Source organism: Sceloporus occidentalis, unplaced genomic scaffold (genome assembly GCF_023333645.1).
Source record: "Sceloporus occidentalis isolate IW3139 unplaced genomic scaffold, rSceOcc1.0.p SCAF_147, whole genome shotgun sequence".
Taxonomy (NCBI): Eukaryota; Metazoa; Chordata; class Lepidosauria; order Squamata; family Phrynosomatidae; genus Sceloporus; species Sceloporus occidentalis.
The window spans coordinates 1385946-1458034 of NW_028317127.1; the positions used below are offsets into that span (position 1 = coordinate 1385946).

General features: G+C 39.0%; 1 pseudogene; it reads right to left on the minus strand.

Annotated features, from left to right (window-relative positions):
• Positions 1–18667: 18667 nt before the first annotated feature.
• On the minus strand, positions 18668–51946 carry LOC149280799 (receptor-type tyrosine-protein phosphatase C-like; annotated as a pseudogene).
• Positions 51947–72089: the final 20143 nt, after the last annotated feature.

A 72089-nucleotide genomic window follows, 5' to 3' on the forward strand; every position in this document is an offset into this window, starting at 1 on the left:
AGGCCAGACACTAAAGTGGTAGGCCTACACCACATCAATGTTTGGCTTAGTATATAGTGGTTGGGGTTATGCTGCATTATTGTCAATGTCTGGCTCAATGTGTAGTGATAGGTGTTGTGTTTACCACGGTCAATGTATGCCTCTGTATATAGTGATAGGTGTTATGCTGTACCACCGTTAGTGCGTGCCTCAGTATATAGTGATAGATGTTCTGCTGTACCACTGTCAGTGTTTGCCTCAGTATATAATGATAGCAGTTATGCTGTACCACCCTCAATGTTTGCCTCAGTATATAGTGATAGCAGTTATGCTGTACCACTGTCAATGTTTGCCTCACTATATAATGTTAGCAGTTATGCTGTACCACCGTCAATGTTTGCCTTAGTATATAATGATAGCAGTTATACTGTACCACCGTCAATGTTTGCCTTAGTATATAATGATAGCAGTTATGCTGTACCACCGTCAATGTTTTCCTCAGTATATAATGATAGCAGTTATGCTGTAACACGGTCAATGTCTGCTTTAGTATACAGTGATAGGTGTTATGTTGTACCACCGTCAATGTCTGCCTTAGTAAATAATGATAAGTTATGCTGTACCCCTGTCAATGTTTACCTAACGATAGAAGCTATGCAGTTTTAAAAAATGTGTGTGTGGGGGTCCCACGTACAGGATCCCCCCCAGGTGCCAAATACTCTAGGTACGCCCCTGCGCACAACAGTTTTTCCCAATTTTTTTTTATCCTTTATGCGGCCTGGAGCCTCTGCTCGTGATTCGCTCATAATTTACTTATGCAGTGAGAATTTCACCTTTAAAAAAACATTACAGTAAGTAATACTGTTGTGTAACTAATACTACATTATCACATTATAATGTAGTGTTATTAACCATGAGCGAGCTGTACCAAAAATATAGAATAACAATTTAAATGTAACATTTGCAGAAGCATATTGTGCGCACAAAATTTTGGCTCTGGGAAAATTTTTGCACAAGATAAATTTTCTGCGCACACCACCTAAGAAAAATTAGAGGGAACATTGGTGCCTACACACTACTACTACTACACACACTACTGGTGTGAGTGCGTATTGTAAATATGCTTGGATACAAGGCAATATTCCCACTAACTGTTTTACACAGTAGAAATATAAGTCAGGAATTTATGAATAGGTTTCAGGAATTACAAAAGAAGGTATCTTTCATGTGGGCAAAGGAAATATTATTTATTTTGTTAGGAAAAATACCCAAGTCTGCTCAACTTATGGGGAACAGGAATCCTTTCATCTGACATCAGAGGACTAAGAACCTGCATGTGTTATTCTATGTGGCTAAAACATAAAAAAAGTATTTATTTTAAACAGACACTTTGATTAATTACCTTCAACATAGGACGATAACTTAACTTTTGATGAATAGAACCTAAGTATAACCTAAGTATTACCTGTGGCATCAAACATTTGTGTTGCAAAATGTAATAATGATGAACTGGAGGTGCACTCATAAGAGGTCTATCTTAACGCCCTCCATTTGTACCCTGCCTTCCTGGACTCATTAACTCTACATTTTAGTCCTTCAGCTCCTGTAGAAAGATACTACTTTAACCCATCTTGCACTGTCAACAATCAAGAAATAAATAGTAAGATATGCAATAGAGAACTTCTGAGGTGGAGATATTATCAAGCATATAACTATATGTTTTTCAATTATTGTTCCCCTTTTATATGATTAACACTGTGCCCTCACTGACTTCATGGACTGTTGCCAGACGATGCAATGAATTACTGTGTGCAAAGTTTAGGGATTTGCTACATTGCACCAAGGCCCAAAGCATACGTCACATATTAACCATATCTTCAAGCATCCCTATTAGAGAGTGGAACTGTTCAAGAGATTAACTCTCCTTTTTTCAACCACCTGTTCCACCCTTAATATCATTAATGCGATCACAAAGATGAGAGATTTGCCCACAGTGCATTACAGCAAAACATGCACTCAAAGTATAAAACAAAAAATATTCCTTATACCTAACAGGCACCAAAGTCATCAATGTTTTTTTTACAGTAAAATGTAAACCCACTTAGAACTGATCCCTCCCAACTATTTGTGATTTCTCCATAAACCTTTAGTAAAAAAGCTAAATTTCTATCTATCCCGAGGTAGCCCATGCTTCCTTGTCGACTTATGAATGAATGAAAAGCTGTCCGTGCTCCAAAAGTTAATATGAAGTTGGCAACAGCTTCAGGAAAGCCTTTATACAAGATTTTGGAGTGTCTCTGTTTTTTGGAGAGTCTCTTTTGGAATGTGTGCCCTTCATCCAGTAAAGTGTTTCTGTGGTCAGGCACTGATGTTGCCTGAGAAGGCCTGGCTCGTGATCTCTTTTCCAGTTAATCCCAAAGGTGTCCGATAGAGTTGAGTTTAGGGCTCTATCAGTCATGTTCTTCCACACCAGACTCATCCAACCATGTCTTTATAGACCTTGTTCTGTGCACTGGGCACAGTCATACTGGAAAAAAAGGGGCCTTCCTCAAACAGTTCCCACAAAGTTGGAAGCACAGCATTGTCCTAAATGACTTGGTTTGTCCAGTATAGCATGTATAGTGTTAGCGTCATCGGGTGTGTGTTAGTGTATGTTGTTGGATAATGTGTGCATGTATATACGTTTGTGGTATTAGCGTATGTGTGCATATGGTGTTGTGTGTTTTACGGTATAGCATAAGCATGAGTGTGTTTATCCACATGAAGTGTTAAGAGTGTGTGTGTTTTTTGTATGGGGTTGGAGTGTGTGTTACTTTAAGGTGTTAATGTTTGTGTGTCTGTTATGGTGTTAAAGTGTGTACATCTATATAACTGTGTAAGTGTAAATGTGAGTTATTAGCATGAGGGTATGTGTGTAGTATTTGGTTTTAGCATGTGTGTGTGGGTATCAGGGTATAATGTTATTAGGAGTTTTCGTGTCAGCGTATGGTGTTGGAGAGTCAAGGATGTGCCTAGGGTTGGTGTGGTACAGTGGTAGCATGAGTGGGTGCTAAAGCGAGTTTGCGTGAATATGTATGTATGTGTCAAGGACATTTGAGCAATGCCTGCGCCATCCCTCAACAATTATGGCTGGCAGCTTGGCACGCTGCAATTAATGTGGCAGCGACAGAGTGTGCACTCTGCACCCTTGCCATCCCGCGCCCCAACTGGTTAGCCTTCCCGCTTACAGCATTCCTAGCCCATGGGAGGATTTTAAGTTGGAATAATGGGTGGAACAATAGGTAGGACAGTGGGATAGACATGTGATAGGCTGATGGGAGTACCCCAGGCATTAAGCATGAGCTTGGCCCCAAGATTACTGGTGGCCCTGGAATTTATCATTTTTGCAGCTCTCCTCTGAACTCTCTCTTAGATGGGGTCTCTGGAACTGTACATATTATTCTAGGTCAGAGTCTAACAAGAGATTTGTAATGTGACAGAACCACCTCTCTTATTCTGCTACTAATGACTCCATTAGTGGCAGGTATAGACATGGTACATGCATTATACAAATGCATATATCAGTATATTTCAAATTTGTATGTTGAAATTAAGTATTATTTTAATGTATGCCGAATGCGCTCTTCTCTCACATGCATGTCTAATTAACTATAATTAGTCAGCTGGTGTTAATTAAATGCTTATTCTAGTTAATGAGAACTGCTCAACTTGAACAATATGTGAATAACATGGTATTATTTGTCGAGGTATGTGATCGCCATCTGCTGTTCAGAGCCTCTTATGATAATTCCTTAGTGTAACAATTATTCTAGAAAGGAAGCAAATAGAACACTCATGATGCGCCAACAGAAGCTTAATCAAAATCAACAACATTCTGAGTATATCTAAATGCTACATTCTTGGTTTTTTGCCTTTTAAAATAACCACATTTGCAATATGTGCATTGCCTTTTTTTAAAAATTATTTTATTTTTGGAGTGCCCCCTTTACATGGGTTTGATAGCCTCCCGAATGTGCGGGGAGGGTGTAGGTATGGCGTTTTCTGTTTTGCATTCTACAGCACTTAACCACTTCCCATCTCACATCAAAGAGGATGAAGGATACTGCTAGATTCTGTGCCTTTCCAAAGGGCAGTTGGAAAAAAAATCTGCCCCCCCTGCAAAACTTTTGGTGGGGCCACCAAACTCCAATTTAACACACACAGTAACATACTTACACACTAACATGCTAACATGCTTGTACATGCTAAGGCAAACACACACAAACATACTTATACACACTGTAACATACTAACACACACATGGTAACACATACACACTAACATATACACACACAATGACATACCGTATTTCCCCAAGTATAAGATGCTCCCATGTATAAGACGCATCTTAATTTTGGGGCCTGAAATTTGAAAAAATATATATTTCATAAAGTTATTGACCTGGCTTCCTGGGCATGATATGAGTGCGATTGATGTTAGCTGCTAGCAATTGTTAGCAATGACACTCCTATCATGCTCAGGCAGCCAGTACATGCACATCATTTTCAGCCTCCCTGTCCCCCCACACACGTATCCATGCTATCACACACAGACACATATATATTCATTCATTTACTCCCCCACCCTTACCTGAACTGCAGATCTTCTGGTGTGGCTCGTAGACTTCCGCGGGGGCCGCTGTTTCCCTCTGTGTTGCTTGAACAGGAACTGAGCGGAGTCATGTGATGTACATTCACGTGACTCCACTGGGTTCCTGTGTTGCCGCGACGGATCAAGAGACACTGCTGAACAACACAGAGGTAAGTTACACACACTGTAACATGCCAACACATAGACAGTGATACACCTCTACCTTGAGAAGGGTCGAGTAGCATTCACAGTAATGAGCCCAAACATTCACACTAACACACAAATCTAGATGCTAACACAACCATACACTCCCACTAAAACAACTAGACATGTTAACACACACGCAGACTAACATAACCAGAGACTCAAACTAACACAACCACTCAGACTAACACTAGCACACACAAATTTACACACACTTACATACCAAGAAACAAATACACAATTACCCCGACACACACACTAACATACCCGGACGAACACATACAAAGGCTAACATGCCGAGACACACGTACACACTAGCATGCCCAGACACACACTTGTTTAACCCGACACACACACTAACTTACCCAATTGCACACTAAAATACCCAGACACACACATACCCAGGTAGACACACACCCAGACAAACATGCTAACGTAACTAGACACATACATACCCAGACAAACACACAAACACAGACAGACCCAAATAGACACATCCAGACACACACAAACCCTGGCAAACACACTAATCTAGGCAGACAAAAATACCCTGACAGACACACACAAACCCAGACACACACACATAGTTAGACACACACAACTCACTTGTGGAGCCTCCGTCAAACGAGTTGACTTTACGTTAACCTCCCCATCTCAATGTGTAAGGAGTCATGGGATGGGCTTTGTACCTCCGATAGTTAACCCTTAACTCGAATGACCATTTGAGTTTTTCGTGAAAAGACCCTATTGGCTGTCAAATTAAGTTTAACATTTTCTCAGAATATCAACTTTAAAACTTTAAAATTATATCTACTGTATGGTGTTAGAGTGTATAACACACACAACACACACATACAGAAACATACTTACATACACTAACATATTTATTTACACTTACACACACAACCTACCTTTGTCTTCAAGGTCCTCACACACTATGTCTGAGTGCTGGGAAATGAAATCACATTCTGGCTCTCAGACTCAGCATGCTGAGAAAACGAGGCCCGCAGTATGGGCCTGGCTGTATGCCTGGGGGGAGCAAGTGCTAGGGGCGTGCGGGGGTATTCTGAGAATTCTGAGCCACAAACAACCAGCTGTCCTCAGGTAAGCGTTAAATAGAATTTCAGCTGTTCTGAGGACGATGTTATTTTGTGATGGTGATTGCAAATGGGGATTTTAAGTGGAAAGCCATGTGTTCATTACTCCAGCTAATGTGGTTTTCTTACACATGGTAAGCCAGGATCTTTGAATTGTCTTTTCTTATAATTCATCCGGCTACCTATTTTCATTCATGTTTTTCCTTATAACTGGACCTTATTGCTTTATCGTATCCTGTATCTTTGTCTTAAAACAGAGAAAACAGTCAGCAAAATTCCACTTTAAACAAATTTCTAAAATACTTCATGTTAAATGTATTTACACTTAATAAACATATGTAACAATGTATACAAATTTTAAAAAGCAATTTATCGGACACAGTGCTATATTCTGGCCTAGGCCTCAGGTGACAGGTCTGGGGTGGTAGCAGCTCTTTTGCCACAAAATCAGTGGTTAACCCTGGTATACTGCTTGTTTAATGGGGAAGTCGGGGAGACCATAGATCTTCCAATTGCTGATTGTTGTTAATTAGCTCTCAGGTGGGTAGAAATGATAGGCTAAAAAATGGGTCAGATAATGCTAGCCATGCCACTTTGAGACACAGCTCTCAGCTGACATTAAGTAAGTGTTTAAACTAAATATATCCAAAACATACATGTCATTATAATAAACGCTGTGATGGCAACAGTTTTTTAAGAATCACACAGTTACCAATTCATTTAACTCCGTATGGTGGATTTGTCAGTGATGCTTGGAAGCTGTGAGATTTATATGCATCATACTTTGGAATGATTTATAAAACTATATTTAATACATATACAGTATATACTGGGATTTCAAAACTAGCTGCTATACCAGAGTGTTGCATTTCCAAATGTACTTATCAGTTCTCTATATTTTTTTTAATAATATTTTTTAAATATTTTACACTTTGATTGACTATGGAACACATTTATTCATTTTATCCCCAGATGGTATAGGGTTAATTGAGGGGTAGCATCCTTAAAATGTATCCCTTTGATCATTTGATACATCTTTTTATTGGCTGGCTTCCACCCTTAAATATGGTTCAAAGCTCCCAGGCAGACGCCCTCTCCAACCAGCGGAAACTGTGATGAATGACAGAATGGAATAGTCCTGTAGGATGTGTGAGGTCGGAGAAAGATGAAAACCACGGCAGTATTAAGAAATTACTGCTGATATTTTTGTAATATATAGTTGTTGGCTGAGCACATCCGATAGATGAACAGTGTTATTCCCCAAAATAAAAGTTTGCCAAGTCAAGTCCTCCAGAGAAGCATAATTCAGAGAAAACAAATTGGAGATGACTTCTCTTCAGCGGCAAGACACATCCTGAAAGAGGCTCAAACAATGCAGCCCAGTCTCTATGTTTCTGAATTGAATTATGGCTCCAGACCGCGGTGATTAATCTTTGCACATTTCAGCACTGCCAATAATCCAGAGCAGCTCAATTAACTCCCTCACAAGATAAAGTATAGTTAGCAACACAAACCAACCGAATGACATAAAATAAGTATTCCACATTTTTTAATCTGCTATCCCCCTAATTTACCCTTTATCTGATTTACTCCCAACCAGAGCAGGCTTACAACTTTGAGAAGCAGGAAACACCCCCATTTAAAGGAAAAATGGGCGTGGAGCGGGGTTAAAGGGCCGTCCGAACGACTCTATTGGTCGCCTGCAGTGGCCTTCTTTGGCATCAACCAATTGGTTGATGCCAGAAGAGGCCCCTGCAGGCAACCAATCGGCTCACTCGCACGGCCTTTTTAACTCCTGACAGCGAACCTACAGATTTCCTCTTCCGTTAACTCCTGCGATCCTGCGTATATAACAGCAGTGGAAATTCGTAGGTTCCCCCTCAGGGGTTAAAGGGCCGTGCAAGCGACCAATAGGCTCACTGTTGGAGCAGGGAGACCAGTGGTCTCTGCTGGCCAAGTTGCTGCACCAGGATTTTAAAAGTATATACAAGCAACTCTATTGGTCGCCAGCAGGGTGCTCATCTGCCATCAACCAATTAAGTACAGGTGTATTTTTGTAATTTTTCTGTTGATCTATACCGGCAAGGTTGGGTTTGTGTATTATTCAGTTGCTCTATACTTACAATGCTGTGTTTGCTTGTGTTGTTTACTTGATCTATACATGGGAGAGGAAAAAAGAGTTGCAACACAGGACAGGATGAAGGGAATCTGGGGGTGAAGACCGTTTTTTTAGCCATGAGAGAGAGGCTGTGCCAAATTATCTTGAACCAAATCCAGGTTTACATTTGCACAAGCATTCAGTTTGCACAATAATGTTTCTGCACACACCGACTGCTAAAAATTAGAGGGAACAATGGTTCTGAGTATAGAGTCTGAAGCCCACTGTACTACATGGAAAGGTGATTGCGATTCCTGAGTATTCTACAATGATAACGTAATATTCATAGTTGGGAACTCTCTGTGAAGCCCTGAAGCCTGGGTCTCTGGGTTAGTTTCTTCTTTCCACTGGAGTGACATCTGGCCACTACAACATACTACCTATTTTACTTCTAATTCTTGCCCATACTCTGGGGCTAACTCTACCCCTGTGTCCACCTAGCCACACGTCGTTAGTACTCCCATATTTAAAAAGTTGCTCCCCAGAAGAAGGAATGCTCTGGGTACCCCACCCTTGAAAGTTCCCATGTATGTTCACATACTGCCTTAATTTAGTCCCTAAATGTACATTAGACATTAAATACTTTTGTATAGTCATTCCCCACACTTTAGTTGACATCTTAGTGAATAAAGATTTTATATAAAAGATTATAATATATGGGAAGTACTGTTGTTCCATGCATTTGTAACAGGTGTACCAGGGGTATCTATTGCTCGTTATCAGGCTGTTGTGGAATTACAATTTACATGAGGCCAACCAGCCTCGGCTGAAACAGCATCATAGGTTATACTACCATACCTGCAGGCATCATCTCGTACACATAGATATGCTCCAAAAATACTATAAATCAACTGAATATATGAAAACCAGGAAACTCTATTTTTTAGCTCCACTTTGCCGCAGTGGTGTTTTTTCTCAGTTAAGAACTCTGAAATAAACTTTGGTATGTTTTCCTGTGGTGAACTTTGGAATGATATGGTTCACAAACACTGCTGACAGCCTCAAAGAAGGATGACGTGCAAGTAGGCCACAAGCTTCCAGCTGCAGAGCAAAACTATGCACTCAAGCCTTTTCTTATGCAATTTAATGTCAGAATTAAGGTAGACACATACTTCCACTGCCTTCAATCAGGTACACACTAGGCTTGTGAATTCATACAATCCTTATTTTTAACAAAAGTTGCAGATTTGGTGCATTCCTACGAATCTCTGGTAACAAGGGGGGTCCCCAATGAAACAATTCTTAGTAGAATTAATTAAGGCGGTTGCCCATTCATGCTACCAGTAAAACAGCGGACAGCACAAAACACTTATTATATTAATTGATTGATGGATATTGGTGACAGTGTGAAATGTATTTTTTTTTTCATTTTTACCATAGAGTACAAAAAATTTGGAAATGTCAATAAGAAGGAGTGATTCCAGTTTTCATGACTTAGACAGAGATGGTGGCAGGTATGTGTGGATATACTAGTCTCAAGTTGGCTGAAGCAACAGTAGTAGTACCGAACAACCTTGCTTTAAAAGAGCTAAAATCTTGTACACCTACCAAAGTAAGGAACGATTTTAGTTACTACCAAGGACTCATGGAGGGGTCATGTGCCAGTGACTGGGTGGGATCCAGGTTCAGGTATGCTATTTGGGTATGCTATTCTATGATAAAGAACAATATAATATCCACTACCAGTGTAACTACAACCATTACCCGTTTTGTAAGTAGCACACACACACACACAAAAATGATGTGTATACAGGGCTAGCACCTCTTCTCAGGCAGAATGGACTGGCTGCAGCTGGAGGTGTAGGGCCGGTTGGGGAGATCATAGATCTACCTCTAACTAGCCCAAAATACAGGGAGTACGCTGCTCCCTCCTGATGCTTCTGGCATTTGATGACATTATATCTCATTGCTCACCACTTAAGCCACACATGCTGCAGTGAAACTGACCTCAAGCTACAGGACTACAGAAAGGTAAGAGATGGTGAGAAAGGGAAGAGATAGAATAAAATAGATAGTAAGAAAATGCATAAAGAGAAAAATATAGAGATAATGAGGAGGAAAAGCGAGAAAAGGGGGATAGAGAGAAGGGGAAGGTGACAAGAAAGTGAAGAGATAGTGAGAAAGGAGAGAGATAGTGAAAAGGGGTAGATAAGGGGAAAGAAGAGAAGTAGAGATGAAGAGGATAAAAAGAGAAAGGGGAGAGATGAGATACAAAGAGAGAAAGTGAGATAATGAGAAAAAGATGAAGAAAAGAGAGAGAAGTGGAAAAAGGGGAGAGATGGGGAGAAAAGGGAGAAAAACTTTGTTGTAGAACTGGAGAGATAATGACAACTGTGGGAGAAAAAGGGAGAAAAAGAGAGAAGTGAAGAAGAGATATAGAGAAAGGGGTGATATAAAGAGAAATGGAGGAGATAATGAGAAGGAGGAGAATCAAAATGAGGAGGGAGATAAAAGAGAAAGGGGATAAAGTGAAATATGGGTAGAGATAAAGTGAGATAAGGTAAAAGGTGGATCCAAGAAAATATAAAAGAGAAAGAGGGGAGGTGGGCAGAAAAGGTAGAGATATAGGGAAAAGATGAGGGGAGATAAACTGAAAATGTAGGGATAGGGAAAAATGGAGAGATGAGAAAAAGAGGAGGGCTAAAGAGAAAGGGGGGAGAAAGAGAACAGAGACAAAAAAATGGAGCGATAAAGAACTTAGAACCATCTGGCGCAGTTTGTAAGATATAATCAAGGCATATTTGGTACAGAGGTAGAGCTTGCAGGACATCGGGATTTGGGACTGAACTGTGCTCATGCAGTGGTAGAAGTTGGGAGGCATGACGATGCAATCAGGGATGTAACTGTGTTCCACTCCACTTCCGAGTGTCAATTATACCATTGGTTTAACTAGCAACTATCCCCTCTAACTTTTTTCTTCCACAATACGTAAGGTAGACATGACTGCTGACATCTAAAGGTCATGTAAGAAGCCGTCTTCCATTGTTTTATTAGTTAAGTCTCTGCAACATTGTAGCAGCTAAGGGGTGATATTGGGGAATTTAGATGCATTTTAGAATCCTAGTGAGATGGATTTGTCTTGCTCCTGTTATTATTTATTTATAGTTTTATATACCTCTTTAGTATTTCTTCCTTTTGTGTAGATTCTTTGTAGTCACAACAGCAGAGTTTCCTCTAGCCAGGGGTTGATTGAGGCAATAACGATGTTCCACCAGAACATGGCTTATGGAGGAGTGGCAAGTCTTGGCCTTATGGATAACTGCCTGCCAGACTAATGTTCATCAGCTGGTTGGTCTTTAATTGAAATATTATTCACGTTGAACGTTGGGGAATAAGGTAATAGAGCTGTGGCCTATGCCCTTTCTCACAATTACTGTGTCCTGTTTTGTGTGGAGGTCAAGGGTTGAGGTGAGTAGGCTAAGGAATGCTAAAATATTCGGAGCAAAAAAGACCATTAAATGGAGGAAATATAAATTTGTATCATACTTGGATAGCTCCATATAACTATTGAACAAGATTGAGAGAGATAAATCGTCAAGCCCAGTAGGGGAAGATAACTGTGTTACGATAATACACTGAATAAAATACTCATGTTTTCTCCTATTTTTTTTTTACAGTCCTTTGTTGCCATCTTGTGGCTTGTGAATGTCATAAATGACAATCTACATTAAGTAAAAAAACATTTACCTTACTTCCCTGCTACTAAACACCCTAAGCTAAGGGCGTCCAACATGCGGCCCGCGGGCCAAATGCGGCCCGCGGGACCTTGAGGTGCGGCCCGCGTGAGATCGGCAGCCAGGATCACAAGAGCCCTGCTGCTGCTTACTTGTAATGATGTCCGGATCATGAACGAATCGTTCATTTGATCCGATTCTTTTTAGTGATCCGGATGAATCGGTTCAGTAGACTGAACGATTCATTTGTAGCGGTTCAGTCTGTGAATCATGCAGCTGTAGCCTGATCCTAGAGCTGTGAGTCATCTGCAGAGCACTCAGACACAGACTATGGGGTCAGTTTACAGCTCATTAATTCACAGAGGAACGATGACTCAGAGTCAGAGAGTCGTTCAAAGATTCGAATGATCCGAAGATTCGAATGATTCAAATGATTCGAATCTTACAGGGATCCGGATCTTACAGAGATTCGAATCATTCAGAGAATATTACTGATACCATACTTTTATAAATAAATACATTAATAATGTTCACACTGCCCCCAGGATTTAGATTCCCCTGAGTTTGCCCCCCTTTACCTATAACTGCACCTACAGTTAACTTTATTAAATTAATTAAATTAACCCTCAGTCATCAGCATAAAATTAACCCTTATACCCCATCAACCATAACTGCCCCTGAAATTAACCGTAAAGATCCCATTAACCATACCGGCCCCTGAAATTAACCCTAAAGACCCCAATAACCATAACGGCCCCTGAAATTAACCATAAATACTCCATTAACCATAACTGCCCCTAAATTAATTGCATGTACTCCAGATAAATTACCTAATAAATTGGTATGGTTGATGGGGTCTTTAGTGTTAATTTAGGGGCAGTTATGGTTAATGGGGTGTTTAGGGTTAATTTAGGGGCAGTTAGGCTTAATGGGGTGTTTAGGGTTAATTTGGGGGCAGTTATGCTTAACGGGGTGTTTAGGGTTAATTTAGGGGCAGTTATGCTTAATGGGGTCTTTAGTGTTAATTTAGGGGCAGTTATGCTTAATTAGGTGTTTAGGGTAAATTTGGGGGCAGTTATGCTTAATGGGGTGTTTAGGGTTAATTTGGGGGCAGTTATGCTTAATGGGGTGTTTAGGGTTAATTTGGGGGCAGTTATGCTTAATGGGGTGTTAAGGGTTCATTTTAGGGGCAGTCATGGTTGATGGGGTGTTAAGGGTTAATTTTAGGGGCAGTCATGGTTGATGGGGTGTTTAGGGTTAATTTAATGGTGAGGGTTAATTTAATTAATTTAATAAAGTTAGCTTAAGGTGCAGTTGCAGGTAAAGGGGAATGTAAATCCTGGAGGCAGTGATTATTAATGTATTTATTTATAACAGTATGGTCATATTATCTGACTGATTCGAATCCCAATGAAGGCAGAGAGTCGTTCAAAGATCCGGATTTTACAATGATCCGGATCTTACAGTGATCCGGATCACTGTAAGATTCGGATCCCTGTAAGATCCGAATCTTTGAACTACTCTCTGCCTTCATTGACATCACTGGAGTAGGCAGGGGGGAGGATTCATTGAGTAATGAAAGGGGCGGGGCCAATCGTTAGTGTGCCTGCACGGAGTTACTGGAAAACAGTAACTCCTGTGAGTCACACTGAGTGATCCGAAGATTCGGGTCATGAATCGGATCATTTCAGTGAACGAGTCGAAATGATCCGATTCACTTTAATGATCCGAACTTCCCATCTCTACTTACTTGTGGGAAGTCTTATTGTCCTGCACAGAGGAAGCGGGAGGCCACGCCCCCTGCTGAAGTCTGTGAGCGGCATCGAGAGCTGTAGTGCAGGTAAGGGGGTGGGGGTGGTTGTTTGAATGAGTATGCCTGATTGAGGGAATGAATCTGTGAATGAATGAATTTGTGTGTGATAGCATGGATGTGTAAGTGCTGGAATCTAGGCATGATGGGACTGTGATTGCTGTTAGCAATCACATTCCTATCATGCCAAGTCAGCCAGTACATGCTGAAACCTGGCCAGCTGCCCCCTTGTTTATTGATGCTGCCAGCAGTATGGGGTCTGCACATCACTTACAGCCACCCTGTACCAGCATGTACTGGCTGACTTGGGATGATAGGAGTGTGATTGCTAACAGCTAACAGGAATCTGCTAACAGCAATCACACTCCTATCATGCCAAGTCATATTGTTGATTTTTTTTTGTCCAATTGTGGTGTTACTTTTAACAAAAGTGTGGTTAATGGACTAAAATTGGACAAAAAAAATACAATAACCATTAATTTCTATATGATTGTTGACAGCTGTCAGATACTTTATCATAGAAAACATGTATTCCATATATTCTGTACTTTACATGAACACAAAATGGAGTCAGAGCCATTTTATTTTACTTAATCATGTAGTGATGATTTCTTTTTGTGTTTGTTCCCTCTATAATAGAGAACAAAGAAGTATTCATGTATATAGATGTTTCAGTATGTATGATACAATTAATGTTATCTTCCATGAGAAAGTTAAGGAGTAGACGCTGCATATCTTTAGAAATGTAACTTGGAATGGGGGATACATGGTAAGACTACCAAGGCCTGAGTTACTATCTAGGAGGTAACACCTGGCGATTAGGGTGACCAAGGATAAATTCCAAACACATATTTAATGGTTTTAAGTTAATTCTTAGACCAGACCTAATTTTAATGGGTAAAACCCACCGTTATGATTGGAGAATTCCAATCAAGAGGTGGAGGCTATGATAATAAGCTCTGTTTTTAAGCTTATGTCTTGGCTAATTAAAAAAAGGAAAAAAAAGGAAAAGGACGGACTGATTCACCAAATTTACCCCAGAGAACTGGAATCTTAAGATCCTGGCACCATATTTCACTCTTAGAGTTATTTGGCGTTCTAACCTATATAACTTTTAGAAAGTTATATTCTTTCCCACTTAATTTCTTGCCACTGAACCTGGATTAATTTCTACAAGGACCAGTTGGACAACAGCAACAAGTGGTGGTAAATATAATTGTTTTATTATTCTGAATAGAGATGAATTTTGTCTTCTTCATATAGAATTCCCTGTTTCTGGGAAATAATATATTGCATTATTGTATATGACGGCTTGTGAGACTGCAGCTTATAACCCGTGATAATAACAATAATGAAAAGGTATTTTTACCTTGAGATGAAGTTTGACATCATTTGCATCTATTAGGAATTTCACTAATACTCGTAGACATTATTAAATTACTTTTTAATTTGTCATATTAGTTAAACTAATATAAGAGAAATAGTGATATCTTTATTACTGCCCTGATTATTATCAATTTTTGGTTGCTGAGTGGACTGGAAATTAATTGTGTGTTAGACTCATATAGTACTAATTCATATTGATAACTATCGATAATATATTGTATTTGAATTGATTTAATTTTGACATGTTTTAAGAACGTTGTGTTTTATATTATGCACTGTGTGACTCATACATGGATTTTATAAATTGTATTCACAATAAATAAATATTTTTGATTGACTATCGTGGCGATATCTATCTAATTTGAATTATAATTTTCGGCGATCTGAAAGAATTTAGGATCGGAGATAAAATATAGGGTATCTCCTTAAATTAATATTGTGGATGTGGTACTACAATATTTGGTAGCGTCGTTATTTTGTGTGTGTGACGAAATATTGGTTTTGCCTATTTTGTCTCATTAATATCCCTAACACAGCAATCACACTCCTATCATGCCCAGCCAACCAGGTTTTGTGTCGTTTACTTTATTTTAATCTGCATATTTTATTAAAGGCTATATTTTCTCACAGTAAAAAATGAGTGCGGCCCTCGCACGTATACAATTCTGATGAAGTGGCCCACTGCAGAAAAAACTTGGGCACCCCTGCCCTAAGCTATATGTCTGCCTGGGAGATTGCTATAGTTTTATGTATGTATTAATGAATAGCAGATTAATTTCTAGATTCATGATTACTTCCAATTACATAGTTGAAGTAATGTAACAATGACATCATTTTCCCTATTTAAAATGTCATTTCCTGTGGTGTGGGGGACTGATAATTTAGTGAGTTAAACCACCATAACCCAATCTGTATTAACTAAGGCCAACCCCACTGAGCCTCTCCTGCTAGCAGAAAATATTTGGTGCTGCTCAATAAATGACCAGGGCAACTTTCCCAGCAGCTACCTCCACAGGTGCAGTCCTTACTGCTGAGCGCCAGGATACAGCATCATATACTGTCACTTTCCATTGGGCACCAGAGAAGCAGCAAGTCTGATCGCTACCTGTCAGAACAGCTTGGTTGGCCTTCTAAAATGCAAGCTTTCTTGAAAAAAAAAAAGCCTCCACCGCTGAGCGGTGCCCTTCATGGGGCAGACATTTTCAAGGGCATATTCCCAAAAGGTAGTGAAAAAATCCGAAACTAATTGCAACCACATCTGCACACAATGGTCACCCCCATTCCATATATATGTATATATATATATATATATATATATATATATACATATATATTGAGACTGTATACATTTATGGTTGCATTATGGTTGCATTGTTTGAAAGTTTCTATGATGAAAGTTTGTACAACTCAGTACTTGTGGTCTTGGTTAGTCTTTCTGGTGTTATTACTGTTGCACTGTTACATATTGTTTCTTGTATTTGCTCTGTTACTTACCTCCTGAATAGAGGATTTACCTTCTACTACAATTGCAGTTCATACCATACAGTTTACCATTTACTTGGACCCGAAAAAGTAACCCACACAGTCTAAGGTTTAGCGACTTGATTTATTTAAAATAACACCTGCAAAGGAGTATCTTAAAAAATGTTAAATAATAATGTCTATTACAGTTCATATTCTTTTGTTCATGAGCAAACCATGTTTATTAAACAACAAATAAAGTAAACAAAAAAATGTTTAAGCAAAAAATATATTACGTGCGGAAAACCTGGGTTTGGGAATCTAGACTTCTGTGTTAGTGGAGGTAAAAAGAGGTGGGAAGGAGTGGGGCCGGTGCTGGAAGTTGGCTACAACAGCAGAGGCCTCCATTAATTTTACAGCCCACTGGGCCAGTTAGGGGAGGTCAGAGGACAGAGTGTCTGTTGGGATGTAAGTCTAGGTAAACTTGCATACATTAAAAACATAGCTTGCACAACTGGGCACATAACACATGTCCCCAGTGTTCACATGGTGCCAATTACCATTTTAAATGCAAAATGCTTCAAAGAATTAGCATGTTCCTGTAGCATATTTTTAGGGGAGCTGCGGGCAAAATGGTGCGGCATAATTGTTTTTCAGCTATGGTCCATCCATCTGGCCATTTATATCATACCCTTCTGACTTTACGGATATGCCCCTTCTTTAAAACCTTTTTATTGATACTTTAAGCATGGAAAACCAGTGGTCTATGTACCTAGATGGATGTAAATATGACATTTAAAATGTAAATAATAAGGAATTACATATAACAAACATTACAAAAGTTTCACATTACACATCTTTCAGACAAACTCCTCAGTGCACAGAAAAGCCTGTGGTTCAATACATACATTTGTCCATAATATCAAATGCAGATGCCTTATGTTCAACATTAATTGCATGTTTCTCTAACAATCTCCTCCAAAGTGTGTTAATGGTAAATACTAAGGTGTTCAAAGACTCACTCATATTTCTAAAGAATATTGATGGCATAGGCACATGGAGGGATTGTTGTCACCAGTGTACATATATCGTCTACAAGTAACTACATCAGTTGTTCTGTATACTAAACAAAAATGGCTGAAATGTTGTGAAAATTAAGGGAAAGGAATATAAGGGATTATATATATATATATGTATTCCTCTTTTATATATATATATATCCTCTTTTTGGTATCATTTGCAACAAATTGAAATAGCCAATAAACTTCATATTAATTATAACATTAATAATAAAACAAACATACAGTGTGCTTCATGTAAACTTCTCATTAGTTGTATGCTTCCTTGCACGTAGAGCAATGCTTTTACATTTAAGAACATTATTAAAAGAAAAATTATGGGAGCCAAATGTATTAAAAACTAAAACTACAGTCAATCTAAAAATATAATTTGTGCAATATTTAATAAATGGTGTTTTCTAATTGATGTGGCAAGTAGGATTATGTGTGCTGGTTGTGCAGTTTAATCCTTATAAAGTTATCAATGTTTGGTATTAAGCTCTGACAATTTTCACGGTATGGTATTTTTAACTGGTACATCCCACCCAACCAACCAATGGGAGATGAGCTCCCATTGAAATCAGTGTTAGCAGCGGCAGCCAACCGCATGTGCCCTAGCAAAACAACAATACTCTGCTGCCACTACTCCCATTGATTTCAATTGTATAAAACACTGTATGTTAGTTTATTCACAGTTTTACCCACTTGCAAGTGCAACGTGTACTATTAAAATGTATTTCTAACTTTATGGCATCTGTGCCTGATGGAGCTAGCAATTTTAAAGTACCGTGCAAAGAGTTATAGGCCACATTTACTTTTAAACAGAGCAAAAAACCTTAAAACCTTAATCATGGGAAAGGGTTTAAGGACAGAAAGCAGATCTAAAGCAATACAACCAATACCATGGCTTTGTTGACTATATGATGTGCTTTATATTTGGAAACACTGTTTATTTTTAAATTTTATAGCTATGCACAGCTCACCTAAGCACTGTATCTATTATTGTACCCTGTGCACCGTAGGGTGTACAAGTGAATGAATGTTCAACAGTGTGTATGATAAACACTGTACATGGAATGTGCATTCTTTACACTAGATTATGCTTTATGCACAAAGCACAGAGTGTGTATCTTTTATAAAAAAGCTTTTCAGCTGAGAGAAAAGGTCCTGAATTTGTTTGTGCCAAATCCCATGCTTCTTCTTGTCTCTGTTCACTCATCTATTCTCAGTGACACTTCTGTGAATGGTGTTGTGCTTGGTCCGTTGGGAGCAAATTCATCTTCATTTGGTTTAGATCCTGAGTCCATGTTGGGACTGGTGTCACTTGACAATGCCTGTTTGGCATCAGAGGTTTTGGATTCCAATTCGTTCTGTATCTCCACTTTGTCTTCCTGCTGAATGGGTGTTTTGATCTGACCATTTAAAGCTGGCACAGTGCTGGCCAGAATATCATAGAGGAACTCGTAATGCACCTAAGAATTAAAACAGCACATGAATTACCCACTTTGGAAGGTAGAAAAGGAAGGTTGGGAGATTAAAAAACTGGAGCAATCTGGAGCAAAACATTTCATGTGTTGTAAGGGTCTACTCCTAAACCAGCCCCAGAATGGCCTATGCTATCCATCTGTAAATATGGGCAAATGTCATGACAGATAATGTCTATTGGGAAATATGTGAATGTTATTATTTTGTTGTGATTTCAATAAAGAGTAAAGAGTTTCATAAACCTTCTACTTAATCCAGTTTAAACTTCTTTTTAATGTAACAAAAAATCCCCTTGTTTGTTGATTAATAGCAAAAAAATGCAATTTGTGAAACTATGCATTGGGTGGCCATATTTGTAGTTTTCATTTAAAATAACATGTTGTATGTTTAAGTGGCTAGTGTAATGTATAGGCAAAGTTATGTACCCTATAACTAGACAGGTGTGCTTAAAAAAAATGATTCTCTGCCACTGAGTAGTGATAATATTTTTTAATAGCTTTTTAGTTATTACATTTTGCAAAATACAGATTTGGTGAGAAGGTTCTACACTAAAAGTAGAACTATTGAGTTCCAGATGAGACATTTAAGGTGTTTTTTAATTGTTCAAACTGCAAATTAAGCATGAGGTTTGAAGGTGGGATTGGGTAAATAATGTTTCTCAAACTTTGACTAAACTTCAGATCTCATTCTTATTTAAAGAGTATCCAACTGGAGTTGTTGTTTGTACAAACAACATTAAGGCCATGTTAATCTATAGATAACTTAATATGTGTCAACAACACACAGGGCTGCCATCAGGGGGGCACAAGCAGTGTTCCCTCTAAGCTGTGCGCACACAAACAAAAATTGTGTGCACAACCAGTAGCGTACCGAACGGGGGGGGGGGGTCTGCTACTGGTTGTGTGCACGGCACCCCTCCAGAGACGGACAGTAATGTCCGCCGCTAGAGGTGCAGGCTCGGTTAGAGGGAGATCAAGGATCCCTCTAACCGTCTTAAAAAAAAATCAAGGGAGCTGGAGGTCTGTTAATGCAGACCTCCGATCCTCCTCCCTTGCGATGCGTGCGGCAACTGATGCTGTGCGTCAGGATTTGATGTAAGCATGTACTGGGCCTCAAGATACACTATTGCTAATTGCTTATTACTTACAAATGAAGAAACAATTCCAGGACGCTGTTTACGCATACTTTTTACAGTTTGGAAAACATCTATGACCGCTTCTACATTGGCACTTTCCAAAAGATTCCACAGAGCACAGAATGTTCCAGTCAGCCGGGATCCATCCCTGTAGAATAAAACACAAAACATGGTTGTAAAATTTGTTGGAACAAAAGACAGAAATATTAGAGAATATGTCCAGGTCGCTAAGGGAAGATAAAAAAGTTGACAGGGATTAACATCTGAAAACAGTATAAAATGGACATAGAACCTGGGTTAAGAGGCCATGAGGAAGATAGGATGAAGCTGAGATTTGAGAATAAATGAAGAATGGGTGTGGGTATAAAAACATGGCCTCAGTGGGTGGTATGTTAGAATGAAGATACGTAATAGGTAGATACCAAGGCATTCCTGCCTTCTAATGCAATGTACAGCTGTTCTTGTAAAGATAAGTACTACATTTTTGCTTGTGGCTGTGAGGGTGGGAAGAATGTGAGAGGATGAGAACAAGTCTTATAGTAAGACAAAAAGTTTCATGCACTTGTATCTCCAATGACTTGAAAACCCCAATTTTACCGGCAGTGAACAAGGATAGAGATGCGTTTGTCGTGTTTGGTCTGCTCGTCTGCCCCTTTGGAAGGAACCATCTTTTTGATTTCTGTAATCATTTCCAGCAAATCTTTGGGTTCTTTGGGAGGGGTGTCTTCCCACTGATCATAGTGGAACTGATATACATTCTTTGTGTCCTTCTTCTGCAAACACAAATGTAAATATGCCTATTTAAAATGTAGGCTTGTGGAATTAATCCAATACCAGAAAAAGGTTATTTTATTTTCCCCAGTACTTGTTTGTGACACAGCGCAGCCTAGACTATTCAGGATATACTTACATGAGACTATTTCACTTGGATTAGTACATTTGTCACAATAACAGAATTTCAGAATCAAGCACTATTGGTGCACCATAGGAAGTGGTCCTCTGCCCGTGTCTCTAAACATTGCTGATCTTATCTTACCTTGGTTTGCCTGATTTCAAATGAGCGCCGTGTATAGCTGTTGCACAGCTTTTCACTGGTCAGCTGTACTTCAAGGTCATCATACTTCTGCTTCTTCTCCATCCAATACGGAGCACAGGTCTCCTCCTGCACAGATACAGCAATCACAAGGCCATTTTAACACACAAGTGCTTTACGCCAATACTGCTGTTGACAATGCCAACAATACCATGTGTGTTTGCATTTCAGTTTTGTAATATACATTTGGAAGATGGTGGTTCTTTGCACTGTTGGTCATAGTATAAACATATGCATGTATGAAGATGCAGTGGGAGTTTGCAGTACTGCAGAACTGAACAACACCAATGAAGGATTGCACATCTGCCCTTCTTGTCTAATGCTTGGTACGCTTCTCTAATGTTAATATATTTTGAAGGATCTACATCCATACGTTAGTAGTAAAGTAGTCTTCTCTGAGTCTCTCTTCAACCCAGAGGGTCATAAGTATCTAGATTCTTCCTAGGTAGGCCTTAAGTCAGTTAGCCCCTTTTTGCTGGGTGTTCTCCAGTGGAGACCACCTGGACTCCCATCTTGGTAATCACTGCAATGCAATCCCATTACTGAAGTTTAGATACATTTTAATTAAAAGATTCTGAGTGGAATTTGTGTCTCCTTCACTAGAGTTATTGCTCAACTGCATCATTACACAAAATGATACATGCAAAATAAATGGAGAAGTGGCTGGCCCTGCTGGGGATAATACCTGCCCTCTTTGGACAGAGATCAGTAGGATTATGTGCAATCCTCATGTGTTTGTGGACTAGCATATTATGCATATTTATTCCTGATATATTTACTCATGAAGGGCGTCTTTGTTCAAATCATTATTGTAATATCAATGTACAACAATCCCATACATCCCTATTGATGCTGTAGATTTGATGACCACTAAGCTACTGGCAAAACTGGTATAACCTTTTGAGTGCAATTTTAGATTTGGAATGTCTGATTACCAGGTTATCACTCAACTCACCTTCTGTTTTTCTGAAGGCCCAGACAACATGACAATTACTTTAACTTTCTTCTGGAATACCATTTTCCAAAAGTCGGATATTGTACTCTCCAGCGGTCCTTGAGTTGCGATGATAGCAGGTACCCCCCAATACCCCTAAATAATAAACAAGGCATATATATATGTGTGTTCAGAAGACATTATTCGTGCAGGATTACTGTATAAAGCTCATATTTATATCTAGGAGGATATCATATTTATAATAATAGACTGTATATGATTATCTGACAATATATATTCTAACCTAAGGGGGTCCTCTATAAATTATGGCTTTTAGGTTAGGATGAGATATCCAAAAATTGTAGCCTGTTTGGGTCTCTTGAGGCCTAGAGTCGAAAATCCCTACTCTACAGCACTTTTATAGCACGTACTGTACATAAAGAGTAAGTTCAAGGCACATATTAAACTGTATGAAAATCTCTAGGGCCAAAAGAGGCAATATTTTACAATCAGTGGTGTGTTTCTGGTCTTGTAACTGGTTACGCAGAAGCTATACTTAAGAAACAAAGCTGAATTTAAGCAGGGCCCATTGATGTCCATGCTGATTGCTTGATATTTAGAGACATTTTGGATACCATCTGCTTTATTTTATGGTCAGCCCTGGGTACATACATAGGACTTTATAACATGAGTGGAAAAACGTACTATTATATATGAGGCATTAATAAATATAGTAGAATCCTCGCTGTCACTCTCTTCATCTGAGGACATATCAGACTCTTTAGCACTTTCAATGGCCTGTCCGTCATCCATCTTAATCTGAACTCTGTTATAGTCATCTGTATAGATGAAAAACAAAAGTTTATAGACATACATAGAAGATATTCAAGATATCTAATTATTTTAGAATATATATATATATATATATTTCCACATATATTTATTGTTACTGAATTATTTTAGAAAATCAAAAGCAGTATGTAGCAATAGATTATTCTGATTATTATTCAATTGTTTTATCCAGTGATATTTTAGATACTAAGCTTTTTTCAAGATGCTTTCCTTCTTATTTTTATAGTAACATGGAACATACAACCAAAATGTAAACCTTATATTTAATTGTACCAGTATAATTGTTTTATACCACATTTACTCAATTATAAGACGACCCTGATTATAAGATGACCCCAAAAATTTGAATATTAATTTAGGAAAAAAGAAAAAGCCTCAATATAAGACTACCCTATAGGAAAAAAAGTTTTACTAGTAAATATTAATTCACATGTAAACTATTTTTTCATATTTAAAAAAAACCAATGATTGAGGAAAATTATTTTTTGTTTTTATTTCCTTTTATTTGCCACTCTGCCCCCAGTTATGCACTTCTGACCCCAGATATGCCTTATACCCCCTTATATGCCACTCTCCCCCCCAGAAATGCCTTATACTCCCCTGTATGCCACTGTGCCTCCCTGATATGCCACTCTGTCCCCAGATATGCCTTATACACCCATATATGCCACTCTCCCTCCCTCACATGACTTTTAACCCCCTATTTGCTACTTTGCCCCAGATGTTCCTTATACCCCTATATGCCACTCTACCTCCAGAAAACCATTATATATATAAAATGTTGCCGTTTAAGCAGGGTATGAACCCAATGGAAAATAATTATGCTGTCTGTTTGAGCCACTCTTCCAGCTTAGGAGTCACAGCCCCGAGTGCTCCTATGACCACTGGGACCACTTTGGCCTTCACTCTCTACATATTGTCTAGTTCTTCTTTTAGGTCCTGGTACTTCTCCAGCTTCTCATATTCCTTCTTCCTGGTGTTGCTGTCACTTGGCACAGCTATCACCACTGCTGTCTTCTGGTCCTTGTCTGCCACCACGATGTCCGGTTGATCTGGATCTGGAAGTCCTATAGGATCTTAGCCCTGCCATTCTCCACAACCTTCTGTGGAATTTCACATTTAGACTTGGAAGGGTTTAGCGCATTCTCTGTACAGATGTTCCTGTACACAATGCCAGCTACTTCGTTGTGCCTTTCAGTGTATGCTGCACCTTTGAGCCTCTCTACATAGTCTGCACCTTGGGTCCTGTCTTGTGCAGTAGATGCCTGCCTCTATGGATCTGGTGTGGTAGGATTTCCCATTGTCAGCCACCTCAGCTACTTGTCGATGGTAAAGCCCATGTACTTCCTCCACTCGATTTTCCATCCATATTTGTTGCTGGTTCAGGCATTCTCCCAACAGCCCATCTTTAAGTGCCACCTTACTGATGTACTGTATTATATATACTGTATATATTGCTGCTTTTAGTCAGTGGGCGCTATTACATAGAATGCATACTTTTAAATGCAAGCTTTGGGAAAGTGGTAGGCCTAGGAACTTCCCAAGACTGGCTATTCATAGCTCCCCCTTTATTCGTGGTGTGGATATATGTTTTGGTAAGGCTAGGTTCAGTTATACTTTGGAATGGTGGGGAGTTCCCCCAAGAAAGCTTCCACTTTCAAATATTGAAGGCAAAATGGCTTAAGACAATGTATTATTATCTATAAATGCTAATATAGCGACCCACTTACGCAACACTTTTTCTGTCTTATGACTTGGGAAAGCCACATTGAAATGTTTGCTTGTTATATCCTAATCATGTTTACTTACATGGGATAATGCTGATGTCTCGATTCTTTTCCTTATTATTAGGGTGATTGGCCATGGATTGTGGCCTCCAGTTCCTGTAAGTTGGTAATCGCTGGGGAAAAAATTGTTTTTTTTTATTTTTATAGGAATCATATACTTTATTCTGCTGTGGTTTAACCATGGGATATAATCACCACACTATACTTGGTACATTAATGCATTAAACATAAAAACTCATACAGGGGTTCTATCCATAGCTTGTGGTTTTGTATCTTACAATTGTTTCTTGCATGATTTGGATTTACATTGCTCATTTACCCAAGTCATGATTTTTACCTAACCCTTTCTGTAGGGGTTCCTTCTCCTACTACACTTGTGAATGGCTGGAGCTAATATAAAAAAATGAGGATAAAGCTATTTCAGCGTTCAAAGAGATAAAAATTAACTTACAGCAACATGCCAAGAGGTAGATATTTATTTTAGCTCACTCCACAGTGACAAGTACCATAATCTAGCAAGTTGATCTCATATGTTTAGCATTACATTGACTGAAAATCTACCCATTTCACCCAACTAGTAACCATATCTGTCTAAGAAATAATTTCATGATCCTCACTGTAAACATCAACTATGGAAGCACAGCAGTGTTACCACTACATATATAAGAAGAGACGCATTGCTGCTGTGGAGCTGTCAGAAGAGGTGGATGTATTGCAGCAGATTCATTATGATATATGACAAAGGCCAACTGCTGTGTTTAAAATGAGGGTGAATAACTATGTCAAATAACGTGACAGGTAAATTACAGCAGATAGTCTTACCTGGAACTCACACTCTAGCTGAGAAGGCTCAGAAGGGTCTTGCTTCTTCAAGTTGTTGAGTAAATGTGGTAACTCATCAATATTGATTTCTGTTTCACCATACTGCATGTATTCCACCAAAGATTTGTGAATGAATATATACTGAGACTGTAAAACAAAATAGGCAGATGTTATGTTGTGCATTTACACACCTACATGACCTCTGTGTTTATATGTATTTTTCTAAATAATATGCAATGTAGAATGTTAGGGTCTATAACAAGCATGCTGTCCAGAGGAATGCAGGTCGGAATTTCAGGGAACCTTAGACAGAGTATTAGAAACAATCTCCTTGCATTTGTGATCCTAACCCTGAACAGCCATGTCAAAGACAGAAGAAAGATAGCAGAAGAACAAGAAGATGCAAGAGAAGAAGCAGAGCTGCAGTAAAGACAGGGACAAGGAAGTGGTCACCGGAGAAGGTGGGGAGACAGCGTGTGAGTCAAAGCGTGGGTGTTTTCTCATCAACATTATAACGAAACAATGTTGAACGAAAAAATATTATTCGAGGACCAGCTGTATAGCACTACAATGAAGGCACCAGTAATGTTAAAGGGTTACCAAGCCCAACTGGTAAAAAGCAGCCCCAATCCCAGTGACTTACCAGGCATTAACCTTGTGTCCGCCATGATCACTGCAGGCCTCATTATGTAACAGAATATTTGACTAGACTTACCTCTACTTGAACCATCAGGCAGCGCTGGCGTCTAAGCTGTACCACATAACCATACACATCCACTCTTCCCTCAGCCTCTATGCCTTCTAGCATGGCATCAATACTGATATATGTTCCTGTGCGTCCCACTCCAGCACTGAGAGAATGCCACATAAGGAAAGTTAGAAGAGCTATGCTAAACATGACATGCTTCTTGATAAGCATTTTTTCCAGCCATAGTATTTTCTAGTAGAAATATGAACTCAGCTTTAGACTAAAGCTATAGATATTTTATTGTTGTTTTGATGATTGTAAATAGTATTCATAAGGGAAGTGGTGTTCGGAGCCTAATGTTCCTTGGGTCAGTTAAGAAGGTTCTGAATTTTGAAATGTGCTTACTGGGTTGAACATAAGATGTATCTTGTTATGTATTCAATATTTTTTGTTCCTCACCACTACTTGGTATACATGCCTCTAGGTTTCTGATTCTTACAGTAGTAAGTAAAAGATTTCAGTGATATCTATACATACTATTCTTATGTTACAATAGGTAAAGAAATATATAACGTAGTCAACATATTAGTCATGTTAGCTAAATGAATGCCTTGTCTGTATAAAGAATTCATTCAGAAACAAGTGTGTCACTGATTTCCTCATCAGACCAAGGTGAATTATTGCTTGACATTTGATAACTGACATATTGGTGTGGTTGGTGTGGGGACTGGATCTCTGTAGGCATTTGTTGATCTGATTACTGCTGTTTTCTGATGACTTTTTGACGAGGTATTCCATAGTACATTAGTTAATTAGATTAAGGGATTAATTATCCTTCATTCCAGATAAGGAATGTGTTATAAGTACAGAAATTGTATCTTGCATTTATCTATACTTGTCATTCGTTCTTTGATATCTTTGCTCTTACATTCAAACCTTTACAAATGAAAATTACCTGCAATGGACAATTATCGGACCACTGAAGAAATTGTTCAAAGCGTTAATTCTCCTTCGTAATTTTAGTAGTAGATTGGGGTCATCAGGTACTCCATGGTCTGGCCAGACAGTGAACTGGATATGAGTCAGATCCCTCTTGGATTTCTCACGTTTCTAAACAAAAAGGCCATTTGGCACACATATGCAAACATAGCCAAAGAATGCAAATACACCATATCAATGGCCCATAACACCACTGCTCAAGACCCTAACAGCGATGGTTTTCATGATATTCTCCCGATTGTTAGAATTCATTGGTTAAAAGGAATGAGTAGTTTATAGAAGTGTCTCTACTTATGTCACCTTTATTGAACCTTGATGACCAAAACATTAACTAATGGTCCTTCAGTTCATCCATACAAATTAATTGTATTATACTTAATGATTAGTTATAACTGTTAATTAAGAACACTCACATGGGAGATGTGCAGCTTCCTCGTAATGTAATCTGGAAATAGTTTCTCCTTCTTCATTGTTACAACAATATCTCCATAGACTTCAGATGTCTCTTCTTTTGTTGGCCAGTACTGAGCACATTTGTTCTAGAAATGAATACATTAGTTATGCGTCTATGTTATGATGATGCATTCCAGGGGCGGACTGGCCCATTGGGCGGTTGGGCAGGGACTGAGGGCCTGCAAGGGTCGGGGGTCTGCAGGGGCAGGGCCAGTTAGTGGGAGATCACATACATGTGACTATGGATGTCTAGTTATAAATGTATGTGAGCATGAATTTCTATGTAAAAGTGTGTGTAAGCATGAATTTCTATGTATAAGTGTGAGCATAAATGTCTATGTACAAGTGTACGTGAGCATGAATGTGTGTGTGAAAGTGTATTTGAGCATGAATGTCTATGTATATGTAAATGTAAGCATGAATGTCTTTGTATAAGTGTATGTGAGCATGAATGTCTAAGTTTAAGTAAAAGAAGAGGAGGAGGAGGCAAAACAGAGTGTTTTCCAGAGAGAAGAAGAAAAGATGGAGGGAGAGAAAGAGGAGCTGCAGGAGAGGTGTCAGAGAAACAGGAAAGGTAAGGAAACAATGTGAGAGTGTTAGAAAACATGAAGCATGCGTGGCTCAGTATAAAGTGATGGCAGTTATGCTGTACCACTGTCGATGTCTGACTCAGTATATAGTGATGGCAGTTATTCTGTACCACCACTAATGTCTGGCTCAGTATAAAGTGCTGAAAGTTATGCAGTACCACCATTGATGTCTGGCTCAGTATATAGTGGGGGCAGTTATGTCATAGTAAATATATTTACTTTTATATTTTTCAGATTGAGTTTCTATATTTATATATTTATTATTAGAATAACTTGTATTTTTCAATTTCTGCCAATGTTATTTAATAGATATCTAATAATTATTATTTTTTGTGTGATGTGTGAAAACCACAAATTAAAACTTGTTTACACTGTTTAAAAGTTATATTTTTTATACAAATACTGAAAAATGCATATGAGAGGGTGTAACCACAAGGGAGGGGCTTAGCCATTAAGATGTGTGGCCATGATATGGTGTGGCTAATGGAGAGGAGCTAGGTGGGGCCCATTACTTTTTGTTGCCCAGGGACCTGGATGGTCTCAGTCTGCCCCGGATGGGTTCCATAGTCATAGTCAATAGGATACGTTTTAACCTGATATAAATTTTAACAAATGCTTGCTGGTAAATGGCACATTGCATCAATTTGCTTCAATCATACTACAGCTATAATATAGACGTTATGCATATTAAAAGCTCAGCACATGCCTACCTTGTTGTTTTCCTCACACCGAGTCACCATCACAATAATAGTTGACTTTTGTTCCCAGATCATCCTCCAGAAATCATTCATTGTCTCTTCTTTCGGACCTGTCAAATTTAAAACATTTTTTTTATGCATGGTATGCATAAGCTGTAAAATCTAATGCCAATTGGGAAAACATATTTTTTAAAACTAGTATATATGTTACCTTGAGCAGCTATGTATTTCCTTGGTTCATTAAATCCCTGGGTAGAAATAGAACAAAGACAATATTACGTATTTTGTGTGTAGACTTCAATTGTAGGTTATCTGTCACATATACAAACACATAAAATATCCCCAGGCATTATAGTAATTTAGCCTTATTAAAACCTAACATATACAGAGTTTGGATTCATTAGTTACTGAATATACTTACATTAATGTAGCTGGCGTTGATATAATCTGATCGAGTATCACCGTTTATTTCAGACAAGACCACCCGATTATCATCATCTGCAAAACCAGCAGATACAGAATACCTTATAACTGTCTACATATGCTCCACAACATATAATAATATGGTTTCTAAGGAAAAAGCTCTCAATGCAGACAATCAGAGAAACTTGTTTAACCCCTTCGTGACAAAGGCTGATTTTACTTTTTGTACCCTTCGTGACAATGGCCGTTTTAACATTAATGCGCTGCTCGTGTTTAGCTGTAATTTTCTTCTTTCCCGTTTACTGAACCCACACACATTAGATATTATTTTTTTCAGGACAAGAAGGGCTTTCTTTAGATGACATTGTTTTGATTGTATCATATTATTTACTATTAAAAAAAGTATAAAATATGGTGAAAAATTTAGAAAAAAATGACTGTTTCTAACTTTTAGTTGAAAAATCTTTTACTCATCTATAAAAGGTAATAAAAAAACCTGCTAAATAGATTCTACTATTTGTCCTGAGTTTAGAAATACCCAATGTTTTTATGTTTTTTTGCTTTTTTCTGCACGTTATGGAGCAATAAGTACAGGTAGCGTTTTGCTATTTCAAAGCCATTTTTTCCAAATCTGGTAATTCTTCCCCCCATGTGCCATTTCGGGTATCTTTGAAGCCGGCCAATGCAATTTACTCCATCAAATCATATATTTTTGAAAACTAGACAGCCCAGGGTATTCCAAATGCTGGTATTTTAACCCTTTCCAAGCACTTATTCTACCATCAGCCTTTGTCAAACTTTATGGTAGTAATTTTTTTGCATTTGTTTTTTCACACACATACTTTAGGTATGAATAAATAGGTTCTGGTATATGTCACTATCAAAAAACACCCCAATATGTGTTTAGCAACATCTCCTGAGTACAGCGATACCTCACATGAATGATTTTGCCTGGCTGTTCGGGGGCAAAAGGGCCACATTTGGGGCATGCGCATTTTCAATGTTGAACTTTGGCATTTGGGGATCCACTGCCCATGCCCTATTTGGTACATCTTTGAGCCGGGCCATTTCAGTGTGCCCAACAAAACCATATATTTTTGAAAACTAGACACCCCAGGGTATTTTAAATGCTAGTATTTTAACTCTTTCCATGCACCATATCTACCACCAGTCTTTGTCAAACTTTGTGATAGTCATTTTTTTGCATTTGTTTTGTCACACCTACTTTATGTATGAATTTACAGCTCCTCGTATATGCCGCTGTCACACGACACCCCAATGTGTGTTCAGCAACATCTCCTGAGTACAGTAATACCCCACATGCATGGGTTTGTCTTATTTGGGGGGAACTAAAAGGCCACATTTGGTACGTGTGCATTTTTCTAATTGTAAATTAGATGTGTGGCCATCCTTCCCCCCGTGTTAATTGGGACCTTGTTGAACCCGGCCAATTCAATTTACCCCATCAAATCATACATTTTTTAAAAGTAGACACCCCATGGGCATTTAATATGCCAGTATTTTAACTCTTTCCATGTGAGAATTGTTTTAAGCTAATATGCTAATTTTAGGACTTGCTCACAAAAATATATTTTTTATATATATATTTATTTTTTTTTGCCTTTTTTTTTAACATTTTTTTTCAACTTGAAGGTTCCCCTGATAGTGACATCAGTGGGAAATTATTTTTACATTTTACTGGTTTTTTACTATTTTTTTTCTAATTATTATTAATTTTATTTTATTTTTAATTTATTTTTTCTAATCACACTGTGATTAGAAAGCTGAGCTCCATTGACTTGCATGGTTGAATGCAGTACCTATATTCAACCTGCAAGTGGAGCCAGAGTTCTCTAGAGGGTCTGGAGACCGTCTAGCGAACTTTTTAGACTTTATTGTTTTTCTTTATTGAATTTTCCCGGACCGCCGCCATCTTGCTGATGGCGAAGATCACCGGCAGCTGCGGCTGTGACAGCTCTCCGGAGCGGTCACAGTCCATCCCCAGGTAAGTGTTTGGTGTCGCTGGATGCCTCCTGATCGAGGCATTCCAGCGACACCATTTAAGTTTAGGAGGCGATCGTTGATCGGCTCCTAAACGCTTTTAAAACGGGCGTCCGCCGCCATACAAAGTATGGCGGATGTTGACGCCCCGGGGAGGGGCCAGATAATGGCGTTGCTGAATGCCTCGAGGTCGAGGCATTACAGCAACGCCGTTTCGGTGCAGAAAGCGAAAATAGATCGCTTTCTGCACCCGTTTAATGACGTGCACATCATTTGTCGTTATCGACTTGAATTTCCGTGACGTGCCCGGACCGGCAATTGTCATCAAGGGGTTAAATAGGAAGATAAATGTAACTGCATCTGGATGACAAAGCAACAGTGTTAACCTGGACCTTACAACCAGAGTACCCTGTTTCCCCACATTACCCTCCTTATCTTATTCTGAAAGTCTGCCCTATGCCAACCCATCTGCCCCCACTGAACAATGATTGTGACTAACTAACGTAATTTTTTAACCAGTTTGGCTGTACAAACTTACATGGCAAAATGTCCACATAGCGATTTTTAGCTTGGTTACTGGGTTTTCTGGCTTCTTTGATGCTGAACTTGCTGAATACACGTGGAATGCTCTGAATGGAAATATACAAAATTTAGCATGCTTGTTTCTTAATGGCTTACCTGCCGAAGCGACATAGAATCTAAAGGTACAATGCTGAGGGAATCTGTCTGGTTCGATATAATCCTAAAAACTCTAAAGTTAGCTACATACAGAATATTCATGTAATACATGAAAAATTATATAATAGATATGTAATGCTATTTATGAATTGTTTATAAAGTACAATTAACGGTACACAAATACTACATTTTTTTCTTAGTAAACACACCACAGTTTTGATTGATTTCTCAGTTTTATATTTTTAAATAATTACAAGCCCAGACAGGGGATGAAAAGTGTACTTCCATATGATTGCTGAGTGTGCCATTTAGATTAAACATTTTCCTCCATGCATGGACAAATTCATGCGATCCCCCCATATACTTTTACCCCATCTCCAACTCTTAGATGGCTTGTAGGAGATATGTTCAGTGTACACATGCTGGCTTGCACAAGCATTCCATGGGGTCTAACAAGACCCCCTGTATGTGCACTCACAAGCACTTTCTTGTCAATAATTGGCTATTACAGGCCAAAACAAAAAGTCACTCAATGGAGGGGTAAAGAATTCACATTAAAGTACGTACAAAGTACTTTAATATGCATTCTTTATTGGTGAGGCTGCTTGGGGCTCTATCCGTTAAAGGAAAACCAAAAACCTCAAATTTAGTTTTTGTAACATTGTGTGATCTATATATTAACCTGAAATTCATCAAGAAACAGCCGTCCCTCATCAGCATTCTTCTGTTTGTAAGTATCCAAAAGGTTTTCCACAGGTATGGGCTCAATGTTCAGGAGTCGCTCTTCTTCATCTGTACAAATAAATGTATGACAATTGCACAAGAAAAATGCAAGCCTGAACCCCTCAGCCCTTGGACATTTGCCATTTTCATTGGGCCCACCACCCCATTGGGTTTTTTTCCTGCCACAAGGGTACTATTTCTGTTCCCTTGGAACTGTTAAATGTAGGACGTATTATTGTTGCTTATTTGTATTCTTTATGTTTTAGGTGTACTGTTTGTTACTGACAGTACACAAAGGATATCACAAACCATATTGTTATTGCATAAACCTTTCCCAGATTTTTATGGCGGTGCTGTATGAGACATTAGACTGTCCCTTTCAAAATAACTCATTGAAGCTGTTATTGAAAAAAATACCAAACTGGACACTTTTGTGGAAATATTGCCGTTAGTACACTATACTGCTCTATAAAGTTATAATATTCACACATATATATGTATTCAAAATTATAAAAAATAAATACCTTGGTATGTAAGTGGCATGCTATCTTCACAGTGTCTGAAAAATGCAATTTTTTACAAATAATAATAATAATAAAACATATCTGTACAATTATGGTATTATGAGTACAGGACCAGGCATATTGTGCCAAATAAACTTGTATATCTTTAAGCATGTACTTGAAAATAGACACTAGTAGAGGAAAATGTGATAAATCCACAATTTAATTCAGCATAGAAAATCATGTAGCATTTGCACTATTACTATTTTCATCTATTTTTTTTTCAGTAGGATTTATATCTTTAAGATTTTGAATCTGCCTTCTTAATTGTCCCTTCAGTACAAACTGGATACTGAGTGCCAGTCGTCTTTCTCGTGTAGAAATATACCTCCATCATAAATCCACATTTGATGCCCCTTGAGGCCAGACCACAGAGTTGGTAACAGCAATAAAATTATATAAATATAACAGGTGTATCTTCACAAATAATTCACCTTGAAGTTTTCTTCTGCAGTTTGTAGATTTTATACAGCACCAGGATCAATGCTAAAGATGTGATAACGATGAGGAACACTAGGAATCCTATCAGAGCCTTATCATTATCTGCGCAAAACAAACAAGAGAAGATTGCATGGAACTATATTGCAAATCAACACCTATAAACGTCTACCAATCTATAGTGCATTATTCATAAATAGGTGCGCTAATATATAGTATTTAGGGTCTATTGCTTGCACTGTAACATACTTACATTTTGTACTTTCCTGAAATGAATATGCATCCCCATCAAATTTTCCATTGTTAAAAATGATCTATTGCACAAAACAGAGGATATAATACAAAATTAATAGATCAATATAATAACATTCCTGGCTCTGTTCTGCAACATGTACTTCTTGGTTAACCCTTACAGTCCTAACGGATGCATCTTCAGAACCTGCTATGTTTTGGTTGACCCCGCTTACGGGGTTAGTTGAATAAATTATTCGTCTGTTAATCTGCTTTCTCCAAATCAGTTTTTATTTACGTCACTGTTGTGGACTTATTTGCAAAGTTATGAGAAAGCAAACAAATCTAAATAGATATACTTATAAATATGCATGTATTCTATTGTCCATTACATATAATCATTCTAAGTAACCTAGCACTGTGGATCTTAATTAAGAGATAGATGGATTAGTCTGTTTCCAACAGGATCGTTGATGTTAGACTTGTGGTTTTCAGTTCTAGTCCTTAAAGCTTCATAACAATGCATGTTGTTAGGATGGCTTGACATTTTCAGTTGGTTCTTCTCACACGCATTTTCAATGCAATCATATTATTATTATGATTGTCTTTTATTTATATAGCGCCAACAATTTACGCAGCACTTAATACAATACATATATTGAAGTGGTATGACAAGACGAGAGTTGACAGACTAAGACAAACCGATACATTAGGTGGACAGAGCCCTTGCTCGCAATCATATGGTTATGCAGTCTTATGGTTTATAATGACATTTATGCAGTAGAAGAATACTATTAAAATGTTGTTCTTATTCCCTTGTCATTAAAACTTGTAGTAGCAACACAATGTATTCCACAGAGAGAGAGAGAAAACCCTGTACCTAAAAGGACAAGGTGGCTTTAGAGGGTACATGAGACTAGGAGTGGAGCAATGTGCCTTTTAGGTAAGAAGACTTGTTCTGTGGGCTCTGGATTGTCTTTATCCCACACAGAGGTCGATTTAAGAAACAGGTAGACTGTCTTTGATGATCGTTATTCTCCGGAAGGTACGGTTCATGCACATTTTTTACTCACCTTAAATTTATATGTGGTCAAATAGTATAAATTATCCAATTTGAAATTACAATTGGTGTTTGTAAGTTTTTTGTTGTCATTTATGGTCAGTGTGAAGTTCTCTCCTGGTCCATTTTTTTCTAATGGAACTTTGCAGGAAATCGTGATGACATTATTTGGCCCAACTGATACAACCGGTTTTGGAATTTTCCCAGGTTCTGGCATAAAAAAAAAATAATATCATAATATGATTGAGAGACATACATAAACACAATGCATTTACATAGACATAGACAGAGCCGGCCTTAGGCGTTGTGGCGCCCTGTGCGGACTACTCCTCTGGCGCCCCCCCCCTCTGCCCCTTCAAACTACTCCCCCTCTCTACCCCTTCAAACTACCTCTGCCCCTTCAAACTACACCCCCCCTGTCCCTTCAAACTACACCCCCCCTCTGTCCCTTCAAACTACACCCCCCCGCCACTTCAAACTACACCCCCCCTTCAAACTACTCCCCCCCCCCCCCTTTCCCCCTTCAAACTACCCCCCCCCCCCACTTACCTTGTTGCCGGAGTCCTGCGGTGAGAGCGGGAGGCATCCGTCTTCTCGCTCTGCCGGCATTTCATGTTGAGCGCCGGCACAGTGACGGAGTCACGGAGAGTAAGGGGCGCCGAGCGGTTGCTGAGAACTTCACGAGCAACCGCTCGGAGCCCCTGACCAGGACTTGGATTAAAGCATCGTTTTTTTCTTTAAAACTTTATTTAACATGAATGATGTTAAATAAAGTTTAAAAAAAAAAAAAACGATGCTTTAATCTAAGTCCCGGTCAGGCGCCCCTGCAACCATGGCGCCCTGTGCGGTCGCACAGGTCGCACACCCCTAAGGCCGGCCCTGGACATAGACTGGAAAGTCATCTAACGCTGAAAAAAGCTTCTTACCATTTTATACCACAACATTTTGCATACACTGTCTTGTGTGTTTCTATCTGTAAATGTAGCTCACTAACAACTCTCTGTCTCACACTACATGCTGTTTGCACCTTTCCCTGTCATAGAGAGAGGCCATGTTATATTTACTGTAAAACTGGGACTACCTGTTCCAAAATGGTGGCTTCCAGCCAGTACAGTGATGTGAAAATTCACTTATTTGGTCTTGTTTTAAGAATAACAGCTGCTATTATGAAAATTAAACCAATTACCTAGTTCTCTATAGAGTAATCCTGTTTTGTTCCTCTTTGGCATTTGTTTTTTTTATCCGTTTGACTCTATTTGGAGGTTGCATTGAAGTAGCTGCATAATACAGTTTTTTGCTTTGCTATAAAGTCGGTGATTTCCTGTTTTAGCTTTTTTCCCCCCTGTTTCTTGAGGAGTTACAAAAAATGGTTTTGTACAATACTAGATGCACACCTTGTCAAACGAAATCTAAATCCTCTTTAAAATGACCTATATGTTGAACTATTGCTTCAATATTTGTTTGTGGGATTAATCCTTAAATAAGCAAAATTTGAATTTTAACTACTAAAGGGTGTCTTTTTAAGACGGTGATTATCAGGCATCCTAGGATGGCAGGAACACCATGAATAGTGTGCCTTTGGCTAGGTTTCCACTTGGGTTTTTGTCCTGCGTTTTTTTTCTTGATGAAAAACGCCAAGAAAACTGCCACTGCATTTTCCTGCGTTTTGGCGTTTTTTTCTGGCGTTTTAGCCTTTCTGTGGAAATTGCTTTTTTTGACCTTAGGCAGTTTTTCCAGCCTTTACAAGTTAGAAGTTTCACCCAGCTAAAAGGGATTAGGATAAATGGCAAGTATCTGCCCCCTGATGTCATTTACTTGGTAGAGTTCTACTTAAACACCCCGGCGGACCCTTTTGTCACTTTTCTGTGGTTTGTAAGGCGTGCTTTATTCCGAATGTCTGCTCCTCTAGGAAGATTGGCCCCAAATGATGGTGCAAATTGTTTGCTGTTGCTTTTGGCACGCAGGATCCAGTTGATGCGTTGCGTATGTTTGTTTGTAATGGCATGTTTGTTCCAAATGGTGTAGAATTCAATATGAACTTTGTTTTGTGTGAAACTGTTTGTTTCCAGCCTATTTCTCGTAGTTCACACAGATACTGGGTCCATCCTCTGCATTGTAACTGTGGAAAAAACGCCATAAAAAACGCCAAGGCAATAAACCCACATGGCTTTTTCATGGCGTTTTTTCTCTCCCATAGACTTCTATTGGAGAAAAACGCCAAGATTTCCTTGCAAAAAACGCCAGAGTGTCAACATGCTGCGATTTTGAAAAACTGCCACAGAGCCCAAAAAAGCAGAAAAACGCCAAAGAGGACTGAAAAAACGCCGAACAGAAAAACGCCAAGTGGATATGGCATTCTGCGATTTCCTATTGAAGAACAGCTAACATCAGGCTGCAACGTTTTTTCACTAAAAAAACGCCAGGTGGCGCTATTGGCGTTTTTAGCAAAAAAAAACCAAGTGGAAACCTAGCCTTACTGGAATTTTAGTATGCAGGGGCACACTAATTGATTTTTGACCCAGATGCATTTATTAGCAGATCTACATAGAATACCAGAAGAATATTCTAGCTCTACTTCAGTGTTGGAGTCAATTTCGTATGTACAGGCATGCATTTATTTTTAACTGAAGTTGGAAAATGATACATCTGTCTCATTTTGTGCTTCTTAGCCTGATTCTCTTGAAGCAAGTAGCATACTTAAGTATGCTTCCTACGGATGTACTATACTCCATGTGTACTCAAGTATGTAAACTAGGCTCCCACTCAAGTGAAAACATATGGGGAAGAAAAAAAATCAAACAAAAGTCTAGTTTTCCAGGGAGTGATTAAGAAAATATATTTAATAATATATGATATATAATTTTGTTCCTTATTACCTATCTACCATTTTATCTCCCCATTTCCTCTTTCATTTTAGCACTTAGTTCTGGCTCTGTTCTGTCTTTAAACTAATGCAGCCCTTGAGGGCCTGGAATATATAGAAATGTATCCAGACTAGGGCTGCAACTAACGATTATTTTAATAATCGATTAGTTGGCCGATTATTTTTTCGATTAATCGATTAATCGGATAAAAAAATTACATTTTTTTTCAATTTAAAATAATGTAATAAAAAACGTACAATTTACACTTTCATCTCTTTATTGCAATGGCCTCTCTCTATTCACCTTCTTATTTTACTGACATAATAATAAAAGCTATAAGAACCCAAACACGGTGTTTCTCAAACTAGGTTTTAATACAAAGTTATTAGTAAATATTAATTCATATGTTAACTATTTCATATTTAATAAAAACTATGAGAAAAAAGCCTTGTTTAAATTTTTTTTATTTACCAAACTGCCCCCAGTTATGCACATCTGACCCCCAGCTTGCCACTCTGTCCCCATATATGCCTTATACCTCTTATATGCCAGTGATATGCAACTGAGCCCCCTGATATACCTTTTACCCCAGATATGTTTTATGCCCCCCTGATATGCCTAATATCGATATGCCTTATAATTCATAATACCCCCCATACACCACTATAACTCACCCATACACCACTCTGGCTCCTCCCCCTCCAATACACCACTCTGGCTCCTCCCCCTCCCATACACCACTTTGGCTCCTCCCCCTCCCATACACCACTTTGGCTCCTCCCCCCATACATCACTTTGCCTCCTCCCCTCCCATATACCACTTTGCCCCCTCCCATACTCCACTCTGGCTCTTCCCCCTCCCATACACCACTCTGCCTCCTCCCCCTCCCATACATCACTTTGGCTCCTCCCCCTCCCATACATCACTTTGCCTCCTCCCCCTCCCATACACCACCCTGGCTCCTCCCCCTCCCATACACCACTCTGCCTCCTCCCCCTCCCATACACCACTCTGCCTCCTCCCCCTCCCATACTCCACTCTGCCTCCTCCCCCCTCCCATACATCACTTTGCCTCCTCCCCCCTCCCATACTCCACTCTGCCTCCTGTCAGCCACGGAGGTTCACAAGACACCAGGGAGCCGGGTAGAGAGGCAGAGTGGTGTATGGGAGGGGGAGGGGCCAGAGTGGTGTATGGGAGGGTGGCTCCCATACACCCCTCTGACTCCTCCCCCCTCCCATACACCGCTCTGCCTCTCTACCCGGCTCCGTTACTGACAGGAACTTCCACTGATGCTTCATAGAAGCCTCAGCGTAAGTGAAGGTGAGTAACGGAGGCTGTCTGTGTGATGCAGACCCCCACCGGCTGACAGAGAGGATGATCCTCTGTCAGCCGGTGGGGGTCTAAACGATGCGCACAGACAGCCTCCGTTACTGCCCTTCACTTACGCTGAGGCTTCTATGAAGTCAGTAACGGAGCCGGGTAGAGAGGCAGAGTGATGTATGGGAGGGGGGAGGGGTCAGAGGGGTGTATGGGAGGGGGAGAGAGACGGAAGTGAGAGACCGGCCGACAGTGAGGGGAATCCAGGTCCCCTGCAGCGTTGCGGGGGAACTGGATTCTAGTGTTATAATCCTATCTCTGTTTGAGGTCGGATTATAATTTTTATAATCGATAAAAATCGATTCGATTCATCGATAATGAAAATCGTTGACAACGATTTTCATTATCGATTATTATCGATTTTATAGATTAGTTGTTTCAGCCCTAATCCAGACCTATCCTGTGTCATTATTACGTCATATCACAGGATGTATTTTCTACGTGTGTAGATTCGGGGGTCTTAACGTGTGGGGTATGCCTCCCCTGGGGTGAGTTGGACTGACTTCAGGGGAGATGTAAAAAGCCTCTGAACGATATATTGTTTTATCCAAACTCATCCTGCTTAAGCCTAAATTTGGGGCTGTTAAAACATGGGAGGCGTGGGTCATAAACTTTTTCACAAGGGAGGTGTGACACCAAAAAGTTTAAGAACCACTGGTGTAGATGCCTACAGCATTAATCTGGGGCACATAGCCCATCTTGTCACAAAAGACATGCTTAAAGCCCTGGTTCATTTACTTAAGAGGGAAATGCCAGCTGTGCATTTATTGAGAACACAAGGGTGGTAAAGGGGAAAGAATAACAGGGTAGTTTAAAATAAGCTAGCCACATATTAACATAAACATAAACCTTGTCTTTGTCTTTTTAAATTGAGATATTTTGCAGCAATGTAGACTTACTTCCTGCTTCTGTCCAACAAGAAACATCAGAAGGAACTCCCTCTTTTTCACCATTAAACGCAGACACTTTAAACATGTAGTTTGTGTATGCTTTCAATTCTTTAGCTGTGTAATTTTGGTTTTGTATTTTGAAGTGTACTGGAAAAAAAGACCAGTTTATTAAACATATGGTGTACATCTCACCAAACATTACAGTATACATGAATAAAAAGCCATGCACGGAAACTTCCCACACTCCCTAATCCAGAGCTGCCATGCTCCAAATGACAGCTAAGAGGAGGCAGAACTGGATGGCCAGGGTTTAGACCACTGGGTGGCCATGGTTTAGACCACAAAGGGTGGCAGTGGACGGTATTTTAGTCATACATTTAACATAGGTTCATGATGGTCACTGCATACATATAACATTAATTTATTCTTCCCTTCTATACCAGTAGAATAATAATTTTTCAAATTCCATTTTTTGGCATTTGTCTCTTCAATAAGGTAGGGGGTTTCTTTGTATAACATGATGTATATAGTTGAGCAATTATTGTTTATTATGGAAAATACAGGATTCAATTGAGAGGGGAAAAAAAACATTGCTTAAAAATATTTTTTTCTATAATAAATCACACACACCTACTTTGGCTGAAGACAAAGACCCCCTTAACAAAATTACCCCAGGAAATTACATTTTTTTTTCTTCTCCCTAAAACTAACCACCTTCCCCATTCTAAATATCTCCAATTTAAGAGTAAGGCAGGGAGAGGAGAGATTAAACACTAGAATCAATCTAATTAGTATATCTGAAGGCATGTGAAAGTTAAATGCTAATTCCGGAGATCGTATGACCGGTAACAAGCTCTATTGTTTCACTGCTACCATGATCAAGGCCACATTGTCAAGACGTGACTTGACAAAAGAGGGGTTAACATGAGACATACATATGTAGGTGTTCATAATGAGTACACTATATTTCTCAATACTCATTCCATATATTCTCTTACCTTTTTTATCTAACACATTATAAAATAGATCTGGCCCATTTAACCTTTTTGGAGGATTCCATGTAAGTGTAATAGTGTTGGTTGTTGAGTTACACTGCAAACCTTCCACTTTGTCTGGTTCTGTTGATGCATGGAGAAAGAAATCAATGCTGCATTACAGTAAATCCAATACACATATAAATTGTGGATAGGTGAAACAAATCAGTAAGGCAAAATACTATAGGTCCACTGTAATAAAATTACTTTTTTGTGTAGGGTTAAGGGCTGCTGAGTTGAGCAAACCATTCAATAAATGCCTGACCCATGGCTTGGCTACCCCACTCACTCACTGTTTCTGCTGAGCACCGGCATATTATGTTATATTGGCTAGGTACAGATAGCTCAAAGGAGTGCTTCCCCCTGAGACTGACACCCTAACAATAGAATATGCCCTTGATTGCATTTAAACTTAAAGCAAATACGTAAAAAAGGTTTGTCAAATATAGACTGTGTACAAAAAGATTTTAAAATATTTTTGCACCATTTTTATCTTTTCTGTCTTTATAGAATATTGACCTGCAGTTGTGTACATTCACAAATAAATTACTAGTGTTTGATGTTCACAGACACCTGAATCCTGTTCGCCTTTCTGACATACCTCTAAATTTAAATCAAGAAGAATGAAAATATTAAAGTACTTACTTCCAGGCATGGTTCTGATATTTACTGTCTCATTCTTAATGAGTTTGCCTTTATATAATAACTGAGCTTCGCATGTATAGAAGGTGTAAGGAACCAAACCAATGACTGTGCCATTCGTGTCTGCATCAATTATGTCTGCATCTGACAAAGCACCTAAAAAAATGTTAAAACAACAGAATAATAAATAAACCTTTCTTTTAATTTGGACAATGGGGGATTAAGATATAAAAGTTTACAGGAAACATGAGGGCTAAGTTTCAGCAGAGACTGTGGATTGGAAAGCAGAAGCGTCAAAGGGAAATGCTTTCGGTAGAAGCTTAGTAAAGTAATGACCACATTGGAACACCATTAATAGTGTTACAATATGAGATATGCAATATAATATGGCACAATGTTGGGTGGCCAGGTGTGTCTACAATTAGTTGTGTTGTGATCCTCCCCTATACAGCAAGAAATACATATTATATTCCCTTCTGATTATTTACTTAATTCACTACTAGTAATCCTTGCTGTGCTGAGGGTGGCAGGATGTAAAGGGACATAACAGTTGCTGTTTTCCACCTGCCCTGCCTATTGGAAACATATAATTTGAGGGTAGATGAATCTGGGCGTATTTATAATGTTTTAGTAGAAAATGTACTGTTATCCTCCCATCAACTATTATCCAGCCTCTCCATACACAATTTTCCTGGGCAGAGGCCACAGACAGAATAAACTGTTCATTTTTGTGTTCCTATCACTGAGGATGAAAAAGACACAGGCCAAAAATGGCACATACAGGCTGTTTGGGGGCAGAAATGTGGGGAAGAGGCTTCAGTGGCGACCTGCCACTAACTGGAGGATATCCATAGGGCTGCAACTAACGATTATTTTCATAATCGAATAGCTGGTCAATTATGTTGCAATTTGCAATTTTTTTCGTTCATTATTTTAAATGAGTTAATGAACTAGGTGTTGAAAACAAACAGCAGACAAAAAAACCCTTTACATCACAATGGCATTTCTCTAATTGCCTTCTTATTTTACTGAAATAATAATAAAAGCTATATTTTAAAGGTACACAAACCCAAACACGATATTTCTCAAACTAGGTTTTAATACCTAAAAAAGTTTTACTAGTAAATATTAATTCACATGTAAACTATTTTTTCATATTCAATAAAAACTGATGCATTTCTTGTTTGTATTTCCTTTTATTTGCCAACCCCCCAGAAATACCTTATACCCCCAAATGTGCCACTCTGTCCGCCAGATATGCCTTATACCCCCTATTTGTCACTCTACCCCCAGATATGCCTTATGACCCCCAGATATGCCTTGACCACCAGATATGCCTTAAGCCCCCTATATGCCACACTGCCCTCAGATATGCCTTATGACCCCAAATATGCCTTATACCCCAATATGCCACTCTGCCCTCAGTTATGCCTTATGACCCCCCAATATGCCTTATACCCCCAATATTCCTTATACCCCCAATATGCCACTCTGCCCTCAGATATGCCTTATGACCCCCAAATATGCCTTATACCCCAATATGCCACTCTGCCCTCAGTTATGCCTTATGACCCCCAATATGCCTTATACCCCCAATATTCCTTATACCCCCAATATGCCACTCTGCCCTCAGATATGCCTTATGACCCCCAAATATGCCTTATACCCCAATATGCCACTCTGCCCTCAGTTACGCCTTATGACCCCCCAATATGCCTTATACCCCTAATATGCCACTCTGCCCTCAGATATGCCTTATGACCTCCCCAATATACCACTCTGATCCCAGATCATGCACACAGACAACCTCCGCTTCTGCCCAACACTTCTGCTGGAGCTTCTATGATGGAGCGCCGGCGTCACATGAACTTCCGGAGGAAGTGGAGGGCGGTAGTGGAGGTTGTCTGCGCGCATCGCACAGTCCACGAGCTTCCAGAGAGGAGAATCCTGTTCCCATATGGAGTGTGGGCACGTGAAAAAATAAATGGGGCCGCTGTCCAAATATTTCCATGGCTTTTTTTCCCAATCCAGCACTGTTTTATAGCATCATGAATGTAGAATGTCCCTGTTGTTTTTTTCCTCTGACTTAACAAGACATTAATATATATACAAACCGTTCCAAATTCAGATTATTATTTTCGAAACCTTTCAACAACATGTAAGCTACCAACGTGACCTGAAACCCATAATTAAAGGTGTAATTGTGAAAGTATTACAAATACAAGTTTTTGAAAAATCCACGAATAATGTTAGGATGATAGTGATCCTACTTACTATTATAGCATTTGAACTTTGCTGTTACAGAACAATTAGACCTATTCCAGGATAAATGTATCTCCTCTTGACCTGAACGGCTGTTCAAAGCATATTGTTCTGGATCTATAGACATCAGGTTAAAATTAGCACTTTCAACCAAAAAAGAAAATATGCAAATAGCAAAAACTTAAAATGATACTAACAAGAAGTAAACACTGGAGATATTTAAACATTTCTGTGAATAAAAAATAGTAGGTTAATGTGAACTAACAATCTTTACTTCACAGATGCTCTTTAAATGTTTTTAAATTTTTGTTTTAACATTTCTGCAGTTTTTGTTTGTAGCAGTAATTTACTTATTTATGTACCCACACAAATTATGGTAGATATTGTTTTTTTTCAGGATAAGAAAGTCTTTTTTTTAGATACCATTATTTGAATCATACCATCTAATTTACTAAATTTTTACTTATCTAGAAAAGTTAATGAAAAACAGCTGCTTAATAGCGTATAATGTTTTCCTTGAGTTTAGAAATACCCAATGTTTTCATTTACCCATGTATGAATTTACAGCTCCTAGTATATGTCACTGACAAACATCACCCAATATGTGTTTAGTAACATCCTCTGAGTACAGTGATACCACCCATACATGACTTTGACGGGGTGTTTCATGTTAAAAAGCCACTTCTGGGACATGTGCATTTCAGTTTTTCAAGAGAGACACCAGGGAGTCTGGGGGTGCATTGGTAAGCCTGGTGGGGGGCATATCTAGGGAGCAGAGTGGCATTTCTAGGGGGCATAAAGGATATCTGGCGGGGCAGAGTGGCATATCTGGGGGGCAGAGTGGCATATCAGGGGGGCCGAGTGGCATATCAGGGGGGCCGGGTGGCATATCAGGGGAGCAGAGGGGAATATCTATAAGTAAGGTGCATTATGAATTAAGGGGGGACCTTAAAATAGCTATTGGTTTTCCATATTTTTGTTTGTTTATAACATTTGCTGACTTACTGCATAATACATACCAAAAATGTTAAAATACGTGTATTCCTGTTTATTAGATAAAATACTGCTTTCCCATTCCACTAATAATTTTTTCTTTAAAATAATCAGGTCCGGCCTATAATTGAGCCAATACGGTATATGATAGCAGGATTAAAACATTATGCAGTAACTTCATTTTATACCTTCACATTTGATAAGAAAAAAAAAACAGGTTTACCAGGTTCTTTGTCCACACTGAAGGTAACTGGATCTCTACAAGGTGTAAATGTGCAGCTGATGTTTGTTGATGTACATACTGGAACTTCAAATCTATACAAAGTATTGTCAAATGTGTGGTTCAAGTTACAATGAGCTTGAAGGTTTGTGATGTTTTCTTTGTTCTCCAATTTCAAAATTAGCAAAGAATTATTGTATCCAAGTTCTTTGAATTTAATGCCAGCTGATAAATAATAAAACAAAAAAAAACCCATTACGGATACAATAAAAAACATAAAGTTTATACTACATTCAATATAATATTTGAGACTGAGTAGTGCCAATTTTATGTTAGAACCTGGATTGGGGCTGCTAGTGGAAATATCCATGCCTATTTAGGGATTCTCAACTTTTAATTTCCCCTACTATGCATTTAAAGGTGCTGTTACACTTAGACAAGACATTAACCACAGGAAAACTGTCATTTTAATCACATACATTTTAATTGATTAAAGAATTATATGTAGAAATGTCATTCAGTACAAAAGTATTAGGAACGACGTTTCTAATGCTGCATTTAAATACCAAAATGTTAAATTCGGCATAGTAGATGAAAAAGCACATTTCATAAAAGGAAAAGGAGCATTATGGAATCAGCAAAGGGGAACTATTACTAAGCAAAGCAAGCTGAGAATATGGGTATAATATGGGTGGAATGGGCAGTTCTATTTAAGAACACAAAAATAGAATAAAGGAAAATTACTGGCAAAATCATAGATCATGGTGGTAGTTTAAATGTTTCTATACAAGTATATTGACTAAGTATACTCACTGCAAATGCGTTCAGAAGGTGTATCTGGGAAAGAAAACGTAATCAGAAGGTTATAATGTAAAGAAGAAACGTAGGCACACAATTCACTTAACAAAACAGTGGAGCGGAAAGATTACGCCTATACCATTCATACAGTGAAATGTTAGATATTAGAGGTAGCAACAGAAAAAGAAGTAAAAATTCAATCAAAAAATAATGAGGGCATGAACTGTATTAAAATAGTGACGCAAAACATTTGCATGCAGTGATTGCAGAGAATGAAAAGTAGTGATTGCAGTGAATGGAGGTCTGAGACTGGTCACCTCTTAGGGTGGTTCCTGTGACAGGTGATAACGTGGTTGGGTGAGTGTCAGGGTTCTCTGGAGGACCTAAGTTAGGGAACAGAAACAAGCCGTCAGACTTGAGAATAAGAGAACACATAATAATATATTACATCTAGATGCATGCACGCATGTATGCCTCTCGAACACGGTATTTTCAGTTAGAACAGTGACATGCAGCTATAGATTGACAATCTCATGCACTTAGTATGTTCTTATGGAGAGTTTGTACCAGTGCATGAGGCTAGGCAAAGGCAGGCTAAACCACTCATTGTATGATTGTGAACTAGGCTAAAAACATTTAGATATGAATCAGTAAACATACATGAAACTAAAAAGAACCCATTTTTCTTTTCTAGAGGGTGACATGCAAGCGGAGACATGAAATGTTGCATAAATAAGCATTTATGGAACATTTTCCAATTTCCACATACAACTTTTAGTATAGATATATATATATACCGGTATATATATATATATTTATATATATATATATATACTTAGCTATGGGTTAGCACCCCATCTACCTGTTTTATTTTCCCAATAATTCTCTGGGTACCAGAGGCTCCAACTAAATGGTATGCTTCCAGGAGATTCCCTTTCTTTCCAGGAGATGACATGTAGGCATTTCAGCCCCCACCTAGTTGGACAAATTTCTGCCAGTTTCACCTACATTGCCCAACACCTAAGATCCGCTCATAGAGAAAACTTTGCGGTAGGGATAAAAAAAACAGTGCTCTAGGCTAGGGAACTGAATTGCCAGCATTGCTCAATATACATAATAATATTAATGAAAGTCCCTGTGATGAGTAGTAACCACAATTATTTCTAACATATTTTTTATTATATTTCATGTTATCATTATACAGAGGTGAATGACTGAACCAGGTTAGTCCCTTGTCACTACAGCTAATGTATATTTATTCCTATTGCACCTATAAATGGAACGGTTTCAATATCAAACACAAGTAGATATAAATAAGTCAAACCTGAGATGCCATTTGAGATGCCAGTGAGTGCGGTTGGCACAGCAGAGCTGCTGGGTGAAGATATGATCTTTTCAGTGGTATTGAGAGTGGGTGCTTGTGTGGGAGGAAGAGTCACACCTGTTGCAGGATACAAAGCATGATGTCATCGGTTTGATGTATCTTCTTACCTAGAGTAAACGCATAACTGGGAACTTTCTGCACCAACCCCGAGACTATTAAAATATTAATAGCTTATCATGAAGTGACTTGAAAAATGTGTTACCCAAATAGCTCTAATAGTGGTCCTCGTACATAATTTGACTTGTCATTAATTAAAGATACACCTAATCGAGTCGCCTGCATTCAAGAGCCAAAGCACCGATCTGGAATCTTAGGTGCAATCACAGCAGTGTAGAATAGGAAGGAGTCAGCTCCAGACCCTGAGAATATGCCACTTCACCCTGAGATTGGGGCAAACCCTGATAGTTCCCAGGTAAGAGTATACTTCCTAAATTATAATTGCGGATGGAACAAATTAGTAACATTGATGTAGGATCCAGATACAATACGGTATCGCGCACTGTGGTAAAAGAAAGCTCTTTCATTTCTTTGCTACTCATACAAGTAACATCTTTATCATTAGTTCTTCTAGAGCCAGTTTTTCCAAGTCATGATGTAATGTTGTTTATAAAGCTGAAGAAGGAAATATGTTATTTTTGTTACATACTACACAAAGTTGTTGGCCGTTGAATAGTCAATGTTTACAGAACTGTTTCACTCGCTTAAAAGTAAGGGACTGCTTTATGGCAGGGAAGCTAAGTGACAAATCTGGCATACAAATTAGCTACCTGTCCTCTCCTTTCTTCTTACCTCACTTTGCAATGGCTATCAGATCCAGCTACCACCAAAAGGATCACGTAACTTAACAACAGGATGACAATAGTTTAACTGGGGAAGAATAATCATGCAGATACTGGGAAGAGGAACATAAGATAGCAGCACCCATGGGGTATAATTTATAAATTATATCTATATATATTGAGTATATTATTTTGTAAATGTCATTACGTACATTTAAGAAGTAGGTGAGTCAGATGAAGCACAGTCCACCTCCCCTTCTGTTGACACAGGTCCCAATTCCTACATGCACCCAGAAGGTAGACTATGAAGACTCATTTCAGGTTTTTTATTCCGGTCCAGCTCAACCTTTGGCTCTCTCTTCTCCCCTGCTACCGAACACGGTCAAACCAAGCACCTGGCTGAAGTCTGTGTCGGCCCTCCAAGCAGCATACCCCACTGCATGCGTTATTAACCAACAGTATCATAGCTTTCAGTCCAATGAGAGACTAAGTACCGTATTTGCTCGATTATAAGACGACCCCCCCAAAATCAAAATATTAATTTAGGAAAAAAACAAAAAGCCTGAATATAAGACTACCCTATAGAAAAAAGTTTTTCTTGTAAATATTAATTCATGTAAACTTTTTTTTCATATTTAATAAAAGCTATTATTAAGAAAAATATATATTTTTTATTTCCTTTTATTTGCCAACCTGCCCCCCCCCCAGTTATGCACATCTGCCCCCAGGCTTATACCCTCCTATATGCCACTGTGCCCCATGATATGCCTTTTAACCCCCTATATGCCCCTCTGCCCCATGATATGCCTTAAACGGCATATCATGGGGCTGAGTGGCATATAGGGGGTTAAAATGCATTTCTGGAGGTATATATATATATATCTAGGAGTGTATATATATATATATATATATATAATATAACTACTAACAGCAATCACACTCCTATCAAGCCAAGGCAGCCAGTACATGCTGGAACCTGGGGATGATAGTAGTGTGATTACAGCCTCCCTATGCCATGCTACCACCTCCACCCCCCTTACACATCCATGCTATCACACACACTCATTTACAAACATTTAAATACTCATTCATTCCATTAATCACACATACTTGGTCAAAAACACTCCCCCACCCCCTTACCTGAACTGCAGATCTCCCACTCGCAGACTTCTGCAGGGGCCCGGCTTTGCGAGCAACTTCTCTGGCCCCGCCCCCAGAGGAAGGAGGAGGGAGGTAGAATTATGTGACGCTCTGCTAGCTTCCTGTTCTCCTACTGCTAGTAGCAGAGACGCTGCTCGTGACCAAAGCCCGGTAAGCAGCATGGCCCCAGCAGACATTTTTTTGAGCATTTGCTCTGGAAAAAACCTTGTCTTATAATCGAGCAAATACGGTATATAGAAAGGGGGTTTATTCACTAAACTATGAAATTTGTAGGTGATCTCCAGTGATTGGATACATCTAAACTCACCAATTAAATATTGATATATATCATTAGAACCTAACTCTGGGCAAGTGACTCAAGCAAGAAGTGATCATTAGGCCTGCATGATTAAATTAAGTGAAATCACTAAGATGATCATCAACAAACCTCACTGACAGGAGAGTCCATCCTTCTGGATATAATGAATAGTTGGTGAGCAGAAATGCTTACAATTCACTACAAAGCAGGGCTGGACCGGGGATGACAAGGCAGCCCTGCCACTTTAAAGCCTGCACAGCTTCATGCTGAATTTGTATGGCCACGCAGTGTGTAGCCTGGCATATCCAGCCGGTGCTTGCCGACTGCTGCACCCAATCTGCCATTGGAGCCCCATATCAGGTGAGTATGTGGCAGCCAACCGTCCACTCTGCATTTGTCTGATGTGCATAACGTCCAGTCTGGCCCGGTCACAACACATAAACTTACAATTATTTATAACATTTTTATTTAAATTATGTTAATGTCTGAACCAGGTCCAGCTAGTCCCTTATCACTACAGTTAATGTATATTCATTTCTATTGCACATATGAATGGAACACTTTCAAACTCAAACAACACAAGTACAGATAAACAAGTCAAACCTGAGATGCCATTTGAGATGCCAGTGAGTGCGGTTGGCACAGCAGAGCTGCTGGGTGAAGATATGATCTTTTCAGTGGTATTGAGAGTGGGTGCTTGTGTGGGAGGAAGAGTAACACCTGTTGTAGGATACAAAGCATAGTGACATCAGTCTGATGTATCTTTTGACCTAGAGTAAGCGCATAGACGTTCACAATGGGGTCCAGAGCGTGCATGTAAAGTGAAAATGTACTACCTTTTCTCACTTATCAATACATATACTGCACTGCAATCGTCAGGTCATTTCCACCAGAAAACCCGAAATGCTCAAAAGACGTGCGAAAGACACCCCGAAAGACAAACTGACACGCTGGCAACATGTTGTAATGTGTCTGTTCCTGCGAAGTGAGCGTATGTAAACAGGGAAATACCGTAGTTATGCTGCAACTCTGTCCGTACTCGCGAGTGTCCTTAAAGTGAATGTCCTTATAGCGGGGTATTCCCTGCCAGGGAACTTTTAAAATAAGTCAACTCTGAGACTCTTAAAATATTAACTCCTTAATAGACTATCGTGAAGTGAGTCGCAAAATGGATTCGCCGAATAGCTCTAATACTAGTCCTCATGGAAACTTATACTTTTCATTAATTAAAGATACAAGTAATTGAGTTGCCTGCATTCAAGCAAGAATATCACCCATAACATAATAGAAGCAAAACCACGAATTGGGAGTCCTGGATATGATCGTAGCAATGTAGACTAGGACAGAGTCAGCTCCAGACTGGGTGACCCTGAGACTCTGGCCCTACACTCTGAGAACCTGAGATTGGGCCAAACCCGGAGATTTCCCATGTATATGTATATATCCTGAAATATAATTTTGGGATCAGTAACATTGATGTATGATCCAGATCCAATACTGTATCTTGTACTGGCACTGTGGTAAAAGAAAGCTCTTTCATTTCTTCGCTATTCTATGTAATAAAATATTGACTGCTTACAAACACAAGAGTTAGAAAAATGTCCCTCATATAAGAAACCTCTTTCTCATTGGTGCTTCTAGGCCCAGTTTTATTGTATTATTGTTTATAAAGCTGGAGAAATATGTTATTTTTGTTACATACTACACAAAGTTGTTGGCCATTGACATTAACTGATTTACTTGCTCCTCCAGGAAGCTATGTGGCAAATCTGGCATACAAATTAGCTTCCTGCCCTCTCCTTTCTACTCGCCTTACACAGGCTATCACATCACAAAGGGATGGCGTCACTTAACAACAGGGTGACAATAGTTTAATTGGGGACGTATAATCATGCAGATACTAGGAAAATGAGCATAAGATGACAGCTCCCATGGTGTATGCAAATGGTAAATTTCTAAATCATATATATTGAGTATTTTAATTCGTAAATGCCATTATATAAACATAGTGGGCAACTGTGTTTTTTTCCGGAACAGTCTCGGGATTTGAGGGCTTTCATTGTTCTGGGACATACATCGGGAAATGATAAGTTGATGGTGTAGGTTGCAGGGCCGATTTGGGAGATCACGCATTTCCCTTTAACCGGCCCGACATTAAGGAAGCAAGAGGTCTGTGGGAGAATAAAGCAGAGAGAGGAAGCTAAGATATGAGTAGAAAGGTGATGGGTGGATGATAGTGAGAATGGGGAGAGCTAAAGAGAAATTAGAGATAAAATAGGGAGGAAAGATTAAGAGAAAGGAGAGAGACAACGAGAATGATTGAGGAAATAATTAGAAGAATAGAGAGATGGTGAGAGAGGGGGAGATACAACAGATAAAGAAAAAGGGGAAGGGAAATGATAAATTATCATTAATATATATATATATATATATAAATTATTGCTGAAAGGAATTATTGCTGAGGAAGAGCTGAGCTGTTGAGACTGGTATGATGCATTCTTTATCACATTTTATTCTTATTTGTTAAAGTCCTGGAATGCTTCTCGTGATTGAGGTATATACATACTTCCTATGTTCACTGTCCTTGTTATATTCTCTGATGTCAATGACTTACTGCGCACGTGCAGAATTTCTGTGCATGAACAGTGCTGCCAGTGACACTCTACTGCTCAGATTCCACCCCAGTATGCCCCCAGTATCATTGGGGTATGAAGTTTGGAGGTATGTCTATGAACATGTGTGTATATTTTGTTACGAATTTCATTTCCCAGATGTTCGACACGGATGAAATTTGGGGGCCTTTTTTCATTGAGAATGACATTTGGAGGCATTCCGAAACCAGGAGGTCCCTGACACCTTCTGCACTCACCTTTCATTATAGGAATTAAAAAAGGTTTCCCCAGAGTTAGGACTGTCAAAGAGGTGCAGCAGCAGCAGAAGTAGTAGTAGAGCACTGGGCCCTCGGGAGGCAGACACTGGCAGATACCAGAAGCCCCGTAGAGCAGGACTGAACTTCCTTAATATTATATACTATAGATATTATATTGTTGCCAATATTTATTGTCACCAATATTTATTTATCAATAAAGAATAATAAACTATATTATAAAAAGATAATTTTAAATTACAGATTTGGCTGGTAGCATAAATGGGCAACTATGTTAATCAACTAAACTCTTACTCAGGAACAGGGGATACTTGTTTGCTGCAGTCCCGGTAATAGACAACAGTAGTCACTACAGCTTCTCTAATCCACCCCACAACAGTACATGTTCTGCACTGAGCAATGATCATAATCTCAGCCTCTTCTAAATTAGCTGTCACTGTCTCACACTCCAACTCTCATCAGTCAGTAACTGCTGCTCTGACATTAGCACACTTATATAGCTAACACGTGTCCATTCTGATTGTAAATGCTGATTGGCCACAGGTGAAAAAAGTAAGGAAAAACTGCCACAGTTTGTGGGACCCATCAATCGTAGCCTTCAATCTCATCATGAACAGGCATTTTTCGTTAAAAATAAAGTTTGTATGAAAATGAATGCACAAGTCTAGTATATATATATATATATGTATATATAATATATATGTAGTATATATACCGTGTTTCCCCGATAGTAAGACACCCCCGATAGTAAGACGTATCGGGAGTTTCAGAGGGGTCAGCTAATATAAGCCGTACCCCGAAAGTAAGACATATGTCTTACTTTCGGGGAAACACGGGGGATTTGCCTACGGCCTACGGCCGCATTAACGCAGGGCATAAGGGGCGCCTGCCCCTTAGGCCCGCCGCACCTGCGACCGGGTCCGCCACTCTAAGGGGCCGGGAAGTCCCCACCAAGGCCGGCCTTACGTGTCTGCGGCCGCACAGGATTTAAATTAAAACATCGGGGTTTTTTTTTTAACTTTATTTAACATCCTCCATGTTAAATAAAGTTGAAAAAAACCCCCGATGTTTTTATTTAAACCCTGTGCGGCCGCAGACCCCTAAGGCCGGCCCCTTAGAGCAGGGCCGACCTTTGGGGTGTGCGACCGCACAGGGCGCCACACTCCAGGGGGTGCCAACCTGCGGCACCCGGCACCCCTCCAGAGACGGACAGTAATGTCCGCCGCTGGAGGAGCAGGCTCGCAAGGGAGCGGTATCGGAGGTCTTTAACAGACCTCCGGCTCCCTTGAGTGATTTTAAGCCGGGTTCAACCCGGCTTAAAATCACTCAAGGGAGCCGGAGGTCTGTTAATGACCTCCGATACCGCTCCCTTGTGATCTGCGCGGCAACAGCTGTTGTGCGCCGGGGTTTCTTGTCAGATCCCGGCGCACAACACTGAAGCCGCGCCCACCGCTGTCCGTGCCCTCTGACCCGGAAGGAGACAAGAACTGGCGAAGAGGAGGAAAAGAAGCTGAAAGAAGAAAGGAAAGGTAGGAAAGCATTAAATTCGAAAATTTTTTCCCAATATAAGACATACCCCGAAAGTAAGACATAGTGGGGCTTTTAGGGATAAAAAGAAAGTAAGACGCTGTCTTACTTTCGGGGAAACACGGTATATATATATACACATACATACACACATAATAAAAAGTGGTTATAATAGGTAAATATGTTTATATCTAGAACATAGAATAAACACAGTAATAGTCCTTCACAATACCTTTATAATATTGATTATCATGCATGCACAGCACAGAGGAGGAACATTTGTGGACATTGATATACTACAATTGATGAAGCACTTATCAAATCTGAGGAAAGAGTGGTGGTGTTGGTAGTAATGAGTGCAGTAAGAACAGTGAAGCTGGTCATTGCATTGTCTGTCCGGGAGTCATTGGTGGTGGATGCCTGTGATTCAGATAATTTGTTATGTGCTAAAATAAGACCTATGATGGAAAATAAATTATTGACAAGAGGTTCTTCCCAAGCTGCCAAGCATTATGTACCAAAAGAGAATCCAAATAACAAACATGCAGAATTTAAAAGCCAACAAGATTTTTGTGAACAAGGGAAATGTTACATCCATAAAGCTCTGTGTTAGAAACTCAAAGTTAGCGATCACTGTCATTTTTGGGAACTATAGCTGCTTACACCTGGAATTTGTCAACAACCTGAACTTCCCATTTTCACCAGTATGTATATTTACTGGAGCAGAGTAGACACTTTCAATCTGGCCCATTTTTCACAAATATTATTTTTTTTGGACAGAAGACAGGATTACAGACTCACAGGGTTAGAGGATATGCAAGTACAGAAGTGGTATCAGTAAGAATGAGTGTAGTAGAGTTGGGGATAGTGAGATCTGCCCTTATGCAAGTGGTGCATGCTAGTATATGAGAGGTCATTACCTTATAGATCTGGTATGGAAATTATGAAAATACTAGCAGTGTCTGTAATTAAAGTGACAATACATATCCCACAAGCGTCAGGAACCATCATTCTTGCTTGGGCAGGTTTCCAAAATGTATATTTAGAAGTTGTAGCATCATAGAGGTGAACTCTCAAAAATAATATTAGTGGTATCATAATAATCAGATTAAACAAAACGGTCAAACTGTTGTGTGTTTTCTTTTTAAAAACATTTCTTATTTTTGCATAATATAATGGTTTCAGGCAGCTGCATTTTAGCGATTTGTATGTGTTTTTAAATCTGCTATTCTAATTTACTTGACAAATACCATGATACCTATCATACTGAGTTTCAGTAAACACTAACATGACTATTGGGTCTCTTGGGTTTATTCACTAAGAGGTGAAGTGCTCAACTTGACTGACCAGACGTTTCATGAGGTTGCATGCACTTGCTTGCTAACACTTGCAAACTACCTTGTATATTCACAAAAAAATGACAGTTGTTTGTGAGGGAATGCAAGTGCCTCCAACTTTACATTTTGACCAAGGGCAAGTTGAGGTAATGTGAGTGTTATTTTTTGCCAGTGCTTATAGAGGTTGGGATTACTGAATTTACAAGTTATATTTTTTTGCTTATTATTATTATTTATTGTTTTATATAGCGCCATCAAAGTCCGTAGCGCTGTACTAGCAAGGACTCATGGTTGAGTGATTAGACCAGGGGTGTCCAAGTTTTTTCTGCAGTGGGCCACTTCATCAGAATTGTATACGTACGAGGGCCGCACTCATTTTTCACTGTGAGAAAATATAGCCTTTAATAAAATATGCAGATTAAAATAAAGTAAATGACACAAAACCTGGTTGGCTGGGCATGATAGGAGTGTGATTGCTGTCAGCACTCATATAGAAATTAATGGTTATTGTATTTTTTTGTCCAATTTTAGTCCGTTAACCACACTTTTGTTAAAAGTAACACCACAATTGGACAAAAAAAATCAACAATATGACTTGGCATGATAGGCGTGTGATTGCTAACAGCAAACACACTCTTTTTATACCAGGCGACCAGTAAATGCTGGAACCTAGGCATGATGGGACTGTGACTGCTGTTAGCAGATTGCTGTTAGCAGTTAGCAATCACACTCCTATCATCCCAAATCAGCCAGTACATGGTGGCTGTAAGTGCAGACCCCATATTGCTGGCAGCATCAATACACAAGGGGGGCAGCTAGCCAGGTTTCAGCATGTACTGGCTGACCTGGCATGATAGGAGTGTGATTGCTAACAGCAATCACAGTCCCATCATGCCTAGATTCCATCACTTACACATCCATGCTATCACACACACAAATTCATTCATTCACAGATTCATTCCCTCAATCAGGCATACTCATTCAAACAACCACCCCCACCCCCTTACCTGCACTACAGATAGATAGATAGATAGATAGATATGCCAATATGGGCATGCAACTTCAAATACTGAAAAAAATGTTCTGCCCCTCCCAGACCAGTGTAATTCCCTTTACCACAAAATGCAGATTGTATATTTTAAATTGTTCTACAACATATATTTCTTGTGGCGCTTCCCCTTGAAACACTTTCATTTCAAAATTGCTTACCTCTATTGTCTGTCTGGTTTGATGTTTGTCCTGAAAAAAAATAAAATGGTGGTGTTGAGTATTTACATTAAGGCAGAAATAGAACATGCTAATGATAACATATATAGTAATATAGATACAAGAGCGAGAAATCTGCAATCCTTCAGACGGATTACAGTTACAAATTAGAGACAGCACTGAATGATGTCTGCCAAATAGGTTGTGGGCTACATGTTTTATTCGGCCACTTGGCTATACTTGTCCCCTGTGGCTATAAAACACACATACAAATTAAGTGCGGAGCAAGTGTTGGGGAAAATGGATAATCGATAGCTATTTAGGAAAGTTTTTCTGTCCATGGACCATTAGTAAGTTTTTTTTTTCAATAAATAGGATGTTTCACTAGATTAAATATAATAAGATAAATAATGGAAAATAAAACTTAGAGGCACACTCCAGTGTCCCAGGGAGCCACGCAAATAAACAATGCATTCAAAAATACCTTGTAAGTGCTTTCAAGTGCATTGTTTAAAAAGGGTATTTACCTTAAAGAGAAACTGCAGCTCCCCAACCCTCCTGTGTACTAATGTTAAGTGCCAATGATTGGCAGGAAAGCACTCCCTTTGATTTCACTGGGAGTGCTTTCATCGAATGGTCACAGTGTTGGCTGACCCAGCACTGTAGCTGACTGGTGGTAAGTATACCATGCGCAAGATGTTCAAGAAAATAGCTGGGTGCAAGGCAAATATATGGGGCACCTGGCAGAATCCCCCCCCCATTTATTTGTAAAAGGAACACCATGTAAATGTGAATATGATGACTGGATCATCCCTTTAGCATAGGATGTATAATATAAAGAGGCTTGCCAGTTCAACACAATGCTATCTCTTTAAAATCATTCAGTGGAGTTCATCACTGTCCCATTATCTGACTGTAAATGTAGCACATCACCTTCTGTGACTGCGGGAAATGGGGGAGAAAAAATAGCTATGTCTGCCTGCAATTGCAAAATAGAGCACTTTTGTGGTAACCAGAATCTGATCATTTTATTAAACTACTTGATTATATATATACATATATATACATATATATATATATATATATATATATATATATATATATATATATATATATATATATATATATATACCAGCAGGGGGCACTGTATCTTCAAAAATGAAGTACAGTTATGGGCTAACCTTAATTCTTATAGACATGCAAGTTGTATATTTTCATAGTCTATGTAAATATGGGACGAAAGTAACAGAAATGCAAGTACTTAAAAAAACATAAACAAAATAGAAAGACATATTTTGATAAATGATCACGTGTGTTGATGGCCAGTTGACTAAACAAATCAGGAAGTATTAGTCAAAAATGTGTCCGGAAGTTGTTTTATTTTGATGAGTTGCAGAAATACATTTTAAGTTCTGTTTGTTTAGAATAAAAGGGTAAAAACAATATTAGTCTGCATAAGGATCTGGGTGTTTTTAGCATCTGACATAGAAACCCACCAAAGTGGGCAGCTTTTAATATGGGCAGATGGTGAGGTATTACATTTTTTTTTGGGGGGGGGTCAATGGTAAATGACTTGATCCTAACAAATGAACAAAAAATGGATAAAAAAAAACACCATTTGATAGATCTATGAAACACAATTATCGGATGGTTATGATATATTGAGCAAAAATGATGAGCATTCATTATAAAATGCATTATAATGTAAACATGCATGTGTAATGTTGCAACTTCTAAAAATATTTGCATATATGATGATTATAGTACAAAATAATATAAGTAGTGAAGTTCAAATGAGTTCCTGCAGTTCACAAGTTTGAGTGATACACAACATTTTTGACATGAATATATTCTGAAAGGAACATTCTTTTTGTCCTTTATAAGAAGATTGTATGATTCCCTGGAGTATTAATAACATCTAAATACTAAGGAGGGCATGGCTGAGTGTCCAGATTAAGCCAATTTATCTATTTTAAAGGTCTAAAAGCTACACAAAGTTGTTTCCTAGTCAAAATGTGATGGTTTCATTAAAAATAATGTAATGATATCATATGAAACCCACCCACTCCTGCTCCACTGTTTTAATTGTTATTGACTCAAAACGTGACAACCCAATATATACAGCTCCGAAATGTTATTAAAAATAACAATGCAGTCAAAATTATAGTCCACCCTTATCATCCCCTATTGTCATTATAAAGGAATGAAGATACCAGGATCATTTCCCCTGGAAAAAGTGTCCATATCAGAACTACCCAGGGCCAACCTTGGTGTCAGTAAATTATGCCATAATAAGCTACCAAATTCTGCCAATAAGTAATCACACTTCTTAGTGGAACAACTTTGTTTTTGTGGTTAATTTAGTATGTTTTCTTCTGGCAGAAGAAAATTATTTTCACACAATATTCTCTTGCAGTTTTATATGTTAACATCCAGTACTGTGCAAAGGTTTAAAGCAGGTGTGAAATAGTGCTGTAAAGTAAGAATGCTTTTAAAAATAGACATGCTAATAGTTTAATTTTATCATTTAACAGTGATCTGAGGCTATCGTTCATGGTTTTATGCTTTCAACTTTCTGACAATGCCCTCATACACAATATAAAGGTATAACCCTATTAAGAGGGCAGATAAATAGTTCCAAACATCTTGGAGAACTAACTACAATTCTCCTGTGAATTTAGGCAGCCTTAGTTGTTTCTGTCTATTTAATCCCAGACAGACTCAATGATGTTAAAATCAGGGCTTTGTGGGGGCATTTCTTCCAGGACTCCCTGTTCTTGTTTACACCGTTTTTAATGACTTTGGTTGTACATTTTGGGTCATTGCCATGCTGCAGAATACATTTGAGGTCAAAGAAATGGCTCCCTGGTGGTATTGCATGATGGAAAGGTATCTGCCTGTACTTCTCAGCATTGAGGAGACCATTAATTCTGACCCAATCCCAAACTCCATTACCAGAAATGCAGCCCCAAACCTGCAAGAAACCTCCACCATGCTTCACTGTTGCCTGCAAACACTCATTCTTGCACCATTCTCCAATTCTTAGGCAAACAAACTGCATTCTGCTACTGTCAGATATATTTTCACATTTTGACTCATCGGTCCAGAGCACCAGCTGCCATCTTTCTGCATCCCAGTTCCTGTGTTTCCTGTGAGTAGTTGAGTCTTTTGGCTTGTTTCCATGTTGGAGGACCACTTCTGACCAGACTTCTCTGAACAGTAAAGGGTGCACCAGGGTCCCACTGTTTTCTGACAATGCTGAGCTGATGGCACTGCTGGACATCTTCTAATTGCAAAGAGAAGTACGCATGATGTGTTTTTCTTCTGCTGCACTAAATTTCCTTGGCCGACTACTGTGTTTGGGCTTCTTCAAAAGAGTTTAGAAAAAAGATCTGAAAACCCCTGCCTGCCTTGACATTTCTGCTTGGGAAAGACCTTGTGTCTTGTTGTGCTCAGTCTTGCCATGGTGTATGGCGTTTAGCAACCTCATCTTGGTAGGGAGTTTAGTGGTTCCTCAACCAGTTTTATTCCTCCTACAAATCTCTTTCTGATTCACTTAATGATTGTTTTTCAACCCAGATATTACATTGATGGTCATTAGGACCTCTTGTGCAATAACCCCTAGAAGAATTAATGCTGTTTTGGAGGCAAAGGGTAGTCACACAATTATTAATTATCAGCATCTCACAATTATTTTACAATGTATTTTGCTTTGTGACCAGTATGTAAAATTGTATGCACTAAATATTTATCTCTTAAGCACCTGTCCACAGATATGGGGCACTTTACAAACCTCACTATGTGGCTTATACGTTGTTAAAGTTAACACCATTTAGCACATAGAGAGGTTCTCTTTTCTTAGTAGACTGTGGCTGCCTTCACATGTAGAGGAGGAGGAAGGAGGGCTATGCTTCCCTACAGCAGATTTTTCACGTAGTTGTGCATCATCAGAGCAGACCGCTGTTCTCTTCCGGCCAATGCAAAACTTTTAAACATCTGGTTTAGAGTGAACTGAATTTAAAGAATTTGAGAAAGAAGCTTCACATGGACATCTTACAATCGATTGCAAACATCTCACAATAAAACATATATTTTATGTTAATTTGAGAATCGGCAGTTTAAATGTCACTTACATAAAAAATACCAGAAGAAATGCACCACTATCTTATGGTTTCTTTCATAGATGTCCTAAAGGCACTAACATTTACGTTTAGTCAAAAGAGGCCAACCACTTGCACCAACTATGTTACAAGGCCAAAAGTATGTGGATAGTCCTCCTAATTAGTGAATACTTGAGCCACACAATCTGCTGACAGGTTTGTACACCAAAGCACGTGAGCATACAATCTTGACATCATAAGATGCCACATTTTCAACTAAAGTTAAAGTGTCTTAAAGTAACCAGAGCTCAGCTATGATTTGGTAGACAACATAAGTTCACAGAAAGGGTTTCCCGAGTGTGTACTGTGAAAAAAGCACTTGTCTTGCACCAAGGTCAACAATGGGGTTTATTTACTAAAGACATGAGAATTGACATGACTGTTCCAGTTGCCTTTGTATAACACTGTGTACATTTAAACAACTATGAAAAGAAAGTTTGTTTTGGTCCTTTCTCATAAGGAATTGAATATGGGGTTTCGCCAGCAGTTGTGTATTCTAATGCAAGTGGTACCGCACCCATAAAAAAACATTCTGCCTTAGCCTATGTAGGACTTTAAAACAGAGACAGATCACATTTTAGGGAGGAGATTATCGGTTTATTAATTGAAAGTTACTATCTTATTCTATAGAATATTTGTGTTTTGTAGAGCCTGTGGTGAAGAATAGAGTTAATATGGCTATATTAATTGTGTTTCGTTGGCTGTTTCTATACTAGTAGAAATGCAAGTGTTTATAAAAGTAAGCAGTCTGGGTAATAAATAAACATTGGCAGGCATCAGAGATCCCTTTACATTATGACAGATTTTCAGATAATTCCATAAATCTTTATTTTACTCCGTTATACTTACTATGTGTTTCATGTGGAGTCCGTGACATATTCTGGCCTTGGCCTAGGGCGGTAGTCCACCATAGTGCCAAACAAGGGGCAGATAGCCCTCTTGGTTAATAGGCATTCAAGATATGGAGCACAGGGATATGATGTCATATCTAGGCGCTCCATGGGTTTTTAAGGCAGTGTAGACCCCGTCAAGGATACCGCAGGGCAGCATTTAATCTGGGCTCGTCAGCAATATGTAAAAATTATATGTGTCCTGGAAAACATGGCTGATGTGGTCACCCTAGTTGTACCATGCTGCAAATCTACCCATTTTGTATGGGTGGCATGTAGTGTCATGGTCTGTCTACATTATGTTTAAAAAAAAATGAAAATAAGCATTTTCAATGAAAGGATACCAGCAGAAATAAGAATAAAGCGAGCTAGAATTTCCTCATTCAGGACTACCGTGACCAAAATAGGACTTTGTCAGACCCAGTCTTAACCCGGGTTCACTCTGTGCAGTCTCTTGTCTATCTGCCACCAGCACTTCACATGCTGCAACCTTCTTTCAGCACTAGTTAATATCCTACTGCACTTGTAGTAACGCACCTACTAGTAATCCTCATTAGCACTACCACCTGCTGTCTCTTTGGATGGTATACAATCCTAGCGGAACCAAGACTCTCTGCTCAGTTGTTCAGACCTGCCTATATTGCAGTCCTGGTGGAGATTTGTATCCTGTTGGTTTTCTCCAGTCACTGACCTCAGCTTTATTCCTGGATTTTGTTTTCCTGCTACCTATTTTTGACTCATGGACTATTTATTGACCTTGCTTTAGCATCTTGGACTCCATCTCCGAAAAACTATTGTTGGCAATTATAGCGTATAAAAGAGATTTATAAATGCCATTGGGAATCTTAGCCACCATATAATTGTATAATTCATCAATGTCAGTAGTCACATTCCCTGTGAAACTAATTCTTCTTCTTTAAACAATTAAAAAGGGTGGTGGGTTACTTGTTTGTGTACAGAGTTTCTGTATAACCACTTCCTCAAAAATTAATTTCAAGATTTATAATATACACAAGTATATTAGCAAGAAAACTACAAAAAGACACATGCAAAATAGATACTTCTTTAAACTTCTTATAATTGTCCACTACAGACCCATGGTTTACATGTTGTGTAGCTTCAATTTTCACCATAGTGTGTCTTCCAGAGACATACTTAAGTTGCTTATATTTAGCAATTTTTAGAATATGCAGGTACCAATTTACCATAAAATTACATGAGAATAATACGCACCCATAACTCCAGCTTTGCAGGTAGCTTCACAAACATACATTTACATATATTCTCGCTTACATATGACACTTTTACACATTTATTATGCATTGCACACACATCCGCATTTTGGTCCCCCTCCCAGCAGACATCCCTAAATATATAAAACGTAAGACTTAATTAGTGAAAATAGCATAATAATTATTTTAAAACAAAATTATATTTCAGTTTTACAAATACAATTGCCTTAAACATAGCAATGCGGTTAAACAGTATGCCTGTTGAAAAGTACATGTTCTCATACCGAGTCTTTTATCAATCCTTTTATTGGCAGAGGACACAAGTAGCTCTCTGGCATACAAGGAATTAAAACAGGTTTCCATGGGGAACTGTTCATTTTTCCTGAGTTTCCTTTTTTCACTGAAACAATTCCACCAGAAAATAAGCAGATTTAATAAAATTTGGTGGCAACAATTTCAGAGCAGAAGGAGTGGAGAAGGAAAATGAAACTTCACAGGTTGGAAGTTTTAGATCTTGTATCCTACAGTACACAATTGGCAAAAGAAAACAAGAAATTACACCGTGTGTTCTAGACGACTGAAGCCAAGCTTAAAGATATGGGATTCATTAGAAAACATTTATCCATTCCAACAACAGAGGCAACCATTACCTAAGGTGAAGATTTCTTGTACCAGAGGCCTCTGGTGCTATGACCTATTTTCAAGTTAATGGCTGTCTCTCATTTGCTATTGAAAGTGGAGGTATTTCTACTGTCTACTAGAAAATAAAATATTACTTCCTTCTAATAGCTGCACCTTTTCATGTCCTGAAGGCAGTGCTGGTAGGTCCACATTACTAATTTAGATGGCTGCCTGGTCTAAGTAGTAAATAGTCTGGTGGTAAAAAGGTGATACTTTACTTATTTAACATTTGAGTCCTCATAGCATTTCTAGGCATTGAAGAGCTTAGAATCTATTTTTTTTCTGAATTTATGCCTGTTGTGCATACACAAGGCGTGACACACTACTGATTCCATTTTAACCCTTTGTGCTTCAGAATCATTATCCAAACATTACTTTGGAATTTGTATTCTGGCACGTACAGTGTTAAATGAAGCCCTTGAGCAAGTGCTTTTAATGGCAGCAGATTATGACAATTTATTTCCATGAATGTGGGACTTTTCCCAAATTGCTGTAAAATCAAGCTAGTCCGGAGCTGGCTGCCTGATACCATACTGTTTTATCACAAGCTGTCAACAGCAACAACAATGCAATTAAAGTCTCTCTGCGGCATCAGCGATCAAATCTCCGCTCAGTGCCAGGACTCGTGGCTTTCAGCTCTTTCCAAATATCTCTTGTTATTCAGCTAGCCGTCCTTTATTTTCTCTTGATGCCAGAGATTAAACGCACACTTGGTTGTTACAAATCTAACCATCTGTGTACCTGGTCTCTCTGGTGAGGATGTTTGAAAACTTTGAATTTCATCAAGAGACCAGAAACTCAATATGCTATACATCTATTACTGTTTGATTGTCGTGTTGCTGTCCAGCAGCACAATATGGAGAAAGCTATAGGAATTGTGGCTTAGGAAATCACGCAGCTCTGCTTGTGTGTCACAGACATTTGTATTGAAGTGAATGTCGATGCTTAGACTGTAAGCTCTACAGGGCAGGTACCTTTTTTCCTAATATAATCAAAGGGTCTGTAGACTACTTTATTTATTAAGCGATAACACCTTGTGTACCTCCTGTACAGTGGATTTAGTGCTTGTATAAGGAACAGTGGGTCCAAGGCCCATAGGACAATTGTATGTCTGCACCCAAGGACTTGTTGGGATATAGAACTTTGCCAACAACAGCTGCAGGACCCCTCAAAAGTGATAATACGAAGTATGAGTTATCAACCCATGTGTAACCCAATATGTTCTGTATCTGCTCATGTCTTTCTGCTAAAACTGTATTTATTGGAAGGGAAGGTTGTTCTAAAATGAACAGGGGATTCAGCGCTGCCTGTGAAGACACTTCCTGTTCATGAAGAAACAGAGAAGTTTGGTTTCCACACAGCCCTGTCTAGTTTTTACTTACTTACCCATATCATTCATTTAGAAACTCCTTCCCTATATAGAAATACACCACCAAAGCAGTAGTTAGAGTAACACGTAATGCACTAACATACACATAGCCCAAAATACAGTTATATGAGGCAAGATGATGGACCGGCCATCACCATGAACGATATACACATGAAAGCCTAAGAAGATAATTCAGAGAAGCAATAGATTTTAGACATCTAGGGCCCTTTTTGAGGGTCAAGCGAGGCAAACATATATTTGCATTATGCTATACGAGCAGCATTTCAGTAATAAATTTGCTCAGCGACCAGTCAAGAGACCCTTAGGAACTTGTAAAGGAACACATTCTGGGCATACTTTTGGCATGGAATCCTGTCACAAAGGTTTGTGTGCCAACATCAGTAAATGTTTTGGCGCACAGCATGGTGGTACTGGAGGAAACAATATGTATGGCACAGCTATGGTCACTTGGAAAAAATAACAATTAAGTCAATCAGTACCAATGTAAAGATTAGCATGTGTTACAGTGTTTACCTAATCCAAGGCTGGCTCAGGATCCTGGGAGTTGTTGCCAAAAACTGGAGAACTATCATTTGGTGAATTCTGCTATAAATTCACTGTGCAATATGTACCCCTGCATAAAGCCATCTTATGCACCAGAGTACCTACCCCTGCATAACCCTCAGAATGTTTTCAGATTAAGCAACATGTTTGCAATTGACACAATTAAACCATGTGGAAACCTCTTACAGGATGAAGTGACATCAACATTATCACAGTTTGGTCTTTGATGACCTCTGTTGTAAGCACTTTCCCCCATGACACAGCAGGTAAGTCATTGAATGAGATACAGTTGTGTCCCTTAAATCACCGAATCTCTTCAAATCCTCTGTCAATGTCCCTTCTACTAAGACACTCCACACTCCAAAAAGTTTTCCTCTCTTTCCTTACTTGGTTCTATCACATGCAATAAGTGTCTCTTTCACAGCACAGACTGATAGATGTGACTGTGTTCTATCGATGTGGCAATGCCAACATCAACTCAACTTTAAGCCGTAAAATGGCCCTTTTATTTTAGGTTAAAAAACCCTAAGGCCTTTTACCTCTGAAATGTGATTTTGAGTCAGCATGACAGCTCTAAAAAAGGTGGCCTCCTCAATTTTCACTCATATCAGGAATTGTTTTTGATTGTTAACCCATGATTGCTGATGAGGTCTTCACAAAGCTCAGATGCTGTATATTGTATTAATATAAAGTCATGTGTTTGATAAAAAAAAAACACATTTTAACATTCTGTTATACGAGCTATGGGAAATAATTTAACATCATATATTTGCAGTTAATGTCCCCTTTATGAAGTGAAGTATAAAATGCATGTGGTCTAAAAGTAGGGGACTTATTTGGTTTAAATGTAAGACACTAGAGTATTTTACCTCAGGGAAAATGAGATCTGGGAGAACTGGAAATTAATAATTTCTTGTATTTTCCTATTATCCCCTCTACAAAGCCATATCCTGTGACTAGGTGGTTGAAGGAGCAGTAGAAAGTAGTAGTTCAGGCATTTGTGGCATAAGGGTAGCGCCTCACTGAGATGGCCCTAAGATTTTTCTTCAATCGGTTAATTGTTGGTGTCCCGGCAGGAGGAAGCAACGTTTGGCGGGAGTGCCCAGTCGGGGTACAGGTCGGTCCCGTCACATCTTCCACTGATTGTCTTTTAATGACCTCGCTGATCGCCTGTGTCTAGTGGGCTTAGAGTCAGAGAAAGCTAGGTAAAACTGAAGAAAATGGATTCCTTCTTTCTCCATAGGCACATAACATGGAGTGAACAGCATATACTTCCTATGCCAGGTTGTGTGTCTCTAGAGGCACAAGAGAGAGTGCTTGGTTTGTGTGATGCCCATTATTAGGAATTCATTTACGAGTGTGCATAGATGATTTACTTTATTTTATCGGTCGTTGCACCTTCATTCTTCTTCTTCCTAACCCCCTTTTACTTTATTCATGCGACTGAGATTATTGAAACATAAGTGAAGATATTAAATAGTTAATGTGAATGATACATTCCAGGGCTAGCGTGGTTAAGATGGTCACAGTAAAATGAAATGTTTCATTGGATTAATTTGTAGATTACTAAAATATCTATTAACATGAATGATTTTTAAATGGTATTTTAACACATTTATCATGTACATAGATGTAACCATTCATTTACAAACACATAATCAACTTCTAGTGACATTTGACCATAGCATGTGCTTGTAATGAATTAAGGTGATTAATCTAACAGTTTTCCTTCCAAGAAGCAGCCACTTTGGATAAAGCTCCCACCAGACCTTTACACGTCTCACTGTGAGTATGCCCTCTAATGTCTGATCGGCTCTTGTTTATGTCTGGGGCTCCAGCAGAGCCGGCCTTAGGCGTTGTGGCGCCCTGTGCGGACTACTCCTCTGGCGCCCCCCCTCACTACCCCCCCTCTCTGCCCCTTCAAACTACCCGCCCTCTCTGCCCCTTCAAACTACCCCTCCCCTCTGCCCATTCAAACTACACCCCCCCTGTCCCTTCAAACTACACCCCCCCTCTGCCCCTTCAAACTACACCCCCCCTCTGCCCCTTCAAACTACACCCCCCCCTCTCCCCCTTCAAACTACACCCCCCCCCACTTACTTTGTTGCCGGAGTCCTGCGGTGAGAGCGGGAGGCATCTGTCTTCTCGCTCTGCCGCGGTGCCGGCATTTCATGTTGAGAGCCGGAATAGTCCGGCGCTCAACATGAGATGCCGGCACAGCGACGGAGAGTAAGGGGCGCCGAGCGGTTGCCGAGAACTTCACGAGCAACCGCTCGGCGCCCCTGACCGGGACTTAGATTTAAGCATCGTTTTTTTTTTTTTAACTTTATTTAACATGAATGATGTTAAATAAAGTTTAAAAAAAAAACACAAAAAAAAAACGATGCTTTAATGTAAGTCCCGGTCAGGCGCCCCTGCAACCATGGCGCCCTGTGCGGTCGCACAGGTCGCACACCCCTAAGGCCGGCCCTGGGCTCCAGACTATAGCCTAGGTTGGGTTATGGCTTATCTCATACAGAACTTTCCCTCTCTAGTGTCTTAGACAGGACACGTGGTAAAGTTTTACTTTTCAAATACTAGCACATTGTAAGCTATAAGAAGATTAATTTGTGACTATTGGAAACAAACTATTTGTACCATATGGTTGACAAAGACAAATTAATCTAACTAGCAGCTGTTAAGGTCACTATTAAGTATCAATTCCCCTTTTTTCAAGGTTATCACAGTACCCTCCTCCATGATTTTCTTGTGACAACTCATGTTACTTTTTGTCGAATGAACTACCACTCTCCGATGTTCACATGAGTATTATGGCATAGGGCTTTACCCCATGGGTCATAATTCTCGCATGTATATGAAGAATGCATTGTTTTTGTCCTCAGATCCTAATGCTTGTGTTGGTAGAAAATAAATCGCATGTCAGTTTAAAGCAAAAAATAAATTTACAAACAGCATTTTACTGGCAGTTTATATACTTTTTGCACAATATAATATATAACTCAATAACAGTAATGCATGCACTATGCATTAGTTACTTAAACAGTCACATTACCAATCAATGTAATAATGTAAACTAATAATGTATGATTGATGTATTTTATTTAAACGAGTAGCCTGGTCAAAATGGCCGCTTACTCAAAAGGCACTCTGTACCATACTGTTGAGTTTATTCTAGAAAACCTGTATGTTTGTTACCTACACAATATTGTGTATTCTTTACATAGTCTCGTGCCTATTTATGTAAATTTTTCCAGTCATTACCAGACTCGACCTGTAAGTGCCAGTTACTGTGGTGTGCAGTTAAAGATTCCGTCACATTAACATATGCCAATTTCCGTACAGGTTTTGCAAGTACGCATTACAAGATTACATAGGAGCCATTCCTTGTGACAATGAAAACAATGAAAAAAATTATTTTTTCTTAGGTTTCTCCCCATAGCAATCTAAGCTCACCATCACTTCACCAAATGCAAATCATACTTCAATACATACATAAATAAGGATTCATACATAAATATAGTTTATCGATACATGTGAGGACATCACAGTTTAGCTAGGCCAAACTGATGAGTTATTATATATAGAAATCCTCTCCCAGTAATTTGATTCCTGGATAGGTTACAGCAGAACAGAAATTGAGTACCATAAAATCTTTGCTTCATTACACACAAGTACAATATGCATGATTCATTTGGAACAAAGGTGAATGCTATACATGAGATTTTATAGTAATGATAGGAAAGAGGCCTCCAGCATTTCAATTAACAAGACCTACTTATGATTAATGAACAATTTTAAGAGATGCTACGAAAATGTATTGGACACAGGTGGCATTTTAGGGACTGCAGATTTATTTTTTTAATTTACTCTTTTAAATTTTAATTTTTGTTTCTGGGGGTTGTGCTAGAATAGAGATATATAAACTCCGACAGATAGGTTAAGCCTGCACCAACAGGGAGAAAGAAAAGAAAGGCAAAAGAATAAAAAAGAGAGAGAAAAAACAGGGGTAGAGAGAGCAGATTCAATGAAAACAAACTGGTATGAGAGCTCAAAGAATCGTAAGACCAACTGGGTAAATTAGCATATACATTCACATATAAATTGGACCTATTTCCCCCTCCATTGTTCTTCTTATGTCCAGTTTCATTCTTATTTGTGTTCTTCATCTCTTTCAGGGTTTTTTGTCGCTCTGTCCGATACCTCTGAGGAAGCCTTGTGAAGCGAAATCCGTGAGGTTTACAGCATTTCTTAAATGACTTGGCAATGCGCTGTTTGTACATTTTATGGACTTTGATTATTTTATGTGTATGACAGCTACGTATGACTGTGTATAAATGTTAATAAAACATTTTTTTTGCTAATTTACCCTGTTGACCTTCACAACTCTTTGAGCGCTCACACTGGTTTATTTTCAGGAGTGTATTCAAGGCCTAGGATGGCAGTCTCTCTTTGAGAGACAGAGAACTGGAATATGACATCATATCCTGGCACTCAGCAGTGAAGATGGATGCACAGGAGGGGGCAGCTGGGGCATTGCCCTGAGTCAGGCCTAGGGCAAAGCCCATAGTTAATAGGTAATTGCCTAAAGACATACAGTATGCCAGTCTCTAGAAAGCTTCTCGGAGGCAGTCAGGGGGATGTTGGTAGCTTTATAAGGCATTTAGAGGGTCAAAGTTGTCGATATTTTAGGATTTCTCAAGTTTTAAAAGTAATCACATAAATAACAGCACATACTAGCAATCAGTGTGGTTATAGGGGAGGTTAAAACTTAAATGGAACATTATCATGATACTCAGAACAATACAAAGTGTGCCTCTGGTGTCCTTTTCAGATGCTGGATGTGCATAACACAACAATATGTTTGTGGCGTCTTTGTCACACCCAGCCGCATGTGAGCCAGGCAATTACTTAATAGCACTTTGATAAGAGTATATGGCTATATTAGGGAGGTCACAAACTATGCAAAAATCTTGTGGGGTGAAATCGGACCAGGGACTGTCATTTTGCTGAGTGCCCCTTAGCTATACAGGGTTGCGTGCCTGCTTTCAGTAGGTGGGGAATTTTCAACGCCAGAACTGATCAGGCTACTCAGAAGTGATACGTCACACTCACACTAACCACTTCCTGTGTGGCAATATCACTTGTTGTCGCTGCACAGTATAGAAGAATTTAACTTCTTCGATACTCAATTTCAAACCGTGGGAAGAGTTTCAGAAAACGCACATCAGTCCCGATTGCTCCTCCATTAAATAATTAATGAGGCATATTATTTTACAGTATATCAAACTAAGACGCCACCTATTTTTACATTAGACCTTATTTTTGTATAATAATTGAAGTTTCTCTTATTCTCCCCTTCATTGCTAAGCCTTTCTATTCCACATGCCCCAGCACCCTAAAATACAGCAGACTAGAGTTCCGATAGCATGGATGCGGTGCCACTGGGTTCATTCCTTTGCCTAGCCACAGGTGGGAAAGTATTGGGAGCATTTTTAAATATTAGGGGATCTTTATTTAAAGTACAATAGATTCATTAATTAAAATTAATAGATTTTACATCATTACTGCCCCTTCAAGCGGCACACTGCAAAGTGTAGCTGTGCTCATACATTAAAGGGAGAGTATAAAGTCTCTACCAGCTGGGTTCCTTTTTAAACAGTTTAAAAGACGTACTGGTATTACAAAACCTTTTACTGTTTCCTTTAATGTTTGATTTGCATAATTATGCAAAGATTGTGGATACATTCAAAGATATATATATATATATATATATATATATATATATATATATTTACCCTACCTTGTCCTTTACAGTGCCAGGACAGTGAGTTGTGTGTTGCTTATCCTTCTGGTTGGCATTTAGATGGTTGCATATCCAACCTTAGTGAGCTTCGAACTAAGCTGGCCTCGCATAATTCAGAGTCAAAGCAGTGAAATAACTTTCAGTGATCTCCCCTGATTAACAATATTCGGGGATTGTCAACTTGACCCTTCTTGCAGGAGAAGGTTGGTCATTCATAACACATAGCAAATTTGGGGAGATATTGCTCCTCACACAAGTAATAACACCTGTGTGATGTATGTGATGGCAGATGAGAAACAACTCCCATCTACATAAAATATTAAACTCTACTTGCTCTTCAGAATAAAACTTCTGGCACACAAGGGCACTAGGTGTATAAGTTATTGGTACTCGTTGGGCATTAATCACAAAGCTTGCTGATGCCCAGCCCAGATACTATTTTATATGAAAATCAATCCCAGGTCTATATTACTAGTACTGAAAATTGACATTATCTCGCATTTTCAATAGGAAAGGTACATTCCAACATTTAAATGTTTGTATGGGCTAGGGCAGACCTGGGCAAAGCACGGCCCGCGGGCCACATCCGGCCCGCTGAATAGCTCGGACCGGCCCGCAAA